This window comes from Netta rufina, assembly GCF_964035555.1.
Source record: "Netta rufina genome assembly, chromosome: 4".
NCBI lineage: Eukaryota > Metazoa > Chordata > Aves > Anseriformes > Anatidae > Netta > Netta rufina.
Genome location: NC_140127.1, coordinates 3,001,113 through 3,062,060, shown reverse-complemented (window position 1 = coordinate 3,062,060; position 60,948 = coordinate 3,001,113). Strand labels below are relative to the sequence as shown.

Here is a 60,948-nt window from a genome sequence, read left to right as displayed (position 1 = left end):
CATCTGCCATTTTAACCTCTCCATAGTCTCCAAAAGTTCCGACTAATTTATGCGAGGAACCACCATTTGTCCATCAAAAATGGGATTTCTGAAGTTATCTGTGTTGTTATCTGGAATGTAGCTGTAATGGGTGAGCACCATTCTTCCTGTAAAGGAGAAAGTTTGTCGTGTGGATGTTCATGAATCCTCAAGGCACAGTGTCAAGGTATCTTGTGCTGGTGATATTTGAGAACAAATAAAAAGATGACAGCTTCCATCTGTAGTGCAGAGCTGGCATTTCTGGTATACTCTGTGAGAAGTTCAATAAAATCAGGCCAAGCTGACTTAGACTTGGCAAAAGACCATGTGCTTGAGTCTATCCACCAGCAAGACGTGAACGGCAATGTAATGATTGCCCTTTTTTCCGATTTGCTTTTTTCTTGTTCTTATTCTTCTTCTGCTTATTTGCACCTTTACTTTTATCTGACTTCTTTTTCTTTTCGTCCTCCTTAAACCACGGACCCCAGACTCCTCCGTTCAGCTTTGGGTTACTCCGAGGGTCCTTAGGTGGGTATCGAACAGGAACTGCAGTCTTATTGAACTGTGAAAGCCTCCGCAACAACTGCTTCACTACATCTGGATACCGTGCAGAGAGGTCCACCCGTTCATACGGATCAGCGGTTATGTTGAAAAGCCACACGGTTTTGCCAGCTGACCAAGAGACGCGTTCGTTGTGCCAGCGGTTGGGGCCCACGTTACTGAAGGCCTGTGGAGGCACCCAGTCGCTATATCCAGGATTTCCTGTCAGTAGTTTCCAGTGATTCACTCGGATGGCAGACTGAATCGCGGTGTTCCAGATCCCGTAGCCAGCTGCCCAGGACCCATTTTTGGCTTTGGTGTAAATTGGGTCAATGTTGTGCAAGATGTCTACCCGTGGAGAACGTCTGCCTTCGCTAATGGTTTCCCATATATCATAGCCATCCAGCTGGATGTCTTCATCGATCTGTCCTTCTGCCAGTGTGATCAAAGTGGGGAACCAGTCTGTGATGTGCACCAGCTCCTTACACACAGACCCTTTGTTTTTCAGAAGGGGGCTATGGACAAAGCCAACAGCACGGATGCCTCCTTCCCAGTAGGTCCCTTTGCTCCCTCGCAGAGGCCAGTTACTTCCTCCTGCCATTGGCTGCCCACCATTATCTGAGGAATATATGATAATGCTATTGTCATAGTAACCATACTTCTTTAAAGCAAGAGTTACATTGTTTATGGCTTCATCCAAACAAGCTAGCATCGCAGCGTATCTTCTCCTGTTTATGTTATTTATTGATCGATAATGCTCAAAATACTTGCCTGGTGCCTGAAGAGGTGAATGAACGGCTTGGTAAGCAATATATAAGAATATAGGTTTCCTGGGATTATGAGAGGCCAGGATTTGTTGTACTTTTTGTGTGTACATCTGCGTCGAGTAGATGCCATTGTCATGATCCCAAGCTGCATTATCATTCTCGTACAGGTCATAGCCACATATCCCAGGGCTGTCACATTTGAAGTGAGTGTAATAGTCACCACTGCCTAAAAGCGAGCCAAAGAACGTGTCAAATCCTCGCTGTGTGGGCATGCATTCTCTGCGATAAAACCCCAGGTGCCACTTGCCGACCATGTGCGTTGAATAACCAACCTCCTTCAGCTTCTGAGGTAGCGTGACGTTATCCAGAGGCAAGCAGTTGGGCTGCGTTGGCCGGATGATGGAGTGCTGGAGGCCGGTGTGTATCTGGTACCTGCAGGCAGGCAGGAGACAGACAGATGCATCAGGCAGGGGGAAAAAGGAAACTCTCAGGCTCTTACCCAAGGACACCCATGCACGTAACTAACAGAAAAAAAAAAAATCCTGAATATGAAGCAACTTTCATTTGAGATATTTCAAAGTGCATCTATCAAAAACTCACAAGGCTCTACCGTTAAATCTGCTGAAACAGGAGAACAGCATCTGTTTTACTTCACAAAGAGGGGCTCCCCCCTTTTTCTGGCCACTGGGCAACAATACCAAAGGAGTAACATGACACAGCAGCATCACATACTCCCCTCCCTTCTGGCCTCATTTTTAGCACTTTAATTTCCTTCTAGCGTGAGCAATGTCAGGGGACCTCAGATGCTGCCTGCGAGCCATTAGTGAGGCATTACTATTTTAAAGCCAGCAGTCAAACTCACCGGCAGTATTCCTTATGCATAATACAAAACCGAGAAGGCAGAATGATTGCGTGACTTTTTCTGGGCATGAACAAGTAGCACAGCCCTGACTTGGGACCAGCTCTCACAGCATGCGCAGCACTGAGACCCTGATGATCTGATTTCTGATCATCCATCATGCAAAACGCACATGGGCTATGACTTAGCAGAGATGTTACTAATATAACAGTGGAGCCAGCCGTCAGCATGTATGTTATGGGGCCTGGCTCTGCTCCCATGGGGTGTCCAACAGTCCCACGTGTGGGCATTTATCTCCTGAGTGAGAGACCTAAGTACGTGTGTAGGGCAAGCACTCTAGCCAAAACTAAGGGTGCAGGTGTATTGAAAGATGTTCATGAGCACTTGAAAGCATAATTTTGCTCAGAACTCATTTTCTGTCTTTGCCTAACTAACATGTCTTCGCAATGTTCCCCTTCCTGAACTGAATTAGTCAAAATATCTATATAAACAGGATATATTTTGAGGTACCGTTTTTTTTGAGGTACCATTTTTCCCCACAAAAAGCTTTCTCATGTCACCATTTCACAATGATTATAGGAAATTATGTGGATATATACAATTTTTACAATACCTCCTAATTTGCTAGTGGTAAACATATCCGCAGCATGTAAATATATTGGACTTTGAACATGCAACAGCAGCATATTTAAAGGATAGGATAATAAATCCTGCAGTACAGTCTATGTGTGAAGAACACATATGGCATCCATATGATTAGAAAATGAATTCAGCATGGGCAGTAGCAAGTATCAAAAATCAAGCACCAATCAGTTTATACCACTTTGTCACTAAAAATCAAATGTAACAGCACATTGCAAACCAAAGAAGGCTTCTCCCTGAGTGTGGAACAGACTGAATTCTCAGCCCTGAGTTGAACGGCTAGATGCCTCATTACTGGGAATCTTCCTCAAAAATACTTTTTTATTATTTTGTAGTTGGGACTTCCTGACACATCTTGCTTGTATTGCCAATCTGACTGGCCTCCTGAGCTATTTAGAAAATTAAAAACATTAGGCTCTGCCTGTCCATAAATAACTTAAAGTCTGCTTTCCTACGATGTCTTCCTGGACAAAACCTTAGTAGGCAACATAGACGTCTTTAATGCCTGCCAATCTGTAATAATTGTGTAACTTCCATTTTATTCTTGGACTTCATTTTCACAGACCCAGAAGCTCCTGCCTAACTACTTAATCGCAGAAGCTCTGGGTGCTGCACTCCTGCTTTAAGCTAGCCTGTACTCAGCACACTGCAGCACTGCTTCCCTTTGTCTCCCTGGCACTTCTTCAGGGCATTGTTTCTATCCGTGGCCAGCTTGGGGATCTGAAGCCCTACCATCCAATTGTCCCAGAACTCAAGGGCTGGTGCTGACACAGGAGAGTTACAGCATACTCCCAAAATTATGGGTTTCTGAGCTCTACTCTTTGCTTTCATAAAAGAAATGTCACACACACACAAATATCCACATCTTTCCCATGATTCAAGTATAACATTACTCTTCAGAACAGGTAAATTACGTAAGGAAACCGCACTGACTAATGGCAGTGCCCCATACTTCAGTTTACTCCTTTGAGAGTCTTCAGAGGACTGTGCTCAGAAGACATTTAATTTCTTTCCCCTTGTCTTTCCCCCTGCCTTGTCACACTCCTTCAGTAAATTCCTCTGATCTGACCTGACTGAAAAAGTCCTTGCTCGCAGCCTGCTGTTCTCATGCATAGCTCCTGCCTTCCTGAACCTTGACAGCCTCTCCTGTCTTGAGATCAGCACCCAGGCCCTGTAGGGCAGTTTCTATCCAGCTGCGCTGATTTTGCTGGAAGTCGGAATTTTCTCTGCAGTGACGCTGAGGTAATGGAGACCCCTCCATCCTCCTCCTTGACACAGAAGCTGGACTTGGAGGGAACGGACAACAGAACAACACGTTGCAGACTAAGCTGCCTTTTGACAAAGCTTACACAGCAAATTGGGTATTCATACAAAGTTAATTCTCGTAAAGAATTCATAACCCACACGTGGATTCCCCAGCTAAGGCTGGATACAATTGTGTATCCAAGCATGAAATTCCTACACTGGCAATCTGACCAGTACTGAACCAAAAAATACCATGGATTAGCCTCAGTTTATACATATTCTTCTCAGTATAATACCTGAAATACAGCAGTGCATCTTGTTGCAGCAGTCCCTTCAGTAAGTCACTCAATATGCTGGCTAAAACACACAAACACAGCCCTGCTCAAATTCTTTTCTGTCTGATTTCGTGTGCCCTTGGTATGTTTTCCACATGTATGTGGCTGCTATTTATGGCATAGCTCCTGAATATACATACACGCACTCATACATATAGATTGTATATGTATTTCCACACATGTAAAAAGGGGTCTGCAAAATAACCAATTTTAAGCCAAAATATTCCAACTGCAAAAATGCTTCAAAGAAATAGCAACCTGTAAGTATCAAGATATTCTTCCCCATCACAAAAATGGCCAGGATTTGCTTACTTTTCTGTGCCACATGCCTTCGTAATTGATCCATTATGTGCTGATATTACTTTTTTTCAGTGAAAGTATTTTATTTTCAAAGGACTTTCAGATGTTTCGTGGGAAAACAAAGCAATCTGAGCAAAAGACTGTGATTATATGGAAGTAAATGGCATTAATAGCAATAGGAAAAGTCTCTCAACATTACTGCTTTGAAACTGTATTTAGACTATGTAAGAGAAAAAAAATGATCACAGCAAAACATAAAGGAAATAAGAGGCAGATGCTGATTTGGGGGGAGTTCTCTTGGAAGATGAAAGTATGAGCTCACCAACTGCCACCAAATTGCTGTGAAATATGTTTTAGAGATTCCGTGGCTTTCCACCCCTCACCAGCTAACTCTTCAGAACACGGATTTAATCCCAAATGCAGAAAGCAAATTCTGATAATGAATTGTCTGGACCTCATCACTGTAATTACAACATTAGTAAGCAGGTCACTATAAACAAATGCTGACAGACCAAGGAATCCAATTGTTTAGCTTTTCAGACGTTGACCTTCATGGACAGTATTCACTGTCCACAGACCTTTATAGGCAAAAGGATGCGAGTATTCTGTATAAAGCATAGGTGTTCAGGGCTTGTGAATACCTGATGCACATATACTGTTCTTCCTTTCTCCTTACCCCTCCAGGATCTAGATCCTGGCTGTCTCTGTTAGATAGCTCTTCAATGCACATTTTGTCCTCTCGTTTCTATTTTATTAGTGTGGAAGCTGTTTACAGGAAAAACACTGTTTTAACTGTTCCAGCTAAGGCAGCTGCTTTTTGCTAGCTGAATGTTACACCGCTCTGTTTACTTGTTTGTAGTGGAAACTTTAAAGCAACGGATTCCCAGAGAGAGTGTTACGGTGACTTCATGGGTCCTTCTGGCTCTTGGATGCCGAGAGAAATATTTTGGAGGTTTCTTAAAATAAATAAATAAACAAATAAATCCTCCATTCTCAGTTCAGTGCTGTTTTTCAACATGATTTCCCTTCCTGTTTCAGCCTACGAGGACACAAAGCTCGGCCAGAGGCTTTGACATTACTCCTACCCCCAGTCTCAAGATGCACTGTCCATGAAGTTGTTAAAAGTCAACTGGGCATTTGGGTGCCGGAATCTTTGTGGATGCAAATCACCACAGGGACACTAAAGTCAATTTGACCTGAGCTTGAGGAATGTGTTAACGTTTGGAGACCTAATTTCCCACTTCTGATGTCCTTCGTAAAGCTAAATTGCTTTCCCAGTTCTCATCTGAAGAGCAAACCAAAGAAGTGGATCAATGACACTGATCTTTGCACATTTTCACTACTACTCCCCGAAGCAGCAAGCAAGACCTAAAGTCTGTACAGGAAAAAGATTCTCCTGGCATGCCTCATCCCCATGGCGCTTATGCAGTCTTAAACATGCGTAAGCCAAAGCAGTTTTCCTTAAAGACATCTCCCTAAGGAGTCTTCTATTCAATACTTTCCCCTTAACTTCAGGGTGGGTTCTCCTCTGAGAAAGAAGCTCAGATGTTTCTAATTTTGTAATGTGCATGCACAAAACCATTAATCTGAAGCTTTCATAATTTTAAAATACTGGATTAATTGTCTTCAAACCGAGACTCTTTTAAGGCTCACTGAAGATTGACAAACCACAGTGTGAAGTTCCTAATTTCAGGAACTTTTGCTAGCACAATTCTAGTTACAGCATGTGGGAAATTTATTTTTAGTACACTTGCATATCTCAGGAAATGTTGAACAAATTTTCTCAATTTTTAAAATAAGAAATTCTAGGCTAGGATTTAGAAAAAAAATATATATATATATTAAAGGGAGAGGGGTAGTCCTGAGGTATGCATGCTATGTTCATTAATTAATTATTGATCTTTACGCATTTCCTTGCACGGCAGAGATGTGCAAAGTACCTGACCAGACACAAACCAACATGAAAGAACCACACAAAAATATGACTTTGCATCAGAAATATTTGCCATAAAAACAAAATGTTTTATGTTGAATCCGCTCAGGTTTTTGCGAGTTAAAGAGGAGGGCAAAGTTGGAAAAGGGGCAGGTTGATACAGGAGATACTGGGGCAGGGAGAAAGAGCTAAGCTGATTTAAATGAGATGCAAATAGACCTATGACAGCCTGCCACAAATTGCTGCAAAGCCTTCAGACTGACAAAGATGAAAGCCTTCGCCTGTAGCCACAGTGCTTCTTTCTCATTTGGTATTAAGTATAATTAGTTATAAACAAAATGTTTTCTAAATTTTCATGATTTCTATTTCCAGTCTTTTCCTAACCTGGAGATGGGCAACAAGTCTTGCCTTTGCTGATTTCCACTTATCATGCTCTCGTGAGAGAAAAAGCAGGCATCAGGCATCTCAGCATTTTTCATGGTAGCAAGTTTGAATATCTGTGTTAGATGAAACCAGGTTAACTAAAATCTCTCAGTCACATCCTCCCTCTCTTCAGTATTGATGGACCATGTGTTATACCTTTTGTAAATGCTAGCATAAAAGCTTTGGTTTTCATGCAACACGGTCTTCTCAGAAACAATCTTGAGGACCCTTGAGCCTGTACTATAGAAGTTAGTTTGTCTTTCAATAACAGCAGCTACTGCAGCAGTGCAGGAAAAAGTGAGGGTTTTTTCTGCAATAGGTCCTGGATACTTGCTTCCAAAGTAAAGCTACAGCTAAGGCTTCAGTTCAACGTAGAGTTTAAATCTGAATGTGATTTCAGTCAGGTAGTTGGCTGAAACAGGACCAAAGTAAGCAATCAAAATTTGTGGCACTAACATGAGTGATGCTATAGGTATGGAAATAACCCACAAATTAGCCATGCAGCATTTTGTCCTGCTTAAAATGTGAACAACACAACACTAAGGAGTGAAGGAACTGCCTTATATCTGAGAACATGATCTGTCATAAAATGTACCCTTGTGATGAACAATGCAAATTAAGGATAGAAAGGATGTGGTGGCTTATGTTGCCTATTTTTCTATCTGCTTACAAGCATGGCCAAGACATTCTGCATATCTACAGTATCTTCTCAGGAGCTTTAATTTGCTATTAAGTACTTGTATTGATACAGAGAAATGGTAGGATATCTAAAGGGTTACTGCTCTGAGATGGCAGGTGTGTGACTTTATGGCAGAAGAAGGAACAAAGACTTACTTCTAGAGTACGGAGACAGTTCTTCACTAGGACGATGAGTTATGGTTGGAGGATTCAGAGGAGCTCTGTGGCAGCAAGCTACATGCTGAGTACTGTGCCCACAGCCTGCCAGTGCTGTTTAATTTCCTAGAAATTTGAGGGAGGCAAAGACCGTCCATTTTCCAAAGTAAACATCTGCTTAAATGCATCTACCCGCCATTTAATCATTTTTATCTTCTAGCTTATAGCTTCAAGATTTTTAGAATTTCTCTGGGGGTAGAGGGCTATGAATGTAGAGGGATCAGAGACGCAAATGCAAACTCTAGACACCTGCAGACTTCCACTGTATTGGCCCACAGAATACAAACCGAAGTTTTCACACGCAGACATGTGCTCAAGTTCATTTCATATTCAGCTGTATTCCTTGAATTTTTGTGCTTATAAATCATAGCAGAAAAATATCCACTTCTAAACCAAGTGTTTACATAAAGAGTCTAACTGAAATTATTTACTGTTTTATCACTCTGGCAGGGTTACTGCAACTATTTCACTTGAAAGATTCTGAATCTTGCTCTACTTTCAAGCTTTTTTTTAAAAAACAAAACAAAACAAAAAACAGCCAGGGCTTTTCCATCAAATATAGAAAAAAGAAAAATAAAAGTATTGATTTATTCATGGACTAATGATTTTACAGTTTTTGCTCCCTCCAGTTACCTTTCTTCAGGGACCTACAGGTTGTTTAACCAAATGGCATTTGGAACCTGGTGCCTGAACTCCACCTCAGCATCATCTGGAAACTCTGAGCTCATGCAAGCCCTGGCATTTGGTCATCTGAATAATGTCCTTACACAACTATACTGCTTACACTGTGAACATATTTTTATCATCCGGCACCTAGAAATGCCACCCAGAGCTACGTTAACAAAAATAAACATTTATCGAGAGCAAGAATCAGAGGGGCCTGGAGTGAGCTCCTTGTGGCCCCAGGGCAGCAGCTGATCCTGCTGCTTGAAAGCTGGGGAAGCAAGCCCGAAAGTGGTGCTCTTTGTGGCTCTCTGCTCCAACCAATTGTGCACCGGCTCCTTCATCTGCCCCAGATCCTGCTGACGAAACTGTCACCCCAGGAGGGAGGCAGAGCTTGGGAACAGCAGGAAAGAAACTGTTGTCTCCAGGGATGCTAGGGGAAAAACAGCTGACTACAGAACTAAGCCGGGAGAGAAAAGGAACAGAGACCTTTCTGCATTTCCTTGGGGTTACTCTCCCTGGTTGGAAGGGACATTTTGTGCAGGGAAAAAATAAAAAGGGTGTAATGAAACTAAAGCAGAAGCTTCAACTTGAAATCACCCTGTGTAATTAGTATTTTCATATACTAATTCCTATTTTTTACAAAACATTATTAAACTCGCAGCACATCCGCTACTAACCTTTCCTGTCATTGAGACAATTTATCTGTGCGAATGGGAGGACAAAAAGGATAAAGGAGAATGTGGGAGTAAGAAGCAGCTGGAATGCATATGTGTGTGTGCAGCTATTGTTTTCTTTGCTCGGCGTCTGCTGCAGCTGTGGAAACAGAGCACAACGTTTCCAACTTTATCACTGAACATTATTCATTTAGAGAAAAGGAAAAAATGTGTGATCGCATACTCAACGCTCTTGGTTTCATGTCTACATGTAAGTGACATGAAAAGAAAACAATCTGACTAAATGCTTCGCATGCCAGCCACAAATCCAGACATTTCCACCAAATTCCGGGCTCCTAGCAAAAATAGACGCTTTTGGATTTTACAGCTAATCAGCACGTTATATGGGAAAGAAACACAATGCTTTGAGTCCTGGAGCATGCTGGACCTGCTCGAACGAGAACAGAAATTCACACAAACAGGTTGTCACCACGTATTTCTCTGAAGTTAAGGCAAGCAAGTATGAAGGGAAAACCAATTCAATAGTCTAAGACAAAATCCTCAGACTTGCTCCAGTCATTTTTCCAGGAGGGAAAGCAGAAGAATATGACATAAATGGAGTCTAAAAGCCATGAACTGGAGGGCAGAAGAATCCCCTCCTCAGGTACTTAAATAAAATGGTCTCCAGAGCCTGTTGCAAGCACTGCACAAGGCTGGAGCAAGACCAGCATGTCAGGACAGGGACATGGCACACAGCAGCTGGAAAAAGCTGGTCTGGGCTACAGCCCCCATCTCCTGAACATGTGAAGTGTCCTTCATTTTAACCTGCATGTGCTTCTGAGACAATGCCATCGTGGATACTATTGATATCCCGTGCTAGTCATTCCTGCAGGTAGGGTAATTTTCAGCATTTCAGTGTCTCCTTGGAGCATTCTGCCTAAAAGAATACATTAATTGATAATATCATAGGCCTCTTTCCACAACTAGAACAAAAATAATTGCCACGTACCCGTGTGAAATATTTTTAAGCTAAAAATGTCAAGATTGGAACTTACAATTCTGTGACAGTTCAGGAAAATTAGTTCATCTTTTTATAAGAAGAATTTATTCGGTGAATGCACCTAAGGAACATGAAAGGTATCCATTATAAACTCGCCTTTCATAAGAACTACTGTTTGATAAAAATGGCATGTTGATAACATTCCTTAAGGTAGCAGCCAGTTATTTTCTTAAACATAATTAAAGTACACATTTAGACCATTTATTACTATTTCTGAACTAATATTGTCCTTATGTATTATTCATATATCCCTTAGAGTCTATATCAATCTAAGTGCTTTAAAATGACCTTGAATTGATAGAAAGGATGACTGAGAACAAAATGACAAGATATAAAATGGAGGTTAATAGTGACCATATCATTTTTATATGATAGCATTTGAGAGAAATAATTGCTCTATAATTAAAGGACATTATGACACTGCAAAAATCAGGATTATTTTCGAAGATTCAGAGACATCTCAAGTACTTTACATACCTTCAAACTATATCCAATCTGCGTGGAAATATCGCTTCCATTAACCATTGAATAACTACATAAACTTGCCATTTCTGAGCGTGACATTGGAGAATGTCACAGTTTCATTGCTTTATGGAGCTTAAGGACAACACAGGCCATTAAGTTTCTTTCAAAACCTTAGATTAGTCTTTAAGACTTTAAATTAGAGATGAATGATTATTGAGAGTATGCTAATCAAGCCATAATGCCATAATCTCTTTTTAGTATTTAGAATATTCCTATCCTGCTCTGTGAAATGTCTCAAGGCACCTATTATGGGAAATAAAGATCAGATTCTAGCCCCCTGTATCAATATGTAGCTACTTAAACAGAAAGATCAGTTTCATTAATTTCAATTGATTTTTTTTTTTTGCTCAGTGTCATCAAGATATCAAAATGAGTCCCTGAATTAATGAATGAAACCCCTTTTCTATTGCAGATTCATTGTGAATGCTGATTAAGAAATACTCTTAGATGATTGCTTGTGTCATCTCAACTTTACTATCTTGTGTTCCACCTAATGTAGCCTATCATATAACGTTATCACAAAACATGTATGTTTGCATCAAAAGAAAACAGTAATCTTTTCCTTCACCTCTCACGTATCACAGCATTCAACATAGCAGGATATCCACCTGGAGCAACGTGATAGAGCTGAGCATGTATATCTAAGGCTTAACTACACATTTCTAAACACTTGCAATTAATACTGCTGAATACATCAGGAAATGATAAACAGTTATCCAAAACTGGACATTAAAAATTAAACAAAAAGGGAGCGTGCAATCCACTTATTCCACTTAAGCAACATTAAGCTTTACACAGCCTGCAATGCCCACCCAGACACCTCCCATTCAAGATCTTTAACACCAGCCACATTCCTGTCAGCAAGATAGAGATGCCATCTGATGTTGTCTCTGCAGGTATCCTGGGACAGATGCTTGCCAGCAATCATTTCATGCCATGCCAGAACTTCTGCTAGAACTGAACTCATTTCCCAAGAAAAACTACAGCCCTGACTGCATGAAGTACAGTTTTATCTATACTGAACAAAAATGCATTTTGACTTTTCAACAACATAGATAGTTTGCTGTGGTGACATTCACTGGCAACAGCAGGGGCACCGAATCATTAGCAAAAGGAATAACCTTGACTTGCAAGAGAGGGCCGGGAGCCAAGAGACACATGCCTTCTTCTGGGTTCTGCCTGGTTTTTAGCCTGAGCATTGCAAATGAATTCTAATTCTTCTGTCCTCCTGACACTCTCAGGCTAGTTTCTTAGTCTTTTGTGTTTCCCATCTCTTTAAGCATGGATGGTACCCTGCACCTTGCACAATGCAGCAGCAGGGCAATCACTGGCATTCAACATGGGCTTCTTAGTCTTCAGTGGAAAGTGTGCCTATGGCAGTGGGACTGGAACTAGATGATCCTTTAGGTCACTTCCAACTCAAGCCACTCTGAGATTCGATGGAAGGATGCAAAGGAGCATCACCCTGATGCTAAAATTAACGGGATTTGTTAAAACACAGCACTTACAAGCATCTATTTATTTAAAATGATTACTGGTAGTTACCTGCACACACTGCCATGTATCACTGGCTACCGAACCAGATCCTACCTCCTCATGCAATTCAGACTCTTGTCACTGCTACTGGATTTTCTTTCCTACTTTCTGATTCACTTGAGAAATATTGCATTAAAATCCATTTTTTAGAGCTGACCACAACATGCAAGTCCATTTTTGCTTAAGACAATGGCTGGTATTGAAGGAAGCATGTGCAGTTCCCTAAGAAATAATGTGTTAAGATAATGAAGTATTTTATCAACCTGGGTCCCAGATGAAAAGCTCCTGATTGACAACACTGGGAAATGAAACATCTTTGTTTATTCACAGGGGAGACAGAACATGGAAATCAAATGCTTCTGCTGCCATTATCTGAACGAATGGATGTAGATGTAGGTGTGCTTCTGTAACAAGAAGGAAGGAGTGGGGAGCAGTGTTACAGCGCTGTCAGTCATTTACATGACAATTTTTAACTAACAGTTATTTCATACTGTATAACATGGCATATAAAGCAAAGTCAAATGTCTGTATTCAAAACACAGTGTCTTACTTAAGGGATTTTCAGATTTCTGGGAAGCAATGGAAGCGTGAAGGCAGACTGAACTCTTCCTCCACATATTCTTAAATATGGTCACCAGTTTCTTTTTCTCTTTAGAGCTCCAAAACAGAGCTCTGAACAGCTCTGTTGGGACTGAAGGAGCAGCACAACTTCAGCAGGTACCATCCAGCTCACAGCAACACAACCCTTACAACAGAAGGAAATATAAGAACATCCCCAAGAGTCAGCTCGCACAGCTGCCTCAGATCATGACAAGACAGTGTAAAGCCTGGAGCTTGGCACTTCATCGGGCTGCTTTCTGCTTCTGTACCCAGCAGATTCCAGTTTCTATCTTTGCACTTCTGCCCAGCTTTGTCAAAGGCTAGGAAAATGTAAGGCAGAGCAGGAGCTGCAGTGAAACCAGGGACTGCTGGCAGCCTACACACGTGCCGGCTGCAAGGTGCCAGGGCATGGGGTGCCATGAAATTCTCTCCCATCATCCTGCTACACCACGGGACAGAACAAGCTGCAGTTAACAGGGGGCTGAGGTTAACAGCACAGCTGTGGGGTAAGCCTCCCTGCCACTGCTTAATGAAGTGCTGTGGACAAATGCCTCTTTCTTTCCCTCCTGTACTCGCTGAGTGAAGCAAGTAGCGCTGTCTTGAATGTCACTGCTGCACTCTCTCGTCTTTCCTAACAGTCAGCAACTTCTCACTTAGGTGCCTCCTCCGTAACATCCTGCTTTTCTTTTTGTGCTGTGCAAGTGTCCAACAGCCTAACAGAAACCGAGGCTGCATCTGCTAGGCCAGGAAATAAGTGGAGCATTGGACTGGGCGGGAGTGGAAGCCGGCACCCACGCCGTGCTAGCCCAACAGCGATGAGAAACCACATCTCTACACCAAGAGCAACTGTGCCTAAAAACAGGCAAAGCAGGCATAAAATATTTGCTATGCAACATTAATATTTTTATGAAACCATGCCTTATTTAAGATGTTAGTAGGTGATTTTGATCCCAGACAAAATTACTTCAAGAATGACTCGTGTAATGGAGTGACAGGAGTACAGACGAGGTGGAAATGGGACGTGTACAAAGTTTTGGCAGTATGCTTTCAATACATTAAACAATCAAATCCTAGTACGCTCATGGAAGCCAGGTATTGATGCTGTTCGTGTTGTATGCCTGCCTTCCAAGGAGCTTTCTTCCCCCCACATGAAAACACTCTTTCCATGGTGATACTAGCACCTGTTTCATTAGCAATATTAGTGGAACGTTATGCAGCCAGTGGCAATAACTTGTCACTGACATCCTGTCAAACTTGGGAAGCCATGGGTTCCTCTGGCTAACAGTCATGACAATAACGTCAAAATTAACAAAATACTGCAATGCCAAACATGAAGCATCATCACTTAGAGTCTTAACATTCACCTCCCTGTAGGGAAAGGAGTATGGGAATTGGAAAGGGAAGAGAAGAAAGAGAAACAAGCTCTCCTTCGTATCTGCCATGCAAAAGAAGACAAAACATTTATTTTTTCTTTTGAAGCCAAGGATGTTAAAGGAGGAGAAAGTGAGCACAGTGACTTGCTGTCAGTGTATAGCATTGTCTGCATTACTAGTGTGTAATACCACACAGAGTTGTGGCAATGTTGCAGAGCTATCTTTGCTTTACAAGAGCGTGAAGATATTGGTAAAGCAGCGTAATAAGAGAAGAGCACATCTGTTCAGTTCTGTTTGTGTACATCAATATATCATTGCCAGCTTTGCAAATAGTAAAGATTACTGACGAGCACTGAGCTAGGTTTCTCATAGGAGTGGGTGCTTACTATTAAACACATTTTCAATTTGTTCTGTGAATCTGCCCCTGCCACTTAACCATGCTGCCTAAAAGCACCAGCTCTTCATTAGCTGTCCCAGTTGACTTGTTCAATATTCAGCACATAATATATTTCAAATGCTGGCAATCTGATGTAAAATTCCTGAACAGTTCATTTTATGCCTGGCTTTTCTTGAGCAGTGCTCTATAAATTGCAGGACCAACTTCTTAGCTAGTATTGGTGTTAAAACCAAAAAACTGCTTTTCAAAACCACATTCATTTATGCAAGCTTGAAATCAAAATGCAAGAGATGTGGCTAAAGAGTCAGAAGCAACAAAAAGGGATACCAACAAACGGTCTGGAAAGCTTTAGCTCACTCCTAACTTACTGAAGTGTGTGGGCTAAACACATATTTTGACAGTAACTCTGGGAAAACAAAGTTTCTCCAATCTTTCTGATGCAACACAGAGCAGCAACACTGATGCTCATCTGAGGGCTCCACATGGTACCACCGTTGGTTGTAAGAACAACAACTGCTGCACCACAAGGGGAGGAAAGGAGTTGACGGAAAAAATGTAGAGATGAGAAATCCATGGAAACTACATTAGAATCAGAGTGGACCTGGGATGGTTGCAGAATAGCCACTTTCACTTGAACTATTTAAGTTAGGTTTGGTTATGTACTGTCAAAGAAAGTTTTATGCTGGCTCTTCAGTTCTTTGGTATGTATTTGGCTCCCTTTCCCCCTTTATTTTCATAGCAGTATCTAAATATTTTATGCACTAATGGTCTTTGAACTGTGTTTCCCTGACCCACTGACTGATTCTCATTTGTCTCTTTGAAATTGTATCACAAGTGCTATGAGAAATTCATTATCCTTGTTTATCAAACAAACAAAAAACAACTCATTCTCTTTGCTGCCAATGCTACAGGTTAACTGGAAGGACAATACATTTTCACTTAATAAAAAGAAGTTGCATAAATTGAACTCATTCTTTGTATACCTTAAGTTAGCCACTCCCAAAGATACAAATAATAAAGGAGTAAGGGAAGGATATCTTCTCTTCCAGTGTGGATTAACATAAATCCTGATTTCCACCGTACAAATAAGAACATGGCTGTATATGTCCACGCATCTTATTGCACACCTGGAATTATTGGTGCCAGTGATACACAGGCTGCTCTGAGGCTATTCCAGGCTAAAATCCAGTGCTTCACAAAGTGCAAAAGGTTTTGTAGCATGATGAGAAATAAAAATCTAATGCAGGGCATTTTATACAGTCTATCAAAGTACCTCAGTTCAACTTAGTTAGGTAAGTCTGCATTAACTACACTTTCTAGAATAACTCAAACTTTTCAGATTCAGAAAAAATAGGTATTTTTCCTCTGCTTTTTCACATCTGTCTCCATTCTTATTCCCATTAGATGAACAAAAATGCCTATGCTTGAAATTACAGTCAATTGCAATTCTAGAATCTAAGCTACTGTGATTGGTTTGACAAGGAAATATCTACTTTTCTTTTGAGATTACCTGCATTCCTTGTATGAGATCTTAAATTGTACAGTTCAAACTGTTTTGCAGTTGGACTCAAAATTAAGACTGTAGCTTCACTGCAATTTAAAGCACTTTGTTATGATGAAATCTACTTTTTATTTCATTTGCTCCAGAAAGTCTCTCATCAGTATTCCTGCTGAGCATATACATATCCTTTGCATCAGCTACATTTAGAAATATTGGAATCAAAGCTTTGCTGGCTCCCTGGGCCCCAAATAATACAGGCTTCAGAGATTCACCTACAAGAAGTTTTGCTAATTGCCTTCAGCTCTGGCTTATGCTTTTTTTTTTTTTTTTTTTTTTTTTTTTCCCGCATAGATGTCACTGCTTTGCCTGAGTTCACCTATTTAGCTCTCTTGCCAGGTTTCAGGAATTCAGTGCATCCTTCACAGGTGTCATTATTCCGACAGCTGCAGGACTTACAAGGGACATCAGACAGACACAGTGATGTTCCTGCATTCAAGCTCCTGATTCTGAGCACGGTCTCAAAACTAGGTCCTTTATCATTGGAAGTTAAGGGTTTGTTATGCCTTTTGCCTTAAGGAAAAAAGAAAAGAAAAAAAAAAAGGGGGGGGGAGGAAGAAAAAAAGGAGAAAACACCATCACCTGAAACTTGTTTTTCTCTTGGTTTCATGCATCAGTGTGAGATGGGACACTTTTGAAATCTCAGAGAAAAAAGATGAGAAAAATACCTTCAGCTAAACTACAACAGAAGGACATAAACAGAAATGGCAAAATAGGAGTTTGACTAACTAAGGCACAGTTGAGACACTCATGCAATCTCTAATATAGATGCAGATATTCTAGTAGTCAGAATCCTGAAAATAACAAAGCAAAAAATACTGCATTTTGCTACTCGTTTTTCTTTTGCTTTTCTTGTTGACTTTTTTTTTTTTTTTTTCTGTATCCCCTTGGGATGAAAAAATAAATGAAAATTCTAATTCTCCCTTGAATCTGTAATTTCCAAGGTGTGTTACTGAGGCAGGAAAAATAAAACAACAATTTAGCAACATTAAAAATTCCATGTGCATGACTATTAAGGAGCTCTTGGTTATCTTAGGAATGGAAAAGTAAGATTTAAATGAGCTTGCTGAACAAGTGGAAACATGCGAAGCATACTGTACCTTTTAATAAAACCCCAAAATGCATATACGGTCTTTCACCCTCTCACCAGAAAAAATGATTTCTCCCACTCACTCCCTCAGGAATGTGCTTACAGAATTCCACTTCCCCTGACTCAATAACTCCTACTTCAAAATTCTTCCCAATTATGGCCATGTTTTCAGCTGCTTGTTTAAATTGCATTTGATGGCCTTTTATTACCTGCAGATAGTTTATTTTCTAGAGAAGAAACATAAAAATGTAGCACTATGTCTGCACATGGCACTTTTCCATCATCAAGCAAACCGGCAGCTAAAGAAGCAAAATATGGATTTGGGGAAAATGGAGTCTACTGATCCGTCTCAAACTTCCTACGAAGTTCATGTTGGCACTCTGTAGGACTTTGTACACAGGACTCCGACCGTTTAACAAACAGCGGTGTCCTCTTGAGATGTTACTCCGAGAGGCTGCCCTCTCAGAGATTGCCACCTCAGAGAAAATTTGCCTTGGTCCTAGCAGAAACCTCTTTCGACGACAGCTTAAGCGAAAAGCCCAGGCCGCGGTCTTATCTTGCAAAGACAAAAATTAGGCTCCCTTTTGCTCCCTCTAGCACTGGTGCAGTGACCTCTGACTTCAGAGAAGGGACAAAAACTTCAGCAAGACCAAAGTGTCTTATCCAGGTGTCCCACTGGCCATCCTGCCGGTGGCCCCAGTGCCTTTGGCCTGCGCAGGCCGCAGGCAGCATCATGCTGCCCACCGGGTGCCCAGCTGTCAGAGGTGCTTTGCTCTGGCTTTGCTGGCTCCTACATCGTCATCCACCAACGTGTATTAGGACGTGGTTTCTTTCCTCCCTCACTTCCCTCAATAATGCCTTGATGAGGTGCAAACTCTGAAGCAAGTGGTATCAGCGGACACACACAGCCTGTGAGCGTTTCTTTCTCAAGCCGTAATGGAGCATGTCATACATAGCAAATAGGTTAAATCATCTGTTTCGGTGAAGGAAAGCAATCTGTTCTCTCTCTGTCATGTTTTCTGGCACACCAACTACATGAACCCATAACACTCTGCTTTTTCAGCAGGTCCTTCAGTCCCAACAAGGGACACAAGTCGGGCAGGCACACACAGCGAAGCCACATTCACCTTCCACAACTGCGCCCCTTTCTCTGGTTTTTGCCTATTCCCTGCCTTCAAGCGCCTACCACTCACTTCAGTGGGCTGTCTGGGTTTATTTAGATTCCCGTACCTAAACAGCTAATTTAAGGAAATCCACACTGTTTTTGCCAAATGGTGTATCAAATTATGGCTTTCATAGAGTGACATTTTGAATGAAGTATTTCCATTTTACCAAGTCACACCTTCTTAATTAACCACAGCAAAATCACATGTCTGTATTAAACTTTTGATTTAGGTTCATCTATCTAACAAAACAGAGCCAAATTAATTAACAATACACTAACTGGTAGATGACATTTCCGAATTGCACCCTGATTAGTAAGAAGAGCACAGCTACCAACCATTCAGAAAATTAGCAGATCAGAGCATCAGGATTTCACCTCTGGAGACGGATGAAGTTTTACCTCTGGCTAAGGTCATTTGCATTCTTTGTTTCCTGCGTGTGCCATGCAAGAGATGGACCCACACTTGACATTATCAACATATTGCACTGTATCACTGGCTCTTTACCAGCTTTTTAAGTCTGTCGTGAGCATCTGAGGAATTATGATGAGTGTGGAAAATGTAATTGCCTCCTAAATGTCTTTAATTGCCTTTTTATCCTTCTACTTGCATGGATAGGACGTTGCCATGAGAGGAGGCAGCACAGGCTGAGCATGTTGCATTCCTAGTCCCTGACACTGGCTAAGCATCACCTCCGCAGAACGAGAACATAGAGGAAAACACGAAGCTCATGTTCCTATTTGATGGACAAGCATCAACACAGTGTGACCCATACACCCAACACAGGCTGGGGGGATGAACTACAGTCATTGGTTGTTTTTGGCTGAGAATCAGATACATATTTATTTTTTTTTTTTTAATATTACATTTAAGAATTGCAAGAACCACTAAAATAAGTCCTTGTTTACACTGACTTATATTTATGGTAAACTTCTCTGGAGTTCATTTGCATGTGATCTCTTTCCTTTGGTAATGGTTCCTAAAATAACTGAAAATTATGATCTTACGAAAATTATGATCATTCAGTTATCTTATGATAACTGAAAATTATAAGTCTGCAGTGTTTGGGCCACTTGCATAAAATATTTTAGCATGTTTTTAACGGATGTCTAGTTCATTTAGACTCAAAGTCTGAATACTTCCCAATATGAAGTCACCAGCTACTCTATACACTGGGCTGTTGTAAACCCAGAGTATTTCCATTCCTGTCAAGGCAACTGATGCTAAATTACTAATTTCAAAGGGCAGGAGATTTGGATGCATTGGAATTTTTGGGGTGAGACATGTTGACCACAATTCAAACTGGTAAAAGGTTTCTTTGAGAAGAAAACTGTTTATACAGGAATATATTTTTAGTTTGGATCAGCACACTATAGGCAGACCCAGTTTTCTGTATGACACCAGCAGCTGATAAGCCTAGAGCAGACGGCTGAGGGGAAATATTTTAATTCCATGCCTGCCTGGCCAGAGTTGTATCAGCACCAACTGTTTCAGATGCTGTTGTGGCATGGTAATATTTGCAAGTGTTTCCTTCAGAAACATGCTGAATTTAATTCCAAGTATGCAGGACTGTTTTGACACCAGTTATCAACTGCTACCAAACAGAGCAGATTCAGGACACACTTGTTCCATTTGCTAAATTCAAAATTTCCCACGTGAAAGCCAAGGGAATTAGGCTAGACAAGGGTGCGTTTTTTTGGTACTTTTTTTTTAAATTTTTTTACTGTGGCCATTTACCTTTGATGCCAGCAGATTGAAAGGTCAAGTGAGACAGCAAATTTATTTTCCATGTAAGAATGGTGGCAGAGAAAAGTGCAAACTTCTATGTCTCCCTTGCTAATCTTTTTCTAGATACCAAAACTTTACTTGGCTTTCAGTATGCCATTATTTTCCTTTTTAAATTGGACACAAGATAGCTCTTTTAAAAACTACTTCCAATTACATACACAATCATTTGATACAAATCATTTTAAAACTAGAACTCTTCTGCCATCATTTTCATTTGGATGATGATTCCTAATACAGTAGTAGCACTTCACAAAAATTAGGTCAGGCAATACATTAGGAATGCCAAGAGACATCTACTCTACAGACTGCTCTAACATCACTGGAGGAAAATGACAGTATTTCTTCTTAAGAGTAATATATTTTTTAGCATAGTGCATTTTCTTCGAGGAAGCCTTCTTAAAAGTCTATGTACTTTTATAGTACTTGTTTTTAATACTGAAGTTTTAAAATCTTCAGTACTCTCTTCTGAGAAAAATAAGTAATACTGAATTTTACTGAAGCAGTAAAAGAAAAAAAAGCAGCACTGTGCACAGAATCTGGTCGATTCACAAGGCTGTTTGTTACTAATGAGAAAAAGACAAAGAGAAACACTGATATGCAAAAACCAGGAAATACTGTCTGAGCAACAGTTGTAGCCCTCTTCCAGAAATGAGAGTTTAAATGAAGAAACTGCCAATTTCAATTTTAATGAATTAATCTTGATGGTTCCAACCTAGTAAGGCATCACTTTTCTTGCCTTCTTCATCATAATTCATGTTCTTGGGAGGAAGAGGACAATTAGGAAGATGCATGGTTGAAAGCGAAAATCCTGAAGCGAAAATCCAATTCCCTGATAATAGGTGACAATTTCATTTTGCTGAATGTGATTCAAATGAAAATAAAGGTCATATGCTAACAAAAGCAGGTACTAGCCATAGCAGAGGAAACACCTGGAGCAGGCCTGGTTGGCCACCTCTGATCTTTTAATACCTAATGAGGCCCCAGCAGTCATTTTGTAGGGAAAAAAAAAATCCTTGCTGTTAAACACCACATGTCTACTTCAAAAGAACTGAAAGTTTCTGGAGGTCTTTTAAGAAAGTGCTATCATATGGCAATGAGGAGAAACTCCTCTTTCCATTAATTCATGAAATTGTTCTTTCCACAGCAGAGCAACTGAAGTAATGAGAATATTAAAGAGTACAAGTGTACTTGTCTTGTTGGATATTGTCAGGAGCTGTGTCTGCGTATTAGCTCTGTGGCCTTGAGTATGATTTATGATCACCCTGATCTGCAATACAAACAATTACATCCAGTAGTACCCTAGTATATCAGGATACATTTACATGGTTCTTCCGACACTGTCCGGCCAAAATCATTGGGTTTGTTATGAACCAGAAAGAGGAGGAAGGGAGAACAGGAAAAAAAAAATAATAAAAAAAAAAATTCAAATCTAAAACAAACACACAAGAGTTGAAAAACCTGTGGCTGAAAAGATGACATAAAATGCCAATACGATGTCCTTAACTAATCCTAAAAATATATTTAAGAAATTTAGTTTCAAGTTCTAAGATGAAAAATTCGGAATAAATATGTTTAAGCTACAGGCTTTTTCATTCTTAAACTATATCCTTGAGGAGTAAGCAAAAAAAAATTAAGTTTGTTACTTGTACATTGTTTATTTTCATGTGGGCTATGAATACCTTTTTAAGGTGAAATTTATACATAGTAAATTTCATTAGCCATGCAGACTGCTAATATGTGCCAGGAGAGCTGCCGCATTGCCCTTTGCAGAGAGTCAAAATTCAAAATGAATGTGAATCGGAGGAATAGCCTGAACTAAAACTGATGGCAATTCAAAGACAACTGCAAAGCGTGCTTTTATATAGAAATAACCAACTGCACAAACAGAAGAACATTTCTTCTTGCAAAAAAAGATCTGGGGCTTACTGATAACCCAATCTGAAGATGAGTCAGCAAAGATCTGATGTTGTAGAAAAAAGAAAAAAAAAAAGCATCCTCTTATTAGGATGCATAAAAGTGACTGGTGAAGTAAAACATGACACCCTGTTCAAAGTAAGGAAACACGACAGCTGACAAAGGTTTTTCGGGTCTGCTAGAGGAAAAGGAAATTAACTTGCTTCATAACCAAACATTCGGGCCAGAAGAAAGGGGATATGCCTCAAACCTGGCTGTTTTCCTCTTATGGATTGGGGTGGCTTGAGAGCACTGTGCTCAGCACTATACCAGGGTGTGGGTGTTCTGGGAACAAACCCATGGGGATAATCATCATCTTTCAATTCACAGATCGCAGCTGAACTGGTAGAAATAGCACAGAATCTGTTGTTCTTGTGACATTTTCTACCCATCAGCAGTGGAAGAAGAGTCATATGCTCTTTGATACACAGATGCTTTGGCCAGGTTTTCTGATGAGGTAAACTCATGCCAGTAAAGGAGCTGATGTACTGCCTCCAATTACTCAACGGTGAAAATATTTTAGAAACTTTGGGATTTAGAACAAAATATTCTGACCAGAGACAGTGCTGGTCAAACTTCAACTGGAACACCGTGTCCTGGTCTGGGTGTCACTTTTGATGAATAATGGGCTCAAAGATAAAGAGTTCAGAAGAGAACACCAAGAGTCTTCGGCAGTATAGAAACCAAGATCTATGCCAAAAGATGGCAAGAACTGATTTTACTCAGGCTAGAGAAGGACTGAGCAGAAATATGAGACAGACTTTGGACATACCAAGAGATTCATCACCTTTTTGTAGCAAAGGATGTTCTTCACCCAGGGATCAGCAAGAAATCACAGGCTTAAACTGCAGCAAGACAGAAGCAAGGCAACAGCAAAACTATATAACCAAAATCACCGTTAAGTCTGCCTGGGGAAACTATGAAACACTTTGTTGAAGGTTTTTAGGGATAAGATACTTCCAGGCATTTCAGTAACATCTTTGTTACATTTTCCTAAAGGAGGACGGGCTAGGTAATTTATTAACATTTTTTAAATCCCTGTTTTTCTAGTGGTATCTGTATGGATAAGAAGAAGCAAAAGCCAGTTTGCTCTCTCCATTCCCAGCTGGCTAGAAGCAATCCTGCTTCAGCTCAGGAGCCGTACAGAAGTACCAAGAGCTGTGCCTACGCCAGCCAGTCCAGCTGAGACTCTCTCAGAGTCAGTTCGCTTTGCTGTGCACCAAAAGCAACCGGATCCACTGAGCACAGCTGAGAAAAACAGTCTGCGCAGCACGATGCTTCATCTGTTCCTTTAGCGCAAAGAGGGCAGGTTCCTCCCCGCTGCTGGAACACTGGCAGCACCTCCAGCATCCCGGTCCAGCAAAGCCAGCCGTCGCCAAGAGGGGCTCAATCCGGGACGCTGCAGATGTACACTCAACTTCTGCGTTGCTGGAAACACCTTGTTCTCGTATCAGATTGCAAACCAAAGTGTGACACAGTCCCCTACGCTGCTAAGACGAACAGCAGGCAGTAGCACAGAACTAAATTCCAGGGCTTGCTGGAGATCAGTGAGGCACATTTGGTTTGAAAACAGAAGGGTGAACTTAAAAGGTGAATAAACTTGCCTATATTTCATATCACACATGATATCGTGTCATATCTAACTAGAAACCCCTGAACTGTTTCCAAGTGCCTTAGGTTTGTTTTCTTTTTAAGACATTTGTAGGATTAGCACAACCTTTGTGAAGTTCCCTCTCCTCCCTGTTAGGATCACCATTTTTCTTCCAGTTTTAAAATACCACACTGAAAGAAGGGTACACAGGCTAAATATCAATAATTTAGTAGAAAATCTCCTTTGACAGAAGGCTTTTAAATTGTTTCAAAAATATTTTCAGAACTGTGCAAGGACTATTATCTATGCTACTCCCTAATGCATATTTACTCCTGTCATCAACGAGAATAAATTCAACCTCAAAATACTCTGATAAGGCAAATATAAATATTCTTGCCCTACAGATACAAAAGCTGTATGCTTTTGTAGAGGTGGTTTGGCTTCCCTTTAGCCTGGTGCCGGAGGCAGGATAAGGGGGAAATGAAGAAAATGGATTAAGTCTGGGCAGCTGAATTGATTGGCCTTGGAAGCAGACAGAAGACTCCAAAAGCACAACCTGGTGGGCCCTTGTCCAGGAAAGTCTGGAAGATGTTTGGGAGGCTGCAGAGGTTGAAAGCTGATTCTGAGACAACCTGAAGGGCTCAAGTTTTGGTGTTATAGTTGTGGGTTTTTCTTCTTTTTCAAATATTTTGGGGGGATAGTGTGAAAAAGGTCAAAGAGGCATCCTGGAGGATGGGAGGAAAATGTTGCAGGGAGCCAGTACTACTACGGATGTGCTTTTCCCCTAGAAAAACGGCATATTGCAGCAGGAACTGGCAACTGGGCCAAGTTAACAAAAGTTGACTAAATTTTAGAAATCTCCCCCACTCCAAACCTGTAACAGCAATGTCCTAGGAAGGTTCACTGATGCAGATGTGCAAATTGAAGTTTGGACAAGTTGTGCTGTCTGCTTGTTGGCAAAAAGGCAATTCAAGAGAAGATTTAGACCAGAACAGATGTGGTAATCCTTATAGTATGCTCTAACCACTATTCAACTTCTCCTCTAGCCCCAGTAAATAAACTTGCTATTGCCCTTCTTGAAAGCATTTTATCCAGCCTAACTTTGTAATACGGCTTTTCATTTGTTACTTCTGTCTCTAGCTATCAGAAAGCGTGCATGGCAAAGCTCAGAGAATTAATTCAGCACATCTACACACTGGGGGAGCAGTCATATACTTTAAGTATTTAACTAAGGTGTTTTTAATCACCTCCTCAGAGATGTCCATTTAACTCCACTGACTATACAGATATATCGGGCTACACAGCATCCCAACTTCGGTGTTTTTATTTACATGTAAGATGCCCAAAGTATTTGCAATGGCTTGATTACTCCCTGTGGGGTGAACTTGAACAAAAAAAAAAAATGCTTTTCATAGTGGCAGCCGTATTATCTTCAACTATCACTGTTTTTCTCACACTAAGCTGTGCATTATGAATACAAAAATTAATGCTTGGCATGAAAACCTGAATTTGAAAACATTCAAAATGTTTTTTTTTTCTTTTTTATTTTTCCCCACTTGTATGTTCCATATAATGGTTTAAATCCATGATTCCAATGCAGATACTTGTTCTTAATTTACAATTGCCATGAACCTAGCTACATTCACTGTTAATCAGAAAAAATATCCCTTCACCCACAAGCATCCCTACCACCATGCCTATGCTACTCTCACCTTATTTGCTTAAACACACACACACCCTGAGAAAAACACAAACCAGTTAGCAGCTTTCTCCTAGTTAGCAGGGCTGCAAGAGGAACTGTGCACTGTTTTTCCCCTTACATGAGCGACACCCTCACCTCACAGGGAGGGCTTCCCAACACACAAACGCAGGCAACAGACCCAAAGCCACCAAGTAAGACTCATCCTGACAAATGGCTTATGTCTTTTCCTCCTGTATCCGGTTCTGACCCTAAATACATTCATTATGAAGATCAATAGCTTTCTAAGAACCCACAATGCCATAATAATAATAAAACCCCCTATGATGTGGAATTATTTCACACAGAAATGCCCTACTCTGTTTTTTTTTTGTTTGTTTTTGTGTTTTTGTTTGTTTGTTTGTTTTTAAGATGCCTCAGACTTGGACGTAAAGAAAAACAAAACAAAATAACCCACAAACTTAATTTTGCCTTAGCTACACTGACTCACCATGGTTAATGGTAGCAAACCATGTATTTCTGCTACTGAAGTGAGTAGATGTGACTCAGTTACACAGAGAATACTTGTTGAATAATAAAGTGCCATCTTCATATGACAGCTTTTCAGAGTCAAAAGCACTATAAGGACTTGCACAGAAAAGCCACATCTCAACAAACAAAACCTTTAAATCAACTTATTGCCAAAGATTATGCCTAGTTAACAAAAGCAGTGCAGGAGACAACAGTTGGCATGAATTCAGACCATTTAAGCTCTGGTACACTTCAAGGTCACATTTAACAGCAGCAGGCAGAGCATCAAAAGGATGCTAAAGGAAGCCACTTGCCTTCTACTGACAACGCGGATAAGAGCCTTGGGGTTAGTACAGAAGCCATTAACACGCTACTTGAGCTACATTTTCTGGGCTGAAAACAGCCAACGTTTTGCATGTTAGAAATACAACGTACTGTGCAGAAAGATCTGAGTCCAAAGTCAGTGGAAGCATTTCTACTGCGAGCATCTATGGCAAGACGGGACTCCTCCATGTGGAGGCTGAAGAGCCGCTGCTGGGCCTGCGACCAGCTTGGCCCCACACAGCCTCACCACCACCAGGTAAAGCAGTGCCCACACTTCAAACTGAGACAGAGAACAACGAAACAGAGGCTGCTGACAATGGAAACCCCAAACATGAGCCAGGTAATTGTCTCAGATGGCAAAAACATACAAAATATTGAAATCAACTGCGAACCTTAAAACCCTGAGAGATGCTACAAGGCGTTTCACTGTCGGAAACATATCACTGCCAAAGGTTGTAAAATGTAATTTGTGACACAGTAAAGACTCAACAAGGCTATAACAGTGCCAATCTGTATTACCTAAGCTCTTAATCTTTCCATCAGACCGCATCATTTACAGCATATACACATCGTATGACCAAGATGGCCAAATAGTCACAAGTTTATCACAGAGGCCCGTTCTTTTTCCTCTCAAACAAGGCCTTGTATGTTCTGCAATGTAAAAGGGCCACAACTGTTCAGTTGCAAAATTAAGAACGAACAAAATGTTCCCTTCGTGTTCCCTTTGAAATGCATTCCATATTGTAACAGCAACAACGGGGTTAAGAAGAAAGATGACAGAAATAAATCTCACAAATCGTGAAGCAGCTCCAATGAAGCATATACCTGACCCATGCAAGCCTCTGGGTTTTGTAATGTATATACTTCCTGCATAGGTCTGGTAAAAGTACGGGCAACTGTTCAGACTTTCAGACATAATGCTAAATTTAGTGCTATTATATTCTTACCAGTATGCTGTGTTCTTAAACAAAACTTTAACAGGGCTGTGATAGTGCTGACTCAGGACAGAGAGGGCTCAGGCTGGTTACGAGAGCCACAGACCAAACACTCCAGACAATTTTTTTTTTTCACTAGGAGCACTTAAAGGTAGAAGTAACACTGAAGTAGGTCCTTTTTCTTTCTCTCGCTCCACACTACCCCCAGGGGATGTTTGCTGTGGTACATCAGAGCCACAAAATCCTTTAGATTCGAAGTAACTTGTGGAGGTCATTTGCTCCACCCAAACTTTAGTATGAAACATTCACTATTTTTAAATATTAGAAGAAGTATTATTTTCAATATTTGTATGTTTGAAAACGAAAAATTTCTATTTTCCACTAAACAGCATGAAAACTGCCCACATACCATCACGCTGTGCCATAATGCAACTCATGCTTGAGGAACAGAACCTGATGGCATTAATTAATCACATTTTGAAGTATCTTACCATCTTCATCTCTGTACAAAATGATAATCCAAAGATGCAAAGCGTACAAAAGAAGCTGGAAACTCATAACCTAACAAGATGCATTGCAAAGACTGTCTTTCACATAGTGCCATAAGTAAACTGAGGCAGAAGGGAGTTCGGCTCTGATTCTCTGGTATCTGCGGAGGTTTGTGACTTTAAACAAGTCAAGATTTGTGGGACCTTCTTTTGTACTGCTTTTAATGTCTTTCAAAGCTTCCACATATTGGAACGAACACTTCTATATTTACCTTGTAAACCTTAACAACCAAATACATTTCTCTTTCTTACTATATGCCTTTTAAACCAGGTACTGCGTTGCTTTTTCCTCCACTACATGGGGTGGGAATGCACTTTTGGTGCCTCAGATGACAACTGTGATGAACTCTGATCACTTTTTCCCATTTCCCCCTCCTCTGCAGGCGAGGATCCCCCAGGCCACACTTGCTGGTGCCATCAGCTCAGCAGCCTCCCCCCTTCCTTTGACACCCCTATGCAGGTGTGAGATGCACTTGATCTGAGGATCATGAGCAACCACCACAAATTTCACATGCCACAACAGTGAGAATGATGCCATGCACGGAAGGAAGTCTTATTTAACCAGGTGTTCAAGTGTAAGAAAAATTAGACATAGGTTTGGCTACAGCACACTGTTGATACTAATAACGTCTACGTTCATGCTTATTATCTAATATAGTCTCTTCATGTATGCATTTGGGAACACAATCTCATATTAAAAAGCATTTAATTATGCCAGATTTGTTTAGTAACTCTAGCAGTGCTTTTTTCACACACCCCCCAAAACCTAGTGCTTGATAGCGTGGTGACAACAGCCTGAATCAATGTGCAGGTGATAGCTGACACAGTTCATTAACGTGTTACAAGCGCAGTTGAACTAGAATCATGAAACATATTTCACTTCTTTCCTATTACGCACCAGCAGGTACAATAAAGTTCCCTATTTAAAACTTTTCTACTTCATCACAGACCACAAAAAGTCAAAAGCCATTTTAGTCAAACCTCAATGGTTAAAACATCTTCTATATTAATATCTCAACTTTGTTAACCATTAGCGTTATCTTGATTTCTTTCTTAACTGTTCAAATTGCATTTCAGTCTACCAATTTAGATTTACAGAGACAAGCTGAGGTCACCAAATAGATCTTCTGGGTTTCCAGTATGAAAACTAATGAATTAGGTAGCCATTATAAAAAGACTACTGACAGAGAAAACAAACACATCCCACACAGGATCTCCTACAGACACAATGTTTATCTCGTACTATTTATATTAACCTAATAATGTAAGGTTGGTCAAATAACCTCATTCATTCTTAAACATGCATTCTAAAACTAAGCAAACTCACCCCATGGCAGAAAACCTGACTGTGGAGCAATACAAATTGAGGCAAAAACTACAGGGGAGCATTGGCAAGTCTCACAGAATTACAATGAGGGGTTAATGAGAAGTGCTACCTACCCACACCACAAGAAACTGTACTAGTCTGGAGTAAAAGATGAAAAAAGCCGTGTGATGTATCATGCAATTACGAGCCAATTGCTTGGGTCAAGCTGTATCCACTATGAAACACCATATTGTAGCTTCTTCTGGAAATTACCTGATTCCACAACAAATTATAAACTTCTCATACAAAAATGAATTCACACCAATTGCTACAGCACATGAAAAAAAAAATCAACTCCCCGAGGTATGAACTAGATTACTATATTAATTTGTCAAATGGAAAAAAAAAGAACTCAAAAGGTAACCACAAGTTCCATAAATCTGATGGCTTAGTTTTCAACTACTCATCTTTCTTGACATGTGGTAACACAAAACAAATGTTTATATTTTTCATTGATCGCATTTCTGTATGTATTTTATGTGCTTGTGCACATATTAATGAAATATTACTCTAAGGATATGAGATATTGCTACAAGAATGTGCTCGGTTTTATGAGGACTGCTTTGCTAGACATATCATGAGAACAAAAATTAGAGGCACATTTGAAACAGAGTCAAAAATGATCAAACAGTTTATAAGATTAAATATCTCCACTACCTTAAAACAATATTGTTTTAATGTGTTCAGAGGCCCTGATACAACAAACGAAATAGAAAATTGATTAAAATCCAGAAGTGCGGAAAAACTAAAAAACAGAGCTAAGATACACACAATTACAAAAGCAACCCTCTGGGTCTGACATTACCACCAGGAAGGTGTCACAAAGTCTAAAAGTAGGCAGATATTTCTCTTCTTTAGCTCATAAATCTGACAAAGCTTTCTATCAAACAGAAAGCATTTTAATTAAAAATTGGAATTTAATTTGTTGAAATTTTCAGTCCCACCTGGTAGTGGTAATCTTGGAAATATTATTTGGGTATTACGATGAAGTCTAAACCTTTAACACAAAAGTAAACCCATTTTTTTATGACGCAGCTTTATTCCAAGAAATCCAGCTCAGTTTCCCATATTGATTTATTTAACCGGTCTCATAAAGGAAATGTAACATTCAGAAGTGAGAGCTGATATAACGGCAGTCCACCACTGACATTCAATCAACTTATTATTAATGGCAACAATATGCACCATCAATTACAAAACAAACTATCAGGAACAATGCTGAATGAGCAAAAATCCCTAATTATTGTAAGCCTAAATTTTCCTTTAACTATCTCCCTTTTCCAGTAAAAAAAAAAAAAAAAAAAAAAAAGGTTAAAACTTCAATTCAACCTCCTCAGAGTTCTGTTAACTGACAATCAAAGGTTTTGTAGATTTATTTCCAACTATGTTTCTTTAACTTGCTGCACTATGCATATATTGGACAATGAAAAACGTTGCTCTATTGCCATTATCTAGTTAATGATGCATGTCAATTAACGAACGCTACGTTTGTCTTATACACAGCAGAACAAAACTAGCAAGCATTACTCTGAAAAGAAATGTAAGAGATGTTGCCAGAAAGTGATGCAAGGTGAAGTTACCACAACCTGTACTAAACTTTGTTACTCCCTCCATGTTTTTTTTGTTTTTTTTTTTATCTTTACTGTTTGTAAGCAGTTTCCTTTCCAACTCTTTCCTCCAACTGTTCCTTTTTATAGTACATTAGTAATTAAACTGATATGAACAAGCTTATAGTTTAACTTACAGTTTCAGACTACAGAGCATTTCACAAACTGGATCTAATTTTCTGCAGAAATATCTCAGGAGAGCACAGAGGCAGAATGAAACAAGAAAAGGAAGTCCTCACATTTAATTATTTATTCAGTCTCTGTGTATGCTGCATATATATGGACAATGTCATCCTAAGCACAAGATGTAAAACAAGAACATGGAAAAAGATACCTCAACATCTTTGGCAGCAGTCCCACAAATGGTCCTATAAGAAGTTAACAGAAATAAATAACTGCATACCGAGAGAGTTATGAAGGTCTAGGGGGAAAAAGTCTTGAATTTTTTTTGGAGAAAAAGAGAATAGGGAAAAAAGGAATTTCTGGGAGAAAAATGAACCAAAACTTTCACAAAGACTACTTTCTCTTTGAACAGACACTGAAATAATTTGTAGTGTAAATGCTTAAAAGTATTTTATGAACACTTTCCTTCAGAACGCCTTCTGCAGTTAATATGTTCTTCAAAGGAGCCACAGAAGAATATGAGCTGGAAGAGAAGCCTTCCAGTTCAACCCTTTCCTCAAGACAAATACAACTACATTATGTCATTCCTGACATATTTGTCTTGTCTGTTCTTAATGACTGCCAATGAAGAAACTCAGCAGTTTCCCAAAGCAAGCTATTCAGGGTTTCACGATAATTACCATTTGAAAGTTTCCCTTATTATCTAACCTGAAATTTTGTTCTTCCTCAGGAAAGCCCCTTATTTCTTTTACCATCCACCGTGACACTGAAAACACATTATCTCCTTTCTCTTTGCCTTCAAGTCTTGATCTTAAATCACTGAAGACTTATCCCATTCCTTCTCATTCTTCCCTTCTTTAGACTAAACAACTCCACTTCTGATCTCTTCTCCACAGTTATCTTTTTGATGTATCTGATCACACGTCCATGGCCTCGATCCAACTACACACGCTGCTCTAGGAGAGCAATGCCCAAGTTTGGGCACGAGCTATGGAGCAGAAGGGCTGCTTCACAGATCCACCAGACTCCCCTGTTTATACAAACTGATATGATGCCTGCCTTTTTTGTAACCGCACAGCATTTCTGACTTCATATTCATTGCATAATTCCCGATAATCCCAACCACTCTTCTAAAGTACGGCTATCAGCACAGTTGTTGACCATCCTCTGCTTTTGAAGTTATTACTCCTGCTCCAACACAGCATCTTACATTTATCACTCCTGAATTTAATTCCACTTTTTTTTTTTCAGACTATTTCTCTCATTTGTCAAGATGATTTTCAGTATTATTGCAGTCTCTTAATGTTGGCATTCCCTTCTTAGCCACGTATTTAATCAGCACATTTTATTTTATCATCTAGATTTCTAATGAAAACACTAATCATAATTAAACTGAGGACCAAAGACTGCCAAATCTCCTTACTTCAGAGAAGACTCAGTATCAGGCCGTCTCTTGATGCTTAGGACTGGTCCTAAGGACTGCAATCCTTCATACCTTGTTAGCTACAAAGATAATGGAGTGCTACTCCCAGTATTTTTTCCTCTAGAACAACAAACTTCTTCTGAATGTGCTTATAACATCAGATTTCTCTCTGCACAACCAGACTGTCAGCTAAATGCATGTGTTGGGAGGTGGAGGGAAGGTGGCCTGCAAGAACCCTTCTTCCCCACCACAAGAGGCCTTGGCCTTCTCTGGAGGAGAGGTGGTGGACCACCAGAGGGACCAGCCTCCCCAGTGGGCTGCTGCCAGGCTCTCCCTCGTAAACACAGGAGGTAGAAACCACCAGGAACTCTGTGGTGGGACCACGCCACCGTGCCACGGCCATGGGCCCAAGGATGAAAGTACCTGGTCCTTCCTCTGCTTGACAAGTCAGCAATGCCCTGCTGGTTTAGGGTTTACCCCGCCAAAGGGGTCAGAACGCAGGTTTCTGAGACCTTCCATTTCACCCCAGAGCACAGAAGAGAACTTCCCAGTCACCCATCATTGTACGGGATCCTTCTCAGAGCAACCAAACAGCTGAGAAGACCCCTGTGCACCCAGGAGGCAAGGGAAGAGAAGGCTTACCAGAAGCTGAACCTTCAGGACACAGTATTTCTGTCTGCTGCAAGTCAGCTGTACTGCTTTTGAGTCAAAATGTTTTAAACTTTCCTCTATTCTATTTCTGTTTGTCAAAATAACTCTTAGTTTGCAGAGACATCGTCTTTTTCAATGGTGAACTACGTATAGCTACACAGGCATGCCTACAAGAGTATGCACACTAACAAACTATATATAAATGTGTAATATTTATATAGTTCTCTAACTCACATAAAATTATTGCAATCTATTTGTGTTGGCTTTGGATGTGCAAATTCTCAATATTTCACTTTATCCCGAGGGAAAAAAGGATTTATTTCTCCAGGCCTTCCACAGATCTCAACATCTTCCATCCCCACATTCCATCCATCCTGCCGAGCTCATTCTTGAAACCAGCGTAGGGCTTCCATGATTCATAAATACTCATGGAAGGGAGTAAAAGGGAGTTAAGATTCCTTAGTGATCTGTAACCCTGGCTGTGCATCAGTTTCTAACAACACTCTTGGGTATCTCAGGAGCCTTCCTTTGGCCCAAAAGGATTCCAGTGCATACAATGGTCCTAAGATTACAAGCCTGATGGTCACCAGAAAACCAGGAACCTGGAAGACAAAGTAGTTGTCTGCTGCCTATATAATGCTAAAAAAAAAATAACGTATGGCATATTATGACTAGATTCCTTCTTTTCTCATGTCTTGTTTTTCAAATTCCTTTGCTAAATTAAGTATCATTCCATGCATACAACTACATTGTATAATACCCTCCATAGAACTGGGTCAGCTACCTCAACAGATGTTCACTTAAGCTTATGGTCTTTCTGTCTCACATACTCAAAAGAGAACTTCTCCTTTTGGTTATAATCTTTCAAAATTTCTTTAAAAGCTCTGAGAAACTGTCCACACTGACTATGTTTTCGTAATCTTTCATTTAAAAAGGAGATGACTGTTCGTGATAATATAACTTAACAAATTATCTAAATAAGCAATACCACATCTGATCGCAAGAGATTGATCTTATGCTTTCTATCCCATCTCAGTCAACTCCCTGTCACACATGCATACAAAAAACTTCACTCATGATCTTAAATTTTCTTTCTATGTTATATAATCCTTTAGTGCTCAATAAATCAAGATCATCTTAAACTCTACGGCCAAACACAGACTACAGCAGTGAAAAGTCTCCAAGGCCATTAAGCACAGAGACACAGCAGCTAACTCAAGATGTGCTTCACCAGCAGCCTGCTGGGCACAGACCAAATATCCTTGTGCATGCTTGCACCTTTTTCCTCCCATCCGACTGTGGCCACTTGTGAACTAGAACTGAGCTTGGTAGACTCGAAGTCTGAGTCATTACCTTTTGTGTTCTTCTATGTAAATTCCAATAAATAATGTTAATGGACATGCATTTCTTCTTCATTTCTTTTGAAAGACAAGGATGAGTTAAAAAAAAGTCTTTTAGTTTAGCTGTCTTCTGTACCTGACTCCTGTCCCTGTGGATCATATTGACACTCCATCATAGCTGATGTATGCACACACACACAGATTTCTTCACGCCTAACTCAGCACACTCAGTGCATCTCAGCACTTGTTTAAAGCTAGGCATCCTGAGAGATCCTGCTGGAATCACTGTCTCTACTGAGCCATGTCTATTACTTCTGAGGAGGAAACGAAAAAGAACAATGTATCATGTAACTGAACTGGTCTGGAGGACTTACGTTCGCTCACAGCCTTGAGAGGAAAACACAGCCAGCCTTGCCTTCGGTTTATCAGCTGGTCAGTAACCTCTGGAGCATTCGCAGCCCACTGCCCTGCGCACACCAGCACCGAGCGACAACAGCGAGAAGTGCTCAGGACACGCTGGCCACCAAATTCTCGAGCCAGCAGCAGGGCTCAGGGACAAGGAACGGCACACGCTGGAGCAGCCTCTCGCCCAGGTCATGCTGCAGCTGCTGAGCAAGGGCTGAGCTGCTTCCCGAGAGCCTCCCTCCCTCACCTCCCTGCCTTGGCCCCGGCGCAGCCTGCTGCGAGCGCACATCACACGTGGCACTCGGCCCGCTGGCTCGCGCCTTTCTGCTCTGCTCCCAAGACACGGCTCAGCTGCAACCCCCTCCCCACGCCCCTACATACGGCCCAAAATAAAAAGCTGTGCGAGTTAGTCCTGCTGATAGCCTAAAAGCTTTTGATGGGGGTGGTGGGAAGCAAGACATTAAAGTAGGCCAAGGCCTCAAGCCCTGCATGTGAGGAAACAGAGAGAAGCAGAAATGGGCAGCAAGACAGACTCTCAAGCTGCGGTGCTGTGCTGTGGCACGAAAGGAAAAAATAAAGAGCTAACTCTGCTTCTTTAACCTTCTTCCCATGCTCGCTCACTAGCTTAGGAAAGCTACCAGAAGGGTCTCTTTACTAGCAAAAGCCTTAGAGGGACTGCTGGAGACCTACTAAGAATTTGGAGCACTCAAGTCTCTTTGCCTGAAGCCTAACTTCCACTTGGCAAGGTGCGTCAGTGCTCCCCAATGGCTCCGGTTTACACAAGTCCCTCTGTTTTTTACAGATCAGTCGGGTAACATTTGGAACACGCCAGGCACGGTATGTGTATTGGGAGGCCTGCAGCATCCAGGTGGGCCTCCAGTGGACTTCAGCCTTGAACTAACACATTCTGGAATTTAAGAAATAACACCACTTCTCCTGGATTACAAATTTCTGGGTCCTGGCATTTTAATTAAGGTACCTCTACTAAGAAAGCATTCAGAGTTGCTATCGCCAGCATTTATCTTCAGCAAGAAGAGATAACAGCATCCTCCTGGACCTGCCTTGTTACTGCTCTGCCCAAACCTATTAACCCCTCACCATTTCCTCCCTTATTTCTCAGTCGTGCAAGGCTGTCCTTTCTCTCTGCTGCTCCTTTTTCCCCAAAGTAGAACAAGATGAAAAAAAATGTTCTCAGGGTTTCAGATCAGCAGACGAAGAAAATAAAAATGAAGTATAAGCAAATTTCTTTTTTCCTATAAAAGGTTCCAAAACCAAAGCAGGCAGATTTTCAGAATTATTTCCGCCTGACGAGCTGATGAAAAGAGACGGGTTCCTACCGACTGTTAACATATATTTACACACTAAATTCTATTTAATGAAGGATTAAAATAATTATACTGAATTACTGTTATTCCATACTCTGCTTTTATTCTTTGTAGCCCTTAGACAACCTCTGCAGCCTCTAAGAGCCAACACAGTACCCTGGCTGCCCTGGAACCCGATCGTCCCATTCCTCCGACCGCCGAGTGAGTCACTGCTGTGCAGCATGACATTCCCTTCCTAACGCACTGGTTCCCAAACCGCGGTCCTCAGAAAACTGGCTGACTACATGCTGCTGGCGCTGGTCCTCGCTCCCAACTGCTGCATGGCTTTAAAGACAACCAAGATGCATTAAACAGTATCCTGACATTAATTTCCCCCGTAAGATGTTATTTTAGTTGCTGCAGGGTAAGTATGTTCTTGTGAATGAGCAAATAGGTGTCTCAGAACAATGTCTCTTCTAAGGTACGGTCCACGTAATGATGGTAAAAAAAAAAACAAGCATGGGAAGTCTTTCTCTAGATAACGTGTCAGCCCTCAGTGCAAATCTCCCTGGTTCAGCAAGTCTGGGAACTAGACCGAGACCAGGAATTATCTCCAACTCTACCATATGGAGATGCAAGACACCAGGCCAGTTGCTTGTTTTATTTAAACATGTGTTTCTTTTACCAGCAGTATTAACATTGCTTTGTTCCTGTTTATATTTAAAGAAATGAGAAAATAAACTAAATAACTTTTTTCCTCTCATTTTGTTTTTGTTCTTTTAAGAGTTCCCTGTTCCTGTCAAAGTGAGTTAAGCTAAACAGAAACAAGGCATTCTTCTTCCAGAGCAAACGTGTCCACATTTGGAGTTATTTGGGAACCATTCCTACAGCTCAAACGCATGTTATTGGCCCCCCTCCTTAATTCTGATTAACGTCCACATGTAAAAAGTCCCTTAGGTTAGGTAACAACTGGTTGTCTGCTTAACAGACCACAGTAACACACAATTTACCTGAGACAGCAAACCACACAATACCCACCCGCTACTTTTACCACTTTGGTGAGGCATCTAATTCAGTGGCTTAAGAGAAAAGTTTCTAATTGTCTGCAGAGCAGCAACCGCATCATGACAAGAGTGACAGGGCAGCTCAGAGGATCCCAAGGAAGAATTTGGATTCCTTGCCCTCATCCACACCTGAGGGGATAAGGAACCGTGCCATGAATTCAATAAAGCCCCCAGAAGGAACTTGTGTTAAGGCAAGGTTCAGCGTGCCCAGTGACCCAGCGTGCAGGCTGCGATGTGCAGGAGAAAGCATAACGCCTTCCCTAACACGGACCCCTCCTGTAAGTCACGCTGCAATCGCACAGAAAAGCCCAAGATGATCGCTTCCCGGTAAGAGCAACATTACTTGACCACGAGCACGTATGTTAGCAATGCAGTAAATGTAAATGTCCTGTAACACTCTGCAGGGGTAGCTCACAGCGCTGAACTCTTATTGGCTCTCAGAGTGCCAGTTTCTATTTCGCTACTTCAAACACATCAGAAAGTCCGCTTTGCTGGAGGTTTTTAAGTGAATCGGGAAGGCACCTTTCTGCCCACGGGGTAGAGCAGAGGAGTACCTGACCGGGTGCGACCCCAGCGCTCTGCTCACGAGGGTCGGCAGCTGAGCCGGTGAGCTGAACGACGAAGTAGTAAACTTACTTTCCAGTGATAAATTGGCTTCTGGACGGTGTGCACATAGGCTGAACATAATAGTTCTCCAGCTTAACCCCTTCGGCAGCTAGCTTGTCCAGAGTGGGCGTCCTGATCTCGGATCCGTGGTACCCTACGTCTCTGAAGCCCTGATCGTCAGCCAGGATGAAGACGATGTGGGGCTGCGAGCTGGGGGCTCCGGCCCCCGGCTCCTCTCCCGGCCGGCTCCCCGCCGCCTCCGTCCCTCCGGGGCCGAGTCCGAGGCTGTCCCAGGCCAGGTAGCCGTAGGTGAGCAGGCTGAGCACCGACAGCCCGGCCAGCACCCCCACGGCCAGCATCTTCCCCCTGCACAGCCGCCCGGCACCGCCGCGCCCACCGCGGGCCATTCACCTTGGCTGAAGCAAGAGCGAGGGACGGAAGCGAAAAATAATAATAATAATTAAAAAAAAAAATGCAAAAAAAAAAAAAAAAAGGAAAAAAAAAAAAAAAAAGAAAAGAAAACCCAGCAGCCTCTCTCCGAGGCGGGGCAGCGGAGGGGAGCCGGGCTCAGCGCGGCCGTCGCCAACTTCGCCAAGTGCGGCCGCCCTGCCCGCTGCCGGCGGCGGCCGGGTGGGCAGGGCCGCGCCGGGGGTCACAGCACCCTCGGCCCGCCTCCGGCCCCGTCCCGGTGCCCATGTCGGGCCGAGCCGAGCCGGGCCGGGCCGGGCCGGGCCCCGCGGCCTCCCGGCGCCCTCCGCCCGCCCCCTCCGGCGCTGCCGGGCCGCTCCCTCCCCTGCCCGCCTCTCCCCTGGTCCCCCCCGCAAACCCCATCGCCTGCCCGGCCTTCCCCCGGCCGGCCCCCTCGGCGGCTTCGTCCTGCCTCCCCTCCTCCCTTCTCCCCTCTCCCCGCCGCCGCCATCGCCCCCCAGCCCCCTGCTGCTTCCCAAAGCTGCCGCTTTGCCCCCTACCCCCAAAGGAAAAAAATAAAATAAAAAAAATTGTTTAAAGCGTTCCTGCAATCGCCACAAACATCTGGAAGGTATGAAGGTACCGGGTTTGTTTTCAGCCGCAAACCGGTCCCAAATCCCAAGCCCTCCAGTTCTGGTGAGGCTGTGGCAAATGCGAGGAATGTGCCTTCTCAAAGTCCTATCTTTTCTTTTTTCTTTTTTTTTTTTTTTTTTTTTTTTTTTAATTTGGGTTGAAGTATGAATGTGCTGCAGTTGCAAAATACAACTTCACCCTAGTCCCGAAAGACACTGAAGCAAGCAGAAACTACGTTCATGCATGATTACGCTAAACTGAAGTAAATGTGCAGGTCTGACCTGTCTAACATGAGTCATCGTGACAGGAACAACTTTTACTCAAACTGGATTTTATGAAGCTTTAACTCTTTAGCAGCCGCTTAGACCAAAGCCCGTCACTGCCACACCTGAGGAGCTCTGGCTCGTCCCCGCTGGCACACAAGCTGGCTGCTCTTCCTCCCAGAGAAACGCTTCCACCTTTCATTTCTCAAAACCGACAGATTCTGGCAGGGAAAGTTTGGTATGCCCTTAAAAGTTTACTGCTTCCCGCAGCTCAAAGCAATGTCTCCTCAAACAGTCCTGCAGAGCGAAGGAGCATCCCAAAACTCATATTTTGGAATATGAGTGCAGTGCTTACTTGGGCAACAGCTGAAATAGCTTCTCAAATGAAGAATACCTAAATCAGCATTACCATATCCTAAGGGGCAGCATGACATTGTAATGAGGTGTCGAACGTTGATGTATATTCTTTAATTACCTTTAATAACATCGTCTAATGCAAGTGTCTGGATTTTGCCTGCCTAGATGTCTCCACAAATGAAGTGCAGTTCGTAACTGTACTTGTTGCCCTTGTTCTGGAGAGGAAAAAGAAGTCTGTCTTAAGGAACTCTAATTGGGGGTGAATCTAACCGGTTTTGTGCAACCTAATGTGAGCAGAAATGTCCCCACTCTAACATTCCTGGTGCAAAAGAGTTATTCAGAAGGAGCTGAGCATCCTGCTGCACTCAACAACTCTGCAGCAGGGAGAACGTGGAAGTAAAAGTGGTGATCTTAATGTGCTGTTCAAGGTCTTGTCTACACTGGGAAGGGGTATTGATAAATCTACATCTGCATTGTAAAGCTTACTAAGTTTAAGTCCTGAGGTGGAATGCTTTCTGCTGAAATCAAAATAACTTTACAGCATGTTAACTCAAGCTCCAAAAAAATAGCCCCCAAAACCTTAAACTGAAGAAAGCTTAAAACCTTCATTATACTCCAAGGAAATTCCCTTTAAAAGAATTCTCTTTTTTTTTTTTTTTTTTTTAACTCCTGCTTTTCCCCACATATGCAAGACCAAAAGAATGCATATAGAAACCTAAAACTATAAATGGTAAAACACAAATTGGATTAGCAATGTTGTTTTGACTTTAACCGGTCCACTGCCAAATGGCAAACAAAATACAACGTCCTCTTTATAAAAGCCATAATAGCACCATGGATGATGATAGATGTATGAGCATCACACTACATGTCTGATAAAAAGTGTTAATATTTTCTCTTAATTAAAGATACTTTGCATTAATTTTTAATTTTTGTGTTTTTGAAATTATTGCAGCACAGTTATTAACAAGATATTATATAATCCATACACTATGCCATCCATATAATTATTTGTAACTATCCATACACGATTTCCTCATAGAATCAAACATTTCTGACTCATCCAAAATAAAATATTGGCAGGCAGCTGTCTAAGGAGGACCACTCCTGAGAAGCTGAGCATCAGTGGGCAGAACTACAGAAGCAAATAAAAGAGTTTGGAATTCAGATTGTTTCTATGGTAGGGGAAAAAAAAATCATTATGCAGATGCAACAGAGTTTATCTCCTTAAAGACATGGGTATGAGAAGACAGCTTCAATTTTCCAGTCCTGCCTTATGGCAGTGCCTGTTAGCCATACCAAACCCTGTTAGTCATCACCCAAGTGCAGATGAAAACACACGAGGACAGCCTCCGTCAGACATCCCTAAGCTTGGCCTTCTTTTCTTTAACAGCCTGACAACTCACCCCCTCTTTTTGCAAAAACAAAAGCGGGGTTATGCCAGCAAAATACTCTGCTGACCTTGAAGTAAAGAGGCCTTGGAAGATAACGTGCTATTAATATTCCACTTAAGAAAATGTTTGTAGACACTCAGGAGCTGCAAGCACGGTTTATACAGTCCATTCAGGATGCTCAGTGAAAGGAACAGGCGAGTTGTGAAAGCTGTAGGAAGTGTTTTTCCCTTAGGGAAAAAATACAGAAGCTTCACAGATATTTAAACTTGAGTGCAGTGAATACATTAATCCAAATATACAGCAGTTAAAACTGAATTTATTATACCATTAGGAAATGATATATTTTTAGCACTTGTTATGCAGTCTCTGTGTGTATTGAGACCATAAAATTAAGTCAATTAAACATGCACAGGGAGGATGACTTTAGCTGAAGGCTCGTCTGCCATTATCTTCAGTCAAGGTCGGGGCTGTTAAGCATGCCCTTTTCTGCTTCTTTCAGATCAGACTGCCATCTAACCTTTCCGAACCATGTATATTTGACACACGAGTATAAGCCAAAAAAGATAGCGGCTTTATAAAGTTAACTGCAGCTGAAAATTAAAGGAGACTCTTCCTTCAAAGGCAATCACAACAGAGAGCGGAGGTGGCACTAGTGGGGACAGCAAAGGATTAGTCCGGGTGAGGGCTCTGCGTAATGTCCCCATGGGGCTGTGACTCAGAGGGACATCTGTGAGTCACAGCTCCCTCCCTTTCCCTCCTCTCTCTCCGTGCTACGGAGCTGCTCGCTGGAGGACCAGGTCACGTGCAGGGAACAGGGCACCTAAGCGTTTTTTGAAAAAAGTCTATCTTAAAATGAGATATGCCTTGGACAACACAGATAAAGATGTTCTCCAGAAGAGAAGATAATCCACGTTGTATTCTCTTTCCCTGCCATACCTAGCCCTGTCTGCCAGCTGGTACAGGAGGCAGCCGGCACGTAACTCCAGTAAGAGCATCATGCGGAGCCTGAAGGATGCCATCCCTCAGTCCTCAGGCCTGAACACATCATCAGAGGGAATCTTGCTCAGATCTCGAGAGACGAAGGAATAATGGCAAATCAGGTCTTGGGAGGACAGTTTGTAGGAAAAAATAGATCCAAGTGCTGATGCTCCTATTTAGATAATGTTCTAACTGCTCTTTGAACACTTGGTTCAACCTTAGAAGAGTAATCCTTACCCGTCAGAGGCTACGTATTTCTTCTTACCTTCCAGCCAAAGCTGTCAGTAACAAGACAGGCTGCAGTTCAGGATGTGCATTCCACTGCTCTTCCTGGTTATGCCTGAGGCCAGAAAACTTTGTCTGTTTAAAGAACAGCTTTCTGAACTGTTATTTTTAGCTTAACAACTACAACTATAGTAAGAGCAAAGCAGACTTTGGCCTACGCGCAGACAATATCCCTCCTATTTGCCAGAGCAGGAACTGTAACCATGCATTTCCTTTTACCCTGTTTTTTCCTGATAATTCATTTTTTTTTGGTACACAACATCCTCAGCATACCTGGCTAAGATAAAAGGAGAAAAGCAGGACTTCACTGCGTGCTGCTTCCCAGGTGGATGCTGTGCTTTTTCCAGGGCTCATCGCTGGAAACAGCATATTATAAACATGAGTAAAAACCTGGTGAGTCACAACACTTAGATCATCCTCTTTGCCTTCATTGGTGGAACCTGGTAATTAATTCACAGATGTGCTACTTGTGAATTATCAGATTCCACCATGGCTCACTCCCTGGTTTATGATGACATAACCAGATCTTTGCTGTTAACTTTGTCTATATTTAACACAGATTTTCCTCAATTCCCTGCTGCATTTCATAGGCAGAGGTCCAGATTCTGATCTCAGCTGCCTTCAGTGATGTAAATGTGCAGTTACTCAGCTGATCCCAATGCAGTTTCTCTGGAAATTTAGGACCTGACCTTAGATATACCTCTCACAGCAGTCCCCGTAATGACTGAAACAACACTTGAGAGCTGGTAGTTGCCTTCCTGGAGATCCCTATTTCCTAGTTACGCAGGGCTTGTTATACCAAATGAAACAGAACCAAACTCCTTAAATTCCTACAGTCCTACTGAAACAACTGCTTCTGGAAACAGCAACCGGATGATACATAGCCTAGAGTACTTCTTTAGGAAAAGGGATAGTTTAATAGCGGATGCCAGGAAAAGTCCTCACGGAAAAGTGTCACACAGTTCTCAAAGACATTAGAGATGATGCAGGGCCTCTCAGCTGGAAGGGGTTATGCACCACTCCTTGGTACATACATTTTCTTACCAGTTACAAAGCCTGGTCTGCAAAGGAGCAGCATTTGTTGCATTTATGCATTTACACCATCCTTTCACAGCAAGGGCTTCTTGGTTGCAAGAGCAAAATGTAGTTTTTCTGTCCCTAAATACTTTATTTTAGGACAGGCAGTGGAGGAGCATGTTTTTCCGAGTCCCACCCCAGGCACCCCTAGGGACTAAAAAGCAAGTGAGCTTTACGGACCCAGTTTGGTGGTCTGTCACAGCTGTGTGTGGGCATGAAGCCTGCTGGTCTGGGCCTGAAGACATCCTGGCCTGATCTCATCTGCTGGCCCTGCTATTGGCCCGTCTGGCCATTCTGGGTCCATATCTGACCCCAGTTCCCCTCACTGGACCTGCTCCCGACTTCCACCTGCGGGCCAGCATCTTGCCCTCTCCTGTCCCCATCCCCACAGCAGCGCCTGGGCCCGAGGTTGACCCTGCCCTGCCCTGTTCCCTGGCTGGGGTGATGCGACAGGACATGGTGGCAAGATCCTGCCCTGCTGGATCCCTTGGGGAGCCCTCACAGATCCTGGCCCCAAGGGGCCAGTATCCTGCCCCGGTGCCATGTCACTGTGCTGTCCCTACATCCACCTTCCCTTCTCTCTCATCTGCAGAGGGGCTGCAGGGAAGGGGCCGGCTTTGGCAGCAGAGTTGTAGCTGCCTTGGAGCACTGGCTGCATCAAAACATCATCACCTTCTAGCTCCAGGCCTTTTAGCACCTTTAAATCCAGAGGTTTTCCTTGTGACACAACCCCCTTCCCAGCAGACTGCATCCTTCTCTCGTGTTCTAGCTTTTTGGCCTGTCTGTTTTCTCTTCACGATGGCCCTAAGTAACACGACTTGCGTTTTGTCACCTCTGGAGCTTTGCGGTAATGCCTATTACCTGCCCTGGGGCTTCCTTCAGACTTCCTGAGACAATATTTGAAAGATTAATCTGGCATCTCGCTGCTTTGGCCTTGCATACTGTCGTCATCATGCTGAAGTCCATGGAAGTGTCCTTGGACAGGGAAAGGCTTCAGTTTACCACTGGGTGCAAGTGATGTTGAGGGGCTTCTGCTGCAACAGTGCCAGTCCTCAGTTAAGGTGTCCCTGTCCCCCCCCCCCCCTTAGTCTCAGATACAAATGTGGACTTAAACTCTCTTTTAATAATTTTGATTATTTTTAAATGCTAGTCTGGATGTTAGCGAGTGAGGGGCGTGGACATTTTTCTGGGTTTAGCGAGTTTCTGAAGAGCAAATGATTTGAATAGGTCACGGTGCACATTACAAGGCTGCCATAGCCATCAGTATGTTACTGCTTTGAAGCTTTGGCCCGCTATTGTTAAAATCTCTTTCTCAGAGAGCAGCTGTAGTCTTCAGTATGGTTTCCTTGCCACAAATACTACAGCAGGAGCAGTCTCATTTGTTCCCAGAGCACGCGTTTTTATACACAAGGTCACCTGTCTTGTTTAAAACTTGTCTTAATATTTGAGCAATTAAAAAGGCCAGAACAAGAGAACTGGGACTAGGCAACATAAATCTAGACAATTCAAATAGGAGGATCATTTCAGAATAACTACAGTTTTGAAGTGGAAGAGAAATCTTCCTCTTTGTAAATTAAATATTTTATAGTTTATGGGGAGTAATGGGATAACCTGCTGCAACTACTTTACCAACTGCCTGCCATTCACAAAACAGTCTTTTTTTTTTTTTTTCTTCTTTTTTTGTTTCCAGACAACAGTAAAGCTAAAAATACAGGTAGGTCAGAAGCGTACAACTGTAGCAAAACATAATTCTAAGTATTGCTTTTGGCCTCGCGTGAAGTATCTGATTTCAAGGTTATGGGTGCACAGCTGCAAAAAAGCTGTCCCTTTCTACAGCGAGCTTTAAGGGGGAGGGATGCTTTTAACTTGGAACCGTGCATGGGGTGCAGAAGGAAGAATGCTAATGAAGTGCTTGTAAGGCTCGGGATGTTTTAAATAGTTGTTAAATACTAGAAATTGCATTTGGATGACTCACTACTATATAAAATACAAGCTTGAGGTCATATAAATTTTCAGGTCCCATAGTTCAACCAGCTGTGTCTAACCACAAGGGAGGTTACAACAGAGTTTTAACAAATATATGTGCATACACATGTTGAGTGGTTCCTATAGCCTGTGTCCTGTTCTCACCTGGAGGGAAAATGGAAGATTTATCAAAGATAAAGGTAAAAAAAGATCAAAGATAAGTCTGTCACCGAAACAGTATCCAATTTGGCCAATATTCATCACAATTTCTGATTTACAAGTGCATGCTATTGCAGTATGTTTTCTTCTGCTGTTCTTTCATACTAGGCAGAGTGACGCTTATTGAACCAACTGGATCATTTTGTTTGCACAGTGCTGGTATAACCTTGCGTCTTTGGTTTCTTCTTTTTCCTTTCTCTTTCTTCTCCAGCTTCATCTCTGCAGTCTTTGATATGCCCACGGGGCAGCATTTACTGTGGTGAGCCTGGAATTTTGTGCACACCGATTGACACACCAGCGTGCAAGTATCGCTTATCCACCAGCTGCTGCTGTGGGAATGGCTCTCCCCACTTTCCTTCCTTCCTGTACCTGGGTGCCCCCCAAACTCACAGAACTAGGGTGTTCTTTCCCTCTTTCCCAGTTAGCTCAAATTGATGAACCAGTCAAACAAGTCACAGGAGGGGCATTCACAAAAGGAATGTTATCGGAGGAAAGGAACACATTGTGCTTTGTATTGCTGAAGCCCAGGAAGGTGCACCGTGGTCAGAATGTGCGAAGCCAGAGGCTGTAATTTTTTAGCACAACTAGAACAGGGAAATGGCAGTGAAAACCATATTTCACAGAAAATGCTTTTAAAGTTTCATAAGTGATGCAGAATGATGGGGTTGGTCAATTGAATTCTAATATTCAAGCAAAGCTCATAAACTTATAGATGGCTCCTGGTTACAGATCACCTACTGGAAAAGTTGGCTTAGAACAAAACATGCACATATTTAAGTTTTATTTCTCTTATGCCTTTACCACTCCCACTACCCCTACATAATTATCCTTCTTACGCCTTACTAAACCCCAAAAGAGCATTTCTAATAAAAATCTGATTGAATATAATAGCGCTGTATCTCACAAAAGCCCCAGTGCAACACAAATTGCCCAGCACTGACATCTTATTCAGTGGAAAATTAAAACAATTGGACCTGAACTGAAACATACACTGTTAGAAACTTATTCTGGTGTCACTGAAGAAGTGTAGATGCTTAAAAACTAATCACAAGGTCAAATAAAAAAGCTAGGGATGGCTGGAGGTTCAGGATCTGCAAATAAATATTTCATGAGAAGGGCACTTTACCGGAAGGGATTGCAGAGTGCCATTTTATACCGAGAAATGGGCAGTCTTCTCAAAATACCATAAGAAAGGTAACATGCACTAAATTGTCATGAATGTGTCCAAGACAGTCGTCATTAATAGACATGGCTGAGGATTACTTAGTGTCCTGACAAGGTCTGGTGACAGTTACGCAGATGTCTTGGGAGATCCTGAAGCTCCATACAACAGAGCAAGGAACTGAGATACTGGTATTACATATATGTGTGCTTGAAAGTTTGTATTTCATTCATTTAATTTTTGGTGTGTTCCCCCCCCCTGCACACTCCCTAACTGTGAGAAAATAATGTGGAAGACTAGATTTTAAAGATCCTGTTGGAACTATCAGGGTTGTGCTGGGCCTCATTTTGTACTGGGAAAAAAAAAAAAAAAAAAAAAAGCCCAAAGTAGTTGGGTTGATTCATGCTGAATTCCTTGATTCTAGGAGGATAAGACTGGAAAATGAATTGACTGACAAAACAAAATTAAACAGCAGACCAAAGCATAAGCAGTTGCCTCTGTTTACATTCATTTTATGCTAACAGAATATATTGTCAACCAGTAATACCTGCCTGGAATGTAAAGTATGCCACTTTGAAAAGCTTAAAGCAATAATAACTCTTCTTTTCTTGCATTCTCATAACAGCTTCACACCAGTCTGAAATCACCTGCCTTCCAATTTCATAATACTTACACTCCAGTTGCTCTTATGGGGTTTTTGGTCTGCCAAATTGCTCTGCAGATCAGTAGACTGGTTCTTTGTTTCCCATGCAAATCTAAAAAATTTAGAGTCAATTTGGCATATATATGTATATATATATTTTTTTTTATTTTTTTTAAATCAGTACACCTGTTTCCATACTTATAGTAGGGTGAGTATACATGGGGAGAATGTCTTCTAAACAATATTATTGAAGTATTTTTATTTTATGTACATGGCATGGAAGATTAAGAAAAAAACCCCTTCAGTATGCTACCAAAGCATGATAGAACGGTTTCTGGGCTCCTGCTCTTACAACGTACTATTTGCATGAGCAATACTTAACCAAGTGCTTCCTTTCATCCAATTCTCAGTTCTTTTAGTAGAGTTATTACAAGTGGAGAAAAAGCAAGCAAGCAAACAGACACCTCTTTCACTCCTGGCAGCAGTGTCCCAGCTTAGGATTCATATGGATCATCAGGACGATGTTATCTAAACTCACTAGGTCCTGCAGTCCTTCAGAGTATCATCTTTGGGATACACAAGATTGATCATGGTCCACAACGATTTCTCAAATGAAAACATCTATCCGGAATTTTGACCATGAGTTGAGTGTACAAATGTAGAGAGCTAAAACCAACAATATACTTCTCATTCAGATTTTTCATATTTTTTCCCTAAGCCGCAGGGTTTTTTCTGTTTGTTTGTTTTGTTTTTTTTTTTTTTTGGTCTATTTGTTTGTTTTGGTTTTGGCTCAGTATTGACACTTCTGTTTGATATAATTAAATTACTGGTAATGGATAAGAAAAAGCAAGGAAGTTGTGTGCAATGCTTAACTTTCTTGTCACTTCTTATCGCTTTTCATCAGCTGTAGGTAGAGCAATCAGCTCGCCACATTCTTGCCAATGAGTTGTGTCTCAGTAGGGTTGTGGGGGCCTACATTAAGCCACTGAATGAAATTAAGATAAATGGGCAATTGATGCATTTTTTCTGGGATTTTGCTTGCTTATTTCAACATGATTATACTGACATCTCTAACTATAAATTTAGGGAGCAAAGTCAATACAGAAATCATAAGAAGATCATAGATTTTACAGGAAAATGCTCTTGGGTTGTTAATATTTTTTAGGGGAAAAAAAAAAAAGGATAGAAAACCCAACAACTGCAGAAAACAGATACCCCAACACCTTACTGCTGTGGCTTTAAGCAGGCCACTTAGTTCATCTGGTTTCTAGTTCAGAATTATTAGCTGCTAGAATGTCAGTACTGTCGGAAAGTGTTAGGAAATAAATCATAAATGTCACCTACATATTTCAGCAATTGGAGCTATTCACACAGCAAACAATAGGGCTAAATTTGAAAGCAGAACTAACCGGTCCTATCAGAAAACTGCTAACTGCATTCCTTCTGTATGTGCTGGAAAAAACAATGAAGCTAAAATATACAAAATATATACAAAATATAATATATACAAAATACATAAAAAGTATAATACAAAACAAGGAATTTTCTTCATATTCCTTTCTTCATATTCCTTTCATATTCCTCCTCTACCCAGAGTCAGTACGAAATGCCTCTTGCCTAGGAAGTGGGTTTGTTCTAGCAACCAGCAGTTTGGGGATTTCCTGAGCTAGAAGTTGCATCACAACCAATGACCAAATTGGAAATAACATAGTTTGGAATCAAACCTGCTCATAGACTTGGTCTTACAGCCACTCTTGGCATCCATGTCATGGTTTGGTTAATGTGCTGTGAGAAATATCCCCTTCTATTATTTACTTTAAAACCACCACCTGCTGGACTGCAAGGCATCCCTTTTTCTTATATTGCTTGAAAGAATGAATGACAGTTCAGTGTACATCTTTCCCACAAGATTCAGGATTATATAAATAAACAATGATACTTTTCCAGTCTTGAAGAGGAGACTATTGAAAAGTCCAAGTTTATTTAGTCTCTACTCATACCGAAATCATTCCATATTCTAAGTTCTATTAAACAGTCTGCTAATAAAAAAAAAAAAAAAGTTAATCTTTTTTTTTTTAAAAGATTAACTTTTTTTTTTTTTCTGAACACATCCCCTTGTTATATTGCTGAGATGCAAATACTGTTTATTTGATAGCAAAAGAGATATTGTACATTCTAGTGATACTCCTTGACTATATACAAGTACATACCGTAAGAATTTTCATATTTGCTTACCGTGAGTTTAAGCAGTGGGATTTTCAAAGCACACAGTTTGACTTAACAAAGTTATTTGTAGACTCTAAAGCTAGAAGACCCCACCATGATCTTCTATGTAGGAGCTCATGTAACAGACTATAGAACTTGCCTGACTTTATGCCCTTACAACCATCTGAGTGCATGCTTTAGAAAGGGGCTCAGACTTAATTTAAAAACTAGAGTATCCATTACAAGCCTGGTGCACTATTCCAGTTGTCAATCAGTGTCACTCATACACTTCTCTATGTTATTGCTTTTCTGAATTTGATGCTGCCCCACCCATGAATCAACTATTTGTATTCACTGTCTGCTTATACATGTACATGCAAAAAACACCGTAAGAGACAGAACATGACAGAAGAAAAAATATCATGGCTTTTAAGGGGAAATGTGCTACAGATCTCTCTTCAATATTTAAATAAAATAACATTCTGTGAAAATTTGGTAAATTATCTAAGCACAGGCTAGCATAGTACATGTCAAGAGAAATGTTAGTTATTGTGGATTTGAAAATGTATGCTGTTTTGTGGTGTGAATTTCTTCAGATTGTTATTCACATTTTTATAAAGTGGGTTCTGTCACTCCTTAGAAAGCAGCAGGAGTGCTCTGTAGTAGGCACAACCTCTTCATCTATCCATGGAAATGCTGTAGCTGGGACAACAGCAATGCCACTTGAAACCTCTTCTGTAATACCACCGAAGTAACGTGTATAAGACCTGAATTGGAGAATGTGCCTTCACAATCTGATCTGCACCAAACCTACAACCTGGTATGCTTGTTTGACCTGGTCACTGCTTGCAGCATTTGAACTGGTGTACATACAGTGTACATAAAGGGTTTTCTTTTCTGGCCAGTTCTTCCACTAGGGTGAGACACTGCTACCTATCTTTCTTATGATTATTCAACCGACTGTGTAGGACACATACGTTAGTATAACTGGAGATATATATGCCATGGATAAACTTCATTAAAGTTGCAGTGCAGATATGAGGCCTTGTGAGACCCTAATATATTGCCTGGTGGGAAAGGATGCCTAGCTGTGCAGAAAAGTCATTTCCAAAATTACTCTTTTATCTGGCCTGGTGTTGCTGAGTAAATCACTTGTTGTGAATAATGGATGTGTGAGCCTTTTTTTATGCAGGCACCTTTTCCACCAGGAGTTAGGATGAAACCACCAATACTCCAACATTAATTACAGCAGCTGTACATGTAAGTGACATCTAACCACTTTTGGATTGATTTAGATCCAAGTCTGGAATTCTCAAAACCAGTATACAACACTACAAATTGACTAAGGCATTCAGCAGAACTCCTGTATATTTTATGTCACAGAACATCAAGAAATAACTAATTTGGTAGAAATAAGTGTTGCTTAGGAACCAAAAGATAACACAGAAAAAGAATTCATTAATCATATTATGTTTTAAACCTGTTCATATTTAGAAAATTCACTCTAAGATCACGCAGAAAGGTAAGGTCTGGAGGAAGCGGTGTTCTCAACACTAGGACAATTAAAAATCGCTGATTAAGATCCACTCGTAATTAAAAAGCATAAAATGTGACCTTGTAGATTCTACAGAGGGCAATAAGTTCCAACCTAAATGCTGTATAGGAGCATGTCATGCAAATTAGAGTCTCAAGGAACTATTACAGTGCAAGTAATAACAATAAGCTTAAATTTCGCAGGTCGGGGGTTTCTATAACATCCTCTGGGAATTCACGGGCATTCTGAAAGTTACCATCAGCTCCAGATATTAAACAGGATTTCAGCTGGGCCTGGATGATTGCCAGAATTGATGAAAACATACCACCCTGCCATCCCCTGCTTTCCCAAACTGGATATGTCATAACCTAAGAACTTCCTAAGAACACTTCTTCAGTATTCAGCACTGGTAATAGTACACTGTCGTGGTTCCGCTCGAGTGGGCAGCCGAGCTCCACCACAGCTGCTCTCTCACTCCCCCTCCTCAAAGAGGAATGGGGAGAAAATATGTGAAAAGGGCTCAAGGATTGAGATAAGGACGAGAAAATCACGCAATAATTATTGTAACGGGCAAAACAGACTCGGCATAAGGAGATAGTAAGATTTATTGCCTACAACTAACAAGCGAGAGAAGTGAGAAAACAAAGGAAAAAAAAACCAAAAGCACCTTCCCCCCCCATCCACCCTCTTCCACCTCCTCCCCCCGAGCGGCGCAGGGGAACAGGGAATGGGGGTTATGGTCAGTCTACAGCACTTCTTCTCTGCCGCTCCTTCTCGGTCACTCTCGTCCCCTGTGCTGTGGGGTCCCACCCACGGGATGCAGTCCTTGATGAACTGATCCGGCGTGGGCTTCCCACAGGCAGCAGCTCTTCCAGAACTGCTCCAGATATGGGTCCGTACCACGGGGTCCATCCCTCAGGAGAAAACTGCTCCAACCTGGCTCCCCTACGGGCAGCAGCTCCTGCCAGGTCACCTGCTCCTGCGTGGGCTCCTCTCCACGGGCTACAGGTCCGGCCCGGAATCTGCTCCGGCAGGGGTCTTCCACAGGCGGCAGCCTCCGTCGGTGCAGGGCCACCTGCTCCACCGTGGTCTCCTCCACGGGCTGCAGCATGGAACCCTGCTCCACCGTGGTACTCCATGGGCTTGGTGCAAGGCTGTTCTCTCACTCCCTTGAGTCTCCCGGCTGCTGTGTGGCGCAGCGTTTTTTCCCTGTCTTAAATATGCTCTCACAGAGGCGCAAAACAACATCGCTTATTGGCTCGGATCTGGAAAACAATGGGGCCCTTCCCAAACATGGGGCAGCTTCTAGATCTTTCTCACAGAAACCACCCCTATGGCTCCCTGCTACCAAAACCTTGCCACGTAAACCCACTACATACACACAGCACTGCTTGGATGTCTAAACCCAGCATTGTCCCATGCTCATGGATGAAACCACTCTCATAGGTTCTCTCTTCCAGGCAGCTCCCCCACTCCCAATTCCTGCCAAGCATGTGCAATGAGCCCCACCAGGCTGTCTTTCCAATTACACTCAAGCATTTGGAAATGTCTCCACAAGTGAGCAAACACTGGGAGGGGAAAGAGGAAGCTTAAATCCTGTTTCAGGAAGATCACGCTGAAAGGAAGATTTCCTTTACTATAAAAACAGAGTTAAGATTTGTCAATAGGGTCTGTTACCTTGCCCTGTAACCTCATCACAGATCAGCTCTTATCTGCCCCCGTTAACCGCTCCTTCCTTCATCCTCCGAGCAAGCAGCACTGCACAAGACTCATTTATACACAGGCCGGCTCCTGGGAGAGGACTTTAGATAGACACAGTCCTGCAATAAAATCAAGTTGCTCTCCCAGGTGGGTTAGCATTTCCTCCACCACAGATAGGGAGTAATTGAAATGAAAACCTCATGTCTCCTTGCCTTCCCATTTGGGATGAATTACCCATGCAGATACTTCATTGCCAGCTCTGTGCTACTGACAGTGTCATTAAGCTTAGCTCCACCAGGGACAAATCTTTTCATACACTGAACAGTAATACTTTTATGCTACCTAATGAGTTTTGCGGTGCTGCATGTTATGTAGGGTAGCAAATATCTATCCTGTGCAGAAAAGTAATGGGCAGAGCATTCAAAGCACACGTTGTTGTTAGAAGTCTGTGTATGTTTCTAACAGAAAAAGAAATGGTTGCTCTGTAGAAATCCTCACAAGATAGAACAGATATCTCTTATTGCCTTGCCATTCCCTTAGAGTTCACAACAAATATTTGGCTTTGTGCCACAGATTGGAGATGAGTTGAAATTTTGTGCCAACATCTTTGTGTGAGCAGATGCAGGCACACGGACAGCTGCAGGTAGCTTCCCAGATGTAATTGTTTCCTTTGCAGTGTGCAACTGAAGACACTGTTACACGATCCTACAGATACTAGGAACATCTTTGGGCTAAGGAATGGTTGGTTAGCCTAGTCTAGAAAAAGTCTGAAGCAGAACCCACTGAGGTCTGTGGAAATGGTCCCCTCTCTGGTGAGCTGTGGATAAAGCCCTCGGAATAACACAAACCACCGTAGTGTCGTGATCCTGAAGTTGTTAAAACCACTGCCGCAACTTGCAGTGAATTTTGCCTTTTTGTTTATTTTCTCAGTTCCCCAGTGACAGGCCTCATAAATGCTGTGAAATGGAAACCATCACCGCATGCAACAGAGGAAAAGACCTGAGGAACTGTCATTTCCTCAGCTGAGGATCAGCAGTTTCAATATCAACCAAAAAAAGTCATAAGCTATTTCATCCGCAAGTTACATTTCTTCCCTGGGAATATGCCTTAACTACATATTTTTGTTAAAATTTATTCTTAAGCCTTAAATATATTCCAGCTGATGGTAGGTCAATGTTTATGTAGGTACACACACAATAGATACGCTATATGTATTCACACATGAATATATACAAAAAGATACAGATAACAACAGTGGCTTCCACTGATTTTTGATGCTTATTATTCCACAGGTTCTTTCGTCTACTCTGTAAGACCAGTAACTCATACTACCACAAAAACTGAGATGTGTGGACATAGGAATGGCAGGTGCTGGCTAAGCTTCCACTACAGAACCTTCACAAATTAAAAACATAAATTGCATTTTGGGCAATAGAATTGTGTGAAATATCAAGAAATATCAAGAATCGGGAAGGAACATGGAGCCTTTTTGTCTCACAAGTAGAAATGTACACTTATAATCACATTAAAACTGTATCCCTCTTGGTTTTAGAAAAAGAGATAGTAATCTACAAGCTCTCCAAGGCTCTGGGAAATTCCATCTAATATTATCTCCAATGTAAACAATAATATATGTATTCATGGACATTTATAATATCACCAAAGCTCTTTGCCTTCAGATCATGGGTCAGACATCTAATTTCCATAGAATTTTAAAAGATATTTATCTAATGTGTTTTGGGTCCTATCTGCTGTCTGATTTTTGAGTTATTTTTTAAATGCATTTTTTAAAACTTTTTATTTTTTAGAAAAAAAATATTATTTTACCATGAATAACCTCTATTCATTTTTCTTTCTCTCACAATTGGCTTTGAGTCCATAAGCAAGTTTTCAGCTTGTGATAAAATTGTAAGAGCTAGGAGCACAGCACTTAGCTGTATTTCACCTTCTGTTTGCATTCCCGTCTGTGGAGTTTTTTTAATAGAAATGCTTATCAGAAGCAAAATCCAAAGAATTGGATCCAAAGCCAGTATTAATGATAAAAACAGATAAAAACATCTCTTTTACACAGAAGCAAGATCTTAGGTTTGGAAAAATCAAGGAATAAACAGAAGAAATGCTGTATGATTTGCCAGGTGACCTGTCACTGAGCTAAACGAGGTAATGCATAAACGTCGGTAATTGAATATATACTTGCCCCAAAATATATTTTGATTTTACTAGCAGAATGCATAGATCAAAACCTGTTTTAAATTACAACTTAAAAATATTTATTTGGATATTCAAAGTCATCTGTTAAAATCACGGTCTGTACTTAGGCAAAACACACAACTTGCTTACTGAAAAGCAAAGAGCCCTGCATTTGCATACTGTGCTGACTGCTACAGATTTAAGATTGACTTGGCAACTGCATAAATGTGACTAGAAAATGCAATTGCTTGTTATAGCAGAAACATGGATCTGAAAACCTAGGTCTCTTCCAGAACAGTATGTCTTGCAACTAGTGCCATTGTCCTATCGCTCTCTTGTCTAGTTTCAACCATCCTGCTGGAGACATTCATTTCAATGTCTTGGTTTACAAAGAACCAGACTAATCTCTTGGTTAGAGCAGACCCCTCAGACTTACTAACAATATGTACCAAACCCTCACTTCTATTCTTAGATGGCTCATTTCAAATACACCAAACAAATAACCCTTCATTGCAGGCCTTAATTCCTTGGAAACCGTAACTTGAATATGCTCAGTGGCATGAAATAGGAAATTTGAGTTACTTTCCATATTGTATGACTAATGCTGTGGACATATTAATTTTCAAGTGGAAGGTATTGTACTGATCAAACTTTGATCTGGAGCCTTGAACCAAGTCTCCTGTTTCCAATGTACAACATAATACTCAGAAAAAGACTCCCTTGGGTAAAATATTGTGGGTAAAAACATTTAAGTGTGCAACGTTGGGTCTAACTCATGGTAACATGTAATGCACGGTCAATGGAGGCTCTTATATCACTTAACATTGAGTTGCTGAAGGTTTGCATGTGTAAGTCCAATGATTTCTGAACTACAAGGCTTTCTATTCACCTGCTTGTTGCCAATGGTTTCCACAGATCATTGAACTGTGGAATTCCAATATATCACACAGAGGGCTGCCTGCTTAGGGATACACAAGAAAATTCAATCAGAGGTCGTTGCAGTGGGAATGTTAAAAGAGATTAGCTAAATTCCCTGTGAGGTCACTTGTAGGCCAAGTTAAAATGACCTTAATTTGATTAAGATTGTTCCAAGACTGTTTAGATGTATACTGACATCTGAAAACTGCCAAGATACCCTGTAGTAACCCATTTCTAATTGTCTGCAGTAGAGACTTCATCTCTGCTTTTTCTCCTACGTAGTCAGTTTACATCAAACAGGTTGTGCCGACATGGCGAGTTGGACTAGTTTAGCAAGAAAACAATCCTAGATAGGTTTGGAAATTAGACGTGATGGGACCTCGAAGATTTCATGCCACAAATTCTCTTTGAGTCACTTTTACGCTTTGTAGAGAGCCATTAATCACTAATTAGGCTCCTGGGAACCTGTAATTTGCCCAATACAATTAAGAAGAACAAATCTAAAATAGCTGTGATGTGTAAAGCTGTGTATTATGGATACAGAGTGATGGATTTGATGAAGGTTTTGTCAGGCAACAGCATTTTGGACAATTTTATGAACAGTCTGTCTTCCTGATGCACAGAAACAGCTGTAAGAATTCCTAAGTTTGGGGAAAAATGCCTACTACCATCACCACAGCCCAGCTTATCATTGGCTCTAGCCAATCAGCTAGGAAGATGACTTTCCCAGGGGGATTTGACCGAGACTGATGTTACTCTGCTTGCCTTCAGAACTGTTAAGGTAGTCTCACAGATCCACATTATTTTGCCTTTTGGAGAGTCCCGTGAGGACTCTGCCAAATATGTTTTATATTTTTGATATTTTCCCCATATTTTGCACTTTAAATGTAGTGTTTTTTTGTTTGTTTTTGCCAGCTGTTCACCTGTAAGAAGGGTGACCCATAAACCCAGTTTCAAACTGTAGACGGTTCTGTAATCAGATGAAGTTAAGGGCAGCAGGAAGGGACAGTAGAACTCAGTAAAACTTCACTAGTTAAAGTAAAACTGGTACCAGTATTTTCTCTGTTAATATGGTTAGCTCTTTGGAAATTACTGCATGACACATTGTGCTTCTAGCAATCTGTCTGCTTTTTTGTTATTGCACTGATCAGAGATTTGCTTAAGGATGTATTTCTTTTGTTATAGCAATTCTTCAAAAAGAAAATGTAATTGAACACTGATGCAAATTGCTCTAATATCATGTACTGAAGTGATTTTAGTATACATACGAACATTGCTGTTTCTATGGTAATTGAGCACCAGTTTGTGGATATGAAAACTAAATTCACATAGGCAAATAACAAGCACAAACACACACACATACACACTTGCTAAATGCTTTTGGAATCAGTTCAGGATGATTTATTTTCCAACAGTTAATTTCCTATGCACGTAAGACTCACTGAACACTGTGAGCACTATGTACAACCCCATACAGGCTGAACGACACCCTGGGAAGTTTTTTTATGCCAGGATAGAAGAAAGTCAGCCAAAAGGTAAAACTGGGGGAAAAAAACCACCCACGTTCCTGCTTTTAAGCATAGATATTCCTTTTTGTAAAGAGAGGAAAATAAAACAAGTATGCATATAAAAAACTGCTTATTAGAAACAAATAAGCACTTTGAAATGAAAAACTAGGAAATTTACTTAAGCAAGGTCTGATAGAAATCTGTTGGCAAAACAATGTAGTTAACAACAGCCAGGTAGCTTTTTTTTAATGATATCTCTGGAGAAGCAAAAACTCTATGATAAGTACGATTATATACAAAACATCATGATTTTGCTAATATATATATTTTTTTTAACTGAATTCTATATGGCTAAATAATGAGGCTGCACTAAAGAGAGTCCATCTAGATTACCAAGTAAAGCTTTTAAGAACTAGATTTTCCTAGAAAATTGAATTAAAACTTGATAGCATGATATGAAAAAAAAGATACATTTGCAGCTGACTCCTTGCTGAACTTGGACAGTTTAATTTGTGCTTTTGCATTTCTCAAGCAACAGTGTTTTATGTTCTTATGATGCATTATGTGGTTTATGACTGAGATACGTCGCAGATCCATTAGTTAGTATGGCAAACTGATTATTTGGGAATTACTGCAGCGAGTAATGTCAGGAGAATTGGCTTTACTGTTTCAGCATATTTGAACTGGCAAAGGTACTATGGATATGTCTAATCCAATGAAGAATAACTTTATAATCATCATTAACATAGGCTGTGAATGCTATACATGCAATTCTGTGGAAATTCTTGCAGGTACAGAAGAAACCTGTTACAACTTACATGCAATATAATACACAAATGCAACCTCTTCAGTGCCCCTTTTACAAAGAGTGGGAATGCAGAAATACTGATGTAATCAGAAAACATGTTTCTGATTTTCAGGAAGCTAGCAAGGTCATGTAATTCGGTACATCAGTAACCCTAGGATAAGTCTGTCGGCATGGTAAGGATTTTCACAGTGTACAAGAGCTGCCGCAAGGCATGTGGGAGCACTCTCTCCCTGCTGGCTCCTAATGGGAGCTGGGAGCATCATGAAATGGAGCCTATGTTCTGTGTGATTTCCTTTGTCCTACACCAACTGTTCCCCATGTCCTATGAAGGTGTACACACGTGCTCAAAATCGCTACCATAAAGAGTCCCACCACTTGTGTGAAGCAGGTAAAAGATGCATGCAGCTGTTGGCAGAAGCAAAGACCATGAATCTTAGGGTTCCCACCTAATTGCTGATGGGTTAGAAATGGGTCGAGTCCTTGGACATTTTACAATATAGAAGAGGATGAGGTAAAAGAGAATTGCAGAATCCACATCTGAATCACAAAAATAAATACCAGCCACAATGCTCTCATTAAGCAACAAAGATCTCTCAGAAAAAAAAATATAAATAAATAAATAAAAAGGAAAACAACTAATAGGAGAAAAGGTCCAGCCGGTGCTGCCTAATTAAAACAGATCACATCATACTTTCCTCTGCTTTGTTACAGATGTTAAGTTGTATAACACAGTCAGAAGTAAATACCGGATAGTCGCTGGCTTCATTCTTTTCTGGCAGGCCTAGATCATTTCAGCATGATCTCTTTCTGCTTTCCCAAACAAGGGCTTGGAGACCATATTTGGCAAAGGTGAGAAAGAAAGGAATGTAAAAAAAAAAAAAAAAAAAAAAAAAAAGGAAAAGGGAGTCACGTCCTTTAAAAAGCAGTCCTGTTTTTCCCTCTTTCTCCTCTCCTTTTACAATTTCTCCAGCCAATGCTACTGTAAGAGAGGATGCAACTGAAGGACTGGGTTGGGATTTAGGAGCTTGCTTCTGAGCTCTGATACAGACTTCTTGTTTGGTGGTGAGCCATGAGATATTAAAACTGTACGAGCTAGGAAGTGTTGCTATTAGCCTGAGTGAACCATTTTGTTCATCACAGATACCATAAAAAAAATATCAAATCAAATCAAAACAAAACCCAACCACATGTGGGAGCAATCCTAGGTGTTTCCCAGTCTCTAAATATTTTAAGACTGAAATAATGATTGGAAGTAATTGGCAGCATCGTGAAAAAAGAGCCAACTTGGCACACATCCTGATGCTCAAACATGAGAGAAGAACAGGTGTGCAAACCAAAAAGAAGAAGAAAAAAATGGCAAAGTTTCTCTAGTGGGAAGTTATATTCATAGACTAAGAGAATAGCCTGGGACCCAGACAGAATTTATGGAAAATTTATGGCTAATGAGAGAAAAGAACCATAAGAATGTTCAGATGCTAAGGAAGTACTAAGGCAAAGGTAAAAAACAGGCTTAATGGCTATGTAGGGAGAAAAAGCAGATCAATTATAAAGGAAAGGAATTTCTGAGCTGATACAGTTCATTTTATGGAAACAATGAGAGCTTTTTACTTTGCCAGATGAATTAGTAAATGAATACAGAATTGCAAAGTTTTCTGGGCCTCCAGAGGAGAATTAGTGGTACTGGCTGGTACTGACATTTGTTAAAAACTGTTTGGGGATTCTGCTAGAAACGCAAGTAATTGCTTTCCATTTTCAAGGGGAAGCAAAAGCAAGTGGAATAGACTGAATTCATATATGTCAGGCATTCCCTCCACCGTGTCACTCTTTTATGGATATTTAATACACTGCATGAGACCCAGCGGGTTCCAATGAGCCTTACAAACTTGCAATTTGTCATGGGTGGGCTACGCTATGGGAATCACTGACCTGAAAGAGATTTTTTTGAAGAAGGCTCATTCCTTTTTTAATTTTATTAGGGTTGCCATACTGCTCTGGAACAACCATAAAGTCCTTGCATCGCTCTGAGCTGGCAAGATACGTCCGGAGCTGTGGGTTTGGAAACCCTCTTCCATTTGGGAAAGGGGGTCTCGGGCACTTAAGACCCAATTGCCCTTTGCTTTTAACAAACGTACCAGCAATCAGATCTTTTTGGAAAAAAGGCTGAGTTCTGTACAGTCCTGCCAGTTCTGTACATTTAAAACCATGATTGGGCCCAAGTTAAAGCTTCAAAGCACACATAAGGAAGGGGACCGAGGTAACTGCTGGAAAGGGAGCCTCAATTAGAACAGGAGCGATGAGATCTCCAGAAACAAGGAGAGAGGGAAGCTGGAAGGTTCATTGGGCACCATCCAGAAACAGCAAATTCTCCTTTCAACTGCAATAACTCCCATGTACTTTGTAGGGTTAGCCCTCCTGACATAATTTCTTCCCATAGACTTCAAATTTCCTTCTTACTTCACTCTGCAAAGGCCTTCATACTGAACAGCTCCATCACCAAGCTTTCAAAAAGTCTCTCCTCCTAGGTAGCATTAACAACCCCTTTTTCTCTGTAGGAGAGAGATCACAAATCTACTCCTGCTCCTGAGAGCTCCTTGTTCATTGAAACTATTAAATATATGACACTCACAAAGTGCAGAGATGAATGCCGCATGTATTCTGTTATGCAAAACATTATTAAACTGAAGATACAAAGGGTCTACCTCACTTTGCCAACACCATTTGAGGAGCTCCTACATGGATTTCTTTCATTCCAAACCCCTAGTAAACGTGAGTGAAAAGTATGCAGGAGTGAGAACACAGATGCAGATATTGTACTACTACGCCGCTTTAATGTGACCTGCAAGTGCTAAGGAAAGACTTGCTTGTTTGATTATTTGTTTTATTTCT

The 60,948-nt window shown here is 41.2% G+C and overlaps 1 protein-coding gene across 1 annotated transcript; it reads right to left on the bottom strand.

Moving 5' to 3' along the window:
• Positions 1 to 285: 285 nt before the first annotated feature.
• Positions 286 to 38,494, bottom strand: ARSJ (arylsulfatase family member J). The gene is made up of 2 exons (XM_084285892.1): positions 37,845 to 38,494; positions 286 to 1,757 (listed from the first exon to the last, which is right to left on the bottom strand). The coding sequence occupies exons 1-2, from the start codon at positions 38,219 to 38,221 to the stop codon at positions 356 to 358; spliced, it is 1,779 nt and encodes a 592-aa protein (XP_084142018.1). The 5' UTR covers positions 38,222 to 38,494; the 3' UTR covers positions 286 to 355.
• Positions 38,495 to 60,948: the final 22,454 nt, after the last annotated feature.

Coding starts and splice junctions, on each gene's coding strand:
- ARSJ (XM_084285892.1), bottom strand. CDS start 38,221: ATGGCCCGCGGTGGGCGCGGCGGTGCCGGGCGGCTGTGCAGGGGGAAG. Junction 1,758..37,844: donor AGCCAATTTATCACTGGAAA/GTAAGTTTACTA, acceptor GCCTGCCTGCAG/GTACCAGATACACACCGGCC.